Here is a 72,089-nt window from a genome sequence, read left to right on the forward strand (position 1 = left end):
CGGAAGCGAAAAACTCGCCCGCTATTAATACAATATTAATTTTTCTCCACAGCCGCACGAAGTTGCAGAAATACAGGGTTATTACAAATGATTGAAGCGATTTCACAGCTCTACAATAACTTTATTATTTGAGATATTTTCACAATGCTTTGCACACACATACAAAAACTCAAAAAGTTTTTTTAGGCATTCACAAATGTTCGATATGTGCCCCTTTAGTGATTCGGCAGACATCAAGCCGATAATCAAGTTCCTCCCACACTCGGCGCAGCATGTCCCTGTCAATGAGTTCGAAAGCAATGTTGATGCGAGCTCGCAGTTCTGGCACGTTTCTTGATAGAGGAGGTTTAAACACTGAATCTTTCACATCACTATGCGTGAAACTTGCCAGCACGCGTTCAACCGTTTCTTCGCTCACTGCAGGCCGACCCGTTGATTTCCCCTTACAGAGGCATCCAGAAGCTTTAAACTGCGCATACCATCGCCGAATGGAGTTAGCAGTTGGTGGATCTTTGTTGAACTTCGTTCTGAAGTGTCGTTGCACTGTTATGAGTGACTGATGTGAGTGCACTTCAAGCACGACATACGCTTTCTCGGCTCCTGTCACCATTTTGCCGCACTGCGCTCTCGAGCGCTCTGGTGGCAGAAACCTGAAGTGCGGCTTCAGCCGAACAAAACTTTTGAGTTTTTCTACGTATCTATAGTGTGTCGTGACCATATGTCAATGAATGGAGCTACAGTGAATTTATGAAATCGCTTCAATCATTTGTAATAGCCCTGTACATAGCTTTAAGATTCTGATTTTCAGTACCATAGCCGACAGCCAGAGCCAGGACTCCGACTACGAGGCAATGGTTAACGATGGTAAGAAAATATACTCTCGCGCGTGTGTGGGGCGCAATTGTAATTAATAACTAAAGATCTTTTGCTTTGAAGTGAGCTGACTAGCTGAGGAAATTAATATGAAAAGTTTATTACATTTTTCAGCTTATATGCTCATGTTTTAATATTCAGATTCATTCATTAACATAACAAATAATTTAAGATTAATATTATAAAAAAGGAGAACTTCACAAAAGTATCTAATCGTAAATCAAAATTGAATGGCATATCATTTTTATCAAGGCCCACCACGTAAGTCGGCAACAATCAAAAAATAATGCGAACAATAATAATATATTAAATTACGACGGCCGACGGGCGCGAGATTGGCGCCGCAACTTTGGGGCCCGATTAAAGAAAATACGAAATTTACTAAATCTGACTCTATTGTAATGAATGCAATTCTGTATGTGTCTAATTGTTGTACAATATTAATGCCTATATGAATTCTTTTACATGTACAACAACAAAACCACACCCTGAGGAGATCTGGAGAAGAAAAAGTGTAGAAAAGAAAAAGGAATGCGAGAAAGAAAAATAAGTAAGGTAAGGCCTATTGTGCAAGCATCCTGTGTAGCTCTGTACGGAATATCGAACCCATGTGCACATGAGATACCTTCGGAGTTTTGTGTATTTATGTGTTTATTTTTGGAGGGGATAGTTATTCGTGTGTGTATCAGTGGCTTAAAGTGAATTAACTATGGGTAAGATAGGACAAGCTAAAGCATCCGTACCAGACGAACAAAATTTTGTTAATATGGAAAGTGAGGGTTATTTGCAATACGCAAACGAAACCCAAGCCACTGCCTCGGATAACAATTTCCGGATCGGGGGGTGAGGATCTGTGGACGGTAAATGACGCTCCACAGCAGAATGGGAATAGAGTAGCAAGAACTGCACTGCTTGGGCAGGGGGGCCAATCGAGTGCTAGATTAAGCGGGGCACCAGTATGCTCACCGATAGCAGACCCATTTGCAGAATTTCTGCGCGGGTTAGAACAAAGAGATAGGGAGAGAGATCAGAAACTGGCTCAGATGCTCTATGAGCAAGAGCAACAAAGAGAACAGAAAGAAAGGGAAAAAGAAAGAATGTCAGAACAGAGGGAAAAACAAAGAGACGAAAAACTGGCTCAGATGCTACATGAGCAGGAGAAAAAATTAACGCAAAAGCTCATTGAGCAAGAGCAGCGCAGTGAAGCGAAGCTAGACAGTATCCAACGCGAACTCGCCGAGATGCGGGACGCTTGCAAAGAAATACCCGATCTTGTGCAAAGCTTAGCCGGCGAGATGCAAAAATTACAGATATCGCAGGCTAGGCTTGAAGACAATGTCCAGACTTTAACCAACCGCGTGGATAATGTGGAGATTGATGCACGGAAAAGTATTGACGCATATTTGGAAGTGCAAGCTCAAAAAGTCGACAAAGAATTTAATGAATGGCTAGAAGTAAAGGATCGCGAGATATCTGCAAATATTGAAAGCGACGTAAGAACAGCTGTAGAACAAGCGACTGCGACCGCGAGTGTAAATATTGACGCTAGCGCTGCCGCACTACATGCCGAATTAACACAGATCAAATCCTGTGTGACAGTGGAGTTGCCAAATTGGCAACAGGAGGTCGCGCGGAGACTGTCTGTGTTGGAAAGCAATGTAAACAGTGGCGGACAGATAATGAATCCGACTCCGCGTACTGATTACTATAATAACGCAGACTGTATGCAGGGTGCGAGTGCGCAACCGCAACCTAATGTGAATTATGAGTACGAACAACATGCGATACCGTGCAGCGCACATCACTAAGTAATGAATGTCACAGAATGTAGCTATCAGATGTGCAAAAAAGAGGACAATGTAATAAAACACAGGACATTCCAAGCCTACAATAGCGAAAAACGAAATGTCCACCCTGTGGTATTTATTAAGAGCTTCAGGAATGTGTTTCCCAGGGCATGGACCGAAAGACAAAGAATACAGTTCGTGGTCTCCTTTATTCTAGGTGAACGCGGCACCGTGGGCTACCGACGTGTCCGAAAAATGTCTAACGATGCAACAGTTTGAAGGTGCTTTCTTGCAAAAATTCTGGTCCGATAGCATCCAAGAAAGACTACGAAAGGAGTTGTACAGTCCAGACATGTACAATCCTAAGGTAGGAACGTTACACAAATATTTTGAAAAGTATATAAACAAAACCAGGTACTGGGACGAGCCAATGTCCGATCGTGACATAATCAGATTAATGAAAATGAAATTGCCCAGTGAAATTAAAAGATATTTCATCAACGTGCCGGAATACGATATAGAACAATTCATGGAAATAGTGGATTCTGTTGACTTATTGATCGAAGATATGAAAACCGAAAACAAGTGGTACCATGCAGGCTGTAATCAACAAAAAGACGATTACAATGGCAGCAACAGTAACGGTAGTAACTTAGTACCAAATGGTAATGGGAATAGGCAAGAGCACCGGCAACAGAATCGAAGCACAAACAATGGCAATGGTTATAACGGCAACGGCTATAATCGCCATAATCGGAAGAGACATCATGGTGGACGTATGACTAATGGATATAATGGTAACGGCAATCCGCAATGGCGGAACAACCGAAACCAGTGGCGTGGTAGTAATGAACCGACACCACAGTGGCAACGAAACACATCACCATAATGGAACGCCAACTCAGATCCATCACAGAACATGCCAGGAAGCTACAACCGACCACCGCAAAACCAGGGCCATACACAGTATCAAAATACGCCATCGGGGAGGCAGGGCGGCCAACCCAACAGTATCAACAACAACAACCAGAACCACAATGTGAGGTTAGTGGAAGCGACAGACAACTGTCAACCCACTAATGCTCATCCGTTAAACTAAAGACAGCCACAATACGCTCTCCGTTGTTGGCTGCAGGATGGTGTAGTGAGGGCACATTCACGGATGACAGCCATAAACTTTGTATGCTGTGATACAATGAGGGAGTAAAAATAGAAAAGGAACTTGCAGACATACCTCAGAAATGTAGCCGAACTGACAAAAGTGTTGTGCAGGCTATATTGCAAGCAGATGTGTACGGAGCATCAATACAGATAATAGTCGATACCGGTGCGTCAACCAATGTCATGAGTGCAAATTTTTACAAGTACTTGAGTCAAAATAATAGAATACCAGTATTGCCAGTGAAGAATTGTCGTGTAACAGGTGCAATAGGTGCACAATCTCATATCATAAAGCACCAGGTGCAAGTCGAGTTTACGGTAGGAAATGAAGCAATGAAAAGCTGTTCCTAGTAGTTAAGGGATAAGGTGTTGCTTGCATCCTGGGGATGGAATTTTTACGCCAGAGGGACGCAAAAATCGACCTCTTGTGCGGGGAAGTAAGCCTTGTAAAATCAGGGTAGACGTGTAATTTTGCCATTGTTGAGGTCACGGGAAGTGCACGGTAAATATTGCTGGAGCTTTCAGTCTAGATTCGAAGGAATACAGGTAATGAATTTATATTCTGAGCTAAGTACAAGACAAGCACGTTATAAAGAGTTTATTACTGATGACAGAGAGGGAAAAAGGAAACTGATAGCCATGAAAGTCAGGGAGTCGGAACATTTGACTGAAGCACAACAAAACGAATTGACTCAGCTACTTACAGATTATGAAAATGTGTTTTCGGAAAAACCCGGTGTTATCGAGGGCTATACCTATAACATCGAAGTGGTACCTCACGATACCTTCTGTCACGCAAACTACACCATCCCGTGGTCAAAGAAGGAGGCAGTTACGAAGTAAATAAGAAAAATGCTTGATTGGGGGATAATTGAACCACCTCTATCTCCGTACAGCAGTCCCCTCGTGGCAGTAGCGAAAGCGGACGGCAGTATACGTCTCGTGCTTGATGCGCGCAACATTAACAAAATAATTGTACCTGTCAGAACGCTACCAGAAAACCTGAATGAACTGATACAGAAGTTTTATGGAGTTAAATATCTGACCTCTGTCGATATGCGTTCGTTGTATTGGCAAATCCCACTAACTGAATCATCAAGAAAGTAAACTGCCTTTGTGTTTGCCGGCAGAAGTTACCAATTTAAAGTTTTACCATTTGGATTAAATGTTAGTGCAGGTGTCTTCATTGCAGCGCTCGATAAAGTATTAGGACCGGATTTGTTGGACCGAGTAACGTCGTATGTCGATGACTTATTAATAGCTACTCCCGATTGGGAAAGCCACATGGACACGCTGAGATGCGTACTAAAAAGATTTTCTGAGGTAGGCGTAACAGCAAACCTCGCAAAATCCAAATTTGGCAGGGAGAGAATAAAATTTCTTGGTCATGTAATATCACCTACAGGTATTGTGCCCGATCCGAAGAAAGTGGCACCAATTGAGAACTTCCCTCCTCCTAGAACCAAGAAACAGTTAAAAGCATTTCTGGGCCTAGTGTCTTTTTCAGACGATTCATACCTGACCAGCTTTTAAATGATAATACCCTGTTAAACTTGTTGAGAAGGAATACACCCTGGATATGGAATGAACTGTGCCAGCAGTCATTTGAGCAAATACGACAAGCCCTTCTAAATGCTAATCTACTGTCGCATCCTGACATGTCAAAGGAATTTTGCCTTGCTACAGACGCTTCCACTGTCGGACTAGGCGCTTGTTTATTCCAAATCGGTGAGGAAGGTGGAGACAAGAACGTAAGAATAATCGATTTCGCAAGCCGAGTCTTATCAAGTTGTGAACGATCATATACGGTCACCGAACTCGAAACACTAGCAGTAGTATGGGCCATGAAAAAGTTCACATACTATGTGTACGGAAAAAATGTAAAAATTTTCTGTGATCATCAGGCCTTAAGTTTTTTGCTGACATGCAAGTTAATGCACGACAGGTTGCCTAGGTGGGTGCTTGCTCTGCAGGAATATAAAAGGTTGTGACAACATAGTACCTAATGTTTTGTCACGGTTGCCGCAAGGTCTGCCTGAGCTAACAACAGTACTAGAACAGGCAACAGAGTACAAAATTTTAGTTATGAAAGACCCTACTTGTCGAAAAACGTTCCTGCAGGCGTGCAAGCAACTGCCTAGTTTACAGGACGAAGATCCCGCCTTGGGAAAACTCAAACAAGAACTCCTAGCTTCGGGTTGAAATCAGATAGGTAGCCATTATTCTGTGCAAAATAGGGTATTATATTACCGGAAGGATGTTAACAAGGACTTGTGGTGTATCTGTGTACCGGAAGTATGTATCAGTGATTTAATCTGGCACGTGAACCTTTCGTGGGGTCACGTGGGCATTGAAAATGTAGAGCACTTCTCGCAAGACAATGTCATTTTAAGAATATGAAAAGAATAATTCAGAATGTTGTACGGACATGTGTAGTTTGTCAAAGGACGAAACCTACAAATCTGCCCACTGTAAGTGAATTGCACCCTGTTGTTCCTAACAAACCATTACGACTGGCTTCTGTTGACGTTCTAGGGCCAATACCCACTGGCAGAGGTGGTGTGAAATATATATTTGCTGTATATGATGCCTTTTCCAAATTTATAAAATTGTATCCTGTAAAAGCTTCAACGGCTACACCCCTCATTCAGAAATTACGAACAGATTATTTTGTTAATGTTGGCAAACCACAGATCATATTATCTGATAATGCCACCTATTTTACTGGTCTCAAATCGAAAATGTTTCTACAAGAGCAAGGTATTAAACACATTTTTGTAGCTCGATTTCACCCGGACAGCAGTCTTGTAGAGCGTACCGTTAAAGAGTTGAACAGGTTCATGAGAACTTACATTCCGAATCGCCACACCAAGTGAGCAGAATACGTTTCGACTTTTGAGGCTCACCACAATAGATTGCCACATTCAGCCATCGGTTGTACTCCACTAGAAGTCATGTTTGGAAAGAATGAAACCGACAGCTGGCTGTCACTATTACCGACTGCACCGCGACAAGTTGTACCTCACGGCCGGCCGGTGTGGCCGTGCGGTTCTAGGCGCTACAGTCTGGAACCGCGTGACCGCTACGGTCGCAGGTTCGAATCCTGCCTGGCGCATGGATGTGTGTGTTGTCCTTAGGTTAGTTAGGTTTAAGTAGTTCAAAGTTCTAGGGGACTGATGACCACAGATGTTAAGTCCCATAGTGCTCAGAGCTATTTGAACCATTTTTTTGTACCTCACGAACAAATTATAACTGAGACTTTAAATAATTTAACGAGGTGCGCGAAGCGCCGAAAGGAGAAGCATGACAAGAAGATAAAGAGGATAACAGTGTATCAACCAGGTGACTTGGTGCTAATAAGGACTCATCCCAAGTCATCTCCCTTAGCGAAAAAGAATAAGAAGTGGCAACCGGTGTATGCCGGGCCCTAAAAAGTCATAGACATACCACAGGGATGTAGCTATTTGTTGGGTGACGTAGAATCGGAAGAGATTAAAGGACTCTATCCATACAAAGACTTAAAGAAGTTCGCTCAGTAGAGCAACATTTACATATGTGAATAATAGGTTAAGTTCGTATTTTTTTCTGTTTGTAAATGTTCAGATTTTAGTGTAACAGGTAAAGACAATGAGGCACACAAGATTAGTGGGATTCAATTTTGTAGATGTTAAGGAATAACAGTATTTTTAAGCAATCGCATTTTAAAAGAAAGAAAATTAACGTAGGTTTAAGAATATTTTACAAATTTCATTTTTTTTAAATGCTTTAAAAATATTTTATAACAAAAATTCAACAGCATGTAATGATGAAAGAATTTTTCATTAGTGTGTCATGAATATTTTTGAACTGTAGTAGTAATGAAACTAATGAAAATTCAATATTATAGTGTATATGTTGTTCCATGTATCTATGTCCATACCGATCCTGAAATATTCTGAATCATAATTTACTAGACAACATGAGTGCAGGGTGTACATCACCCAAGGTACCTCATGTGTTGTGTACAAGGTACAAAGGAAATCAGTAAACGCGACTACCGCTAAGCACTGTTAAAATATATTGCCATCTGCTACGGCAGAGATTTCCACGAATTTATTGTGTAAACAAAAGTGACAAATCTAACACTAATCTAGGAGCTTACACGCTAGGCCTAGATTATAAAATGTGTGCAATAATGCGAGAGGCAAGGTTTTGTAAAGTCGAGTCTGGCTCTGGAGGGCAAGTACGCAATGAGTGGGCAGACATGACATGGCGACTTACCTCAGATGAGACGGGAATACAATTGTATAGTCAAAAAATCTGAAGGCAAGTACGACTCTAAATGGAAAATGAAAAGAGATAATTAGTGCGAGAGACTGGTAAAATCCAGCACGAGCCACAATCCAGTTCAGACTGAATGAAATACATTAGTGTTTGTGAAGTAATCGAAACAGTTACTTTAAGCAGCGTGAAAAACTGTGAAGGAGAAACTGTGATACGGACAGTGAAGTGCTAGTATTGAACGTTCAACAGCGGTAAGGACGCCAAACGCCAATATTAAGCACGAAAAACTGTGAATTTACTTATAAATGTGAATTGTTAACGTGAAGTGAACCCACAGTCAATATTTTTGGGACAGACTGTAATTTCAGTGAGTACAACAATGCGAGACTGGAATGCGATGCGTGGACTGTTGCAAAACAGCGACCGCAGAAACGGCGAATGTTTGTGCTAAGCTCGTATTGGGACACTCACCAGTGCCTGCGAGTATGGCGAAAACATAAATAATTTTGTCAAGACAAAAACTGACGTATAATGGAAACAGTATCGCATCAAAACTGCATTCACGGGAGAAGATCCATGTCATATATTCTGCAAGACAGTGCTGGCTTGACACTCGGAAACTGGCGAAAACTTAACAACAACTGCCGCACTAATAAATGCTTCTTTCCCACTAGCGTAACCATCTGCAGCGAGAAACAAATATTACGCTGATCGTGTGTATGTTTCATGTACTACGTCGGAGATGCGTAGCAGAGCTGACTCCTGCCAACAAGCGCGGGGGGCGGATATCATCCCACTCCGCCACGCCCGGCCGAGACAGAAGCGCATCGCCAACCGTGCAGCCGATCAGCTGATTCTGACGTTCCACGACGGCGAGACACACGCTGGCGTCGAGCGGGCGTTGACCTCTCCGCAGCCGCCGCATACGCCGAGCACCGAACACACCACCCGGCGCCGTCGCGAGCTAAACGTGGCGGCGTAGACAATCAACGACACCGTATTCAATAACGGCGATATATTGTTATAATTACCTCATTTTTTGCATAGTGCAACAAAAAATTATTTGTAATGTATGCACATCCTGTTCTCCAATGACATCCCAGAAACGATTAAGTGAAAGTAGCCAAAGCAGTTAGTCTGTCGCTCCGCCGACGTTTTCCACAGGGTTTCCCTCCGGCCGCGCCAAATGGGGAGCGAACACTTGACACCCCTGGGACTTCAAGTATTACAGACTAGTGATTGTATAACGTTGAACACTGCAAAAGTTGCAACCCTAAAAAGAAGCAGCCAAAATGAAACTAATTGTACTCTATGTCCTTTTGTGCATGACTGTATAGGTAACCAATTGTATATTATATTGTTATGTAATTAATTTCATCTGTATTACACTTTGTGTGCAACAAACCTCAGTAATTACAACGGTTTAAACATACGATGTGACATATGTAGACTGTGAAAGAAAAATCTGCGTGTGTACACTGTGGACATGAAATAGGAAATATTTATGTCAAAGAACACGAACATTTTTTATGACATAAACATTTCGGAGAGCAATATAGCGTCCCTAGTGAGGTAATAATAAAACACTTAAAAAAGAGTATTTATAAAGAAGAGACATTTAAAACTTGAATGATACAGATTTTTTTTTATAATGTACCCGCAAAATACTAATTTCTCTGTGTAAGCTTCGAGTGCAAAGATCTATAACAAAATGATCTAAAGAGACGACAAGATACGCTCTTTTGTTAATTTTTTAGTCGTCTTCACTTCTTCTCTTGTCTTGGTTGTGTGTAGACGGACGTCTTGCGAGTACTGGCAAATGTAAGCATGAAACTTCCTGGCAGATTAAAACTGTGTGCACGACCGAGACTCGAACTTGGGACCTTTGCCTCTCGCAGGCTAGTGCTCTACCATCTGAGCTACTGAAGCACGACTCACAGCCGCTACTCACAGCTTTACTTCTGCCAGTATCTCGTCTCCTACCTTCCAAACTTTACAGAAGCTCTCCTGCGAACCTTGCAGAACTAGCACTCCTGAAAGAAATGATATTGTGGAGACATGCTTAGCCACAGCCTGTAAAATGAAACATCATTTTGTAATTTATAATGTTGCCTTACCTTACGTGTGATATTTTCTGAATGTAGCATCTCAGCCTTACGCTAATGCTGGCCAACTTTCTGTAAATCAGCTATGCTTCTATACGTATCTGAGTAATATTGGCAGTAATTGTTATCCTTCATTAGTTAAGTCTGAGAGCCAGTGGATTGCTCTATGAGCGACTCGTTTGAAGAAAGCTCTGGACAACTCGAGCAAATGATTTGCCCACCCAGATCGCACCACATGAATCCCATTGGTAATCCAATAGAACATTTATGGAATACAATAGAGGTCAGTTCGTGCACAAAATCCTGCACCGGCAAAACTTTCGCTCTGTTTCTTCATAAGGCGCAGTATACATTGGCGCCCTGGTTGATACTGTGATCCTTGGTTTCAGGAAAGCACTTGTTACAGTCCCGCTCTGTTATTTAGTAAACAAAAATAAGGGAACACCACGAGAAATGCAAGCTTGAACGTAAATGCAGATGTTACCGTACCCCGCAGGTTGTGTTATTGCATTTGACCATGGACGGCACCTGTACATTTAGTTCGTGTTGAGAACAGGGATCTGTCTAGTTCTGACTCAATTATCGGAGCCAAGTGAATTCTAAAGTGTGCAAATTGTTAGTGCTCGTATGGTGGGTGATTCCGTAAGCAAGGGAGCAAAGTGTTTGGTGTGTCAAGATGCACTGTATCGAAGATTTATGCCACATTCAGGGGAAGCAGATAAACGTCATCCGCTAAGTCACAAGGCGGACGGACGTGTGCGGTGAGTGATCGGGACAGACGACCGTAGAAAAGGATTGCTAAGAAAAAGCGGACGACTGCTGCAAAAGTCACTGAAGAGCTCAGTGTCGCACCCGGTAACCCTGCCACCACTAACACGACACCAATGGAGCTGCATAAGCAGGGAATTTCGTGGTGAGCTGAAATTCCAAGACCACTCGTTAATGATGCAAATGCCCGTAGCAAGAAAATGTAACGCTGAAACGGAAAAATTTGAGCTATGGAGCAATGGCAGAAAGTCATTTGCTCGGCTGAGTATTGTTTCTCACAGTTTTCAACTTCTGGCTGAGTTTACGACCAAAAGTGAAATATGGTGAGGGGTTCGGTGATGATCTGAGCAAACGTATCGTGGTATTCCTTGGATCCCATAGTTACTCTGCAAGGTCGCACTAATATCAATCATTAAGGGACCATTTTGGCTCTCAGGTCCATCTGAGGCTACAATGTTTGTTGACTGTTCCTCTATGGCAATGCTGTGTCCCAAGGCTCCTCTTCAGTAACTCATACTGTCCAGGACCAGTTTCTGAGCACGATGATGAAACGCCGCATCTCCGCTGGCCATAACTGTCACAAAATATAATTGTTATTGAGTCTTGGTAGTATACTTCCAAGAGAACGGTGCGTGATCGGTATCCACCTCCAAAATCGTTATCTGAACTTGCCATTATTTTGCGAAAAGGATGGTATAAGATTCTCTTTAAAACCATACAGGACCTGTATTTATCCATTCCTCGACGATTAGAAGCAGTTTTGAATGCCAGTGGGTTTGCTACACCGAATTCGGCATGGTAATGTTTTCTGTTTTTAGGTGTTTCCGTATTTTGGTCCAACCCCTGTGCGAGCTTACCAAGTATGAGACCAAAGTTGTGAATGCATTCAGGAGCCGGCCACGGTGGCCGAGCGGTTCTAGGCGCTTCAGTCCCCAACCGCGTGACTGCTACGGTCGCAGGTTCGAATCCTGCCCTGAGCATGGATGTGTGTGCTGTCCTTAGGTTAGTTAGGTTTAAGTAGTTATAAGTTCTAGGGGACTAATGACCTCAAATGTTAGGTCTCATAGTGCTCAGAGCCATTTGAACCATTTGCATTCAGGAATTTCTTCCAGACGGAACTCAACACATCGGTGTTAACATAATAAAATCGACCGATGTCAAAATAATTTCCAGAGCACCTGGTGGAGTGGGCTAGCACCATTGATGCTGTCAGCACATAAGAGGGTTGGAACTTAAATAGTGGCAACTACTTGTTCACAATCGATGCAAAAGATTTACATTTTTGCACCTCTTATTGTCCTTCAAAGTAGTCGCCAGCGTTGTGTAGAACCCGTTGCCAGCAATTTGGAAGGCGTAGTATACCGTTAGCAGAGCCTATTCTGTTGATGGTGCGAATGCAGCCGTCTACTGCCTGTCGAAGCTCTGGAACAGTTCTGAAGCGAATGCCACGAAGTGGCTCCTTCATCTTCGGAATCAAATAAAAGTCGCAAGGACTAAAGTCTTGGGAGTATGGTGGATGGTACAGTACTTAGCAGTCCGATCGACTGCACAGAGCAGCCACAGCTTGCGCTGTATGCACCCGCATATTGTCGTGCAAAATGATGGGTGGGTTGAGCAGAAACTTTCGCCGTTTCTTTCTAAAAGCTGGTTGCAGGTGATGCTCCTAAAACGAACAGTAAGACTGTGCACTGACGGTCTGCCGTGGAGGAACGCAATGCGTTAGGATAACACCATCACAGTCGTACACAAGAATCATAATAAATTTCACCATACTGGGGCTCTGACGCACATTCAACTTTCGCGTCGGACCCACAATGACGCCATTCGTAGGAATGGCCTCTCAGGTTTGGCTAGTACGATGTGGCCCATGCCTCATGCAGTGTTATGATATGGCGTATGAAAGCCTCACCTTTGCATTCATAGCGCTCCAAGTGCGTCTGAGCAGCGTCGTAACGCATCCATTTCTGCTTCTCCGTCAAGTCATGCGGAACCCATGGTGATGCAGTTTTTCGTGTACCCAGGCGTTCCTGCAGGACGCGAAGCACAGTCGTATGCGTTAATCCGGTTTCGTGGGCGGGCTCACGAATCGTATGGCGTCGATCACTGTCCACTAACCCGGCAGCAACATGCACTTCTTCTTCAGAGACACTATGACGACCAACCCGATGCATGTTTGCCACAGTTTGCCGACCTTCCTTGAAGGCTTTTACCCAATGTGCCACTGTTCAGTACTGCAACGCCGACTCCCCGCACGCCTCTTGAAGACCTTGATGACACTGTCGTGCTGTACGACCTCTGGCACATTCAGTCTTGATCCAAATCCGTTGTTCCTGTTTCGAAAACATAGTGACACCATTACGTTAGACCGCTCGCTCACAAGTGACTGTCTCCCTCGATTGTGCCCACGCCAGTGACGTGGGACGGGCAAGTCCATTTGCTTGGAGGTAAATTAGTTATGTCAATAACGTGTGCTGTCAGCGACAATAGCAGATTCCATTTCATAGTGTCTCCACAGCAGTGTTGCCAATATTTAAGTTCCAACATATATATATGATTTGGTGGATAATATTGGAGGCTCCGTGGGGCTGTTGATAGGCGATGCCGTTGTTTTTAAGCAGGTAGTATAGCAGTAGTGCCTGCAGAGGATTGATGATTCGTAAAGCTACTGGCAGTAGAACATGGACGGAAATAAATTCAACGTCTTGCCAGTAATTGAGGAAGTAAGCCAGTCCTCAACATTTACACTTTTAGTAACAAATCACTGAGCACTCACTTACCTGAAAATACCTAGAAGTAACCATCCAAAGCGATCTGAAGCGGATCGACCACATACAACAAATTGTAGAAAAATCAGATGCCAGGATGAGGCTCATCGGAAGAATCTTAAGGAGGTGTTATTCATATACGAAAGAAGTGGCTGATATGACACTTGTTCGACCGATTCTTGAGTATCGGCCATCAGTCTGGAACCGTTACAAGGCTGCATTAATAGAAGAGATAGATAAGATCAAAAAAACAGTGATGTGTTTCGTCACGGATTCGTTTAAAGGTAGTTCGTTATATTATCTGTAATAGGCTAAATTTATTATTCCCCAAGGCAAAGAAGCGATAACTATTGGTAAATGAAATAACTAACTTTAAAAGCAACCAATTTACGTATTGCCTTCCGTGTTGAACTGTCTCCAGGAAAGCTAATTGATCACAGAGAACCCATTTCATTGGTTTCGCTGAGGCATTTAATCTTTTTTTTCTTTTGTCTCTCCGAAATGAATCCCTAATGTTTCTCCATACATTCTTGAATATTTCACATAAAATGGCATGAAATATCCGTATATTAAAAATAAAAGTAGTGTAGTTTCACTAATTTTTTTCAGATTCTTGGGAACAGGAGAATCTTATCCATCTCTACTATTTTCCATTGCGAATCTCTACGGAATATGTCACTGGAATTGTGGAAGAACTACTATCCGCATTTGTCCCCAAACTTTCTTCCATCTACTTGTCAGTTTCTTGTAGACAAAATTTTTTGGAAGAAAAACAAAGGAATTCACTACCAAATTGCAGTTTTCCAACTCCGATAATTCTGTGAAACATGTCCAAGAGGCATTGCCTCTCTAATGATTGACCGAGCGATATTTGGGGTGGCAAATATGAATACTGTTTATTGTGACTAGAGCGACGACAAAAGACTAACGTGTACTAAATTGACGTTAATTGTACAGGAAACGAGTAATTTCACTTACTTTATTCGTCACCTACGTTTTCTTCACGTACTACTCTCCGAGTTGTTCACGCTGCCGGAATCAATCCTTGTTTCCCACAACCCGGGTATAGCCTATATATGTCACCTGACGACCAGTAAGCTAGTCTCATGCAGTTGAATTTTCCCACGCAACTGTAAATTGTGAATGTACAGGTACTGGAAGAGGTACAGTTCGTCCCTGTCTCCCGGTCGGCCCCGCTTTTAATCGACGATTTGACAGATTTTCGCATACGCTCTGTATTCTGAGTGTGGTCTGAGGCATCACCCGAAGAGACAAATTCCAGGCAATGATTTTAAAATTCAGGCTGGAGTCCTTCTTTCTTCGAGGTGTTGTAGGACTTAAGGCCGTCTATTACAACTTTGGTGCCTGACAAGATAAAGTACTTTTGTTGCCCCTCGAATATACTCGAAGTATAAAGCGCTACCGGGATTCCCTATCTGAACATATGTGATTTGTTTATTTCTAATACCTTGTTCTGTCCACCGATAGGAACACTACGTTTCGTGACTACTACATAGCAGACTTCTGTACAGGGCCCATAGAAGTCGCAAACAATGTTAGTCAGTAACTAAGTTTCGGAAGCGGTCGCTTGTGGGATACAGTCTCTCCCCTAACATGCTCTTTTCGACGGTCTTCAAACCATGTGTTTTTCCTTTTCGGTGTCCTCTCCTAAAATCGCGCACACGACAACTGAATTGGGGTATCAGTATTGGCGCCTTTCTTACGACGTTTGACGCAGCTGTCTCCAGGATGATATCATCATTCGGCAGGAATCCTTATAACCCAGCAGAAATGCAAGCATGAAAGCACACTACACAGTCCAGGAATTACGTTTCGCCAGCGAACAGAATCGGGACTCGAGAAGACAACGGCTTCACTCTTTCGTATTCACAGCGCTAAACGTTACCCGATGTTCCGCTGGCAACGCACTAAATATTTTCCGTATCTCCCATCACGACAGCCTTGCGATCGATATAGTTCATCGTTCGAAATATATCGTTCGGAGCCTGCGCGCTCGATAGGCAACGCTTCTTTGAAACAGCAGCCGCACTGACCGCGTGTCGCACCCCAAACTCAAACTGGGCATGCACGGCCAGGCGGTCCGTCTCACATCGAGGTGGCGTGTCGCATACGCAGGCAGCTGTCGCACGTTGGAAAATGCACGAGAGCGTGATACAGAGGATCAAAAATACTTGTTGCTGGCTCTACAACAGAAGTTTTGTGCATCACGGAGAGGTTTACTGTTGATATTCCGGGAGAGTACTTCCCGAAAGAGTCGGAAAACGTATTATTAAATGGTTCAAATGGCTCTGAGCACTATGGGACTTAACTTCTGAGGTCATCAGTCCCCTAGAACTTAGAAATACTTAAACCTAACTAACCTAAGGACATCACACACATCCATGCCCGAAACATATTATTAATTCATGCAATTTTGTCGTATGATGACATGGCTCGAGACCGTGGCTGTTATTTGAAGACAAATGTTGCTGGTGTTGGGACAGCAACCAGCCACAAATTTGCTTTCAGTTCCTTTATTCAAAGGGTACCGTTACTGGCTTCGAATCGTTATGATTGATCTTCAGATGGTTTACATACTTTCCTTACAATATGTGGTGATTTTTTTACAGATTAATTGTCCTAAATTATAAATAATACATAATTATAAGCACGCCACACATATTGTTGTGTTACAGATTTTCATTGGATGTGACTTACGTGAAATGTCGGTTTGGAGCGTTCGTTTTCATAACATTCGTCCAACAGATGTGAATACATTCCCACTCCATTCTTATCGTTGCACGCGTAAATTTTTCTCACTGAACACTTTACATTTGTCACGGAAAAGATTTATACTACCCACCACATGTTCTAATACATACAAACATGTGGGTGTCAAAGATGCTATGATATATCGTAACATTTTAAAGATGTCTCAAGTTTGGAAAAAGATCATATATTCACTTATGCAACTGAAACGTCTTTTACACTAATACAGAGAGACGTTGACTTTGTGAGTTTTTGAGCGGATACTGTTACATTAATTACAAAGTTGTTCCATTTTTTTGGACTCTATAGGTGAAACAGTACATTATTTATTTACGTTTAACATCATGAGGAAAAAAAGGAATAAAGGAACTGAAAGTAAATTTGTGGCTGGCTGCTGTCCCAACACTATCAATATTATTACTTCCTCTTACATACTTCTCGTGAATAAACACAACGATAAAATTACAGAAATTACAGCTAGTACGAAGGTTTACCGGTAATCATTATTCCAAAGCGCCTTTCTGAAATCGAATATGGAAGGTGGGTAGAGGGGGGGGGAGGGGGGAGGGGGGGAGGGGGAACAAGTAGTGGTACCAGAAGTACGCTCCGCAGCACACCGTCAGACCCCTTGCGGAATACAGATATAGATGTAAATATACATGCTGCCTTTCCCTTAGTCACTCAAACCGAGACAAAAGTGTATCTCAAATTGACCAACCTACACTACTTCGCACATTTTCTGGAACCCTCATAGGGCTGTAAACGTTCCTTTTGTCTGGATCAATCCCTGAGTTTACTAGAAAAACCATGCAAAGCTAGAACATCGTAACATCACACTGTTCGTCTTGTTCAAATTCCAAATAGGACTTGCAGCATGCTTAGTAAAAAACATACATTGTTTTACAGTCAACACTAACATGACTAATAGTGAAACTGAACATACAAAATGTAACAGATTCCGAAACGAGCTTAGGAAACAACTTTTCCGATACGTGATGATTTTGTGTGCCTTCCACAGCCGACTTTTCAGTGCAACCACGTAAGTATTTACAATTTATATTCAGATTTATATGGACGATTCAACGCTAATTCAGCGTAGATCGTGTCGATAAAATGAATAAATGAATAAATGCAGCTAAGATGAAAAACGTATGTTTTTGGCGGCGCCTGGATGCTTTTGATGACATAGTGTACAAGGGCAATACAGAAGTCGAAGTCCGTTCGGATAAACAGTGTCCACTTAGTCTGGCAAAGTGCAGACCGTATATACCAAAATGCTTGCCCAGAATTAAGAGCGAGGTCGTAATCTCGATCGTTGATGCAGCTGACACAGTAACTGAGGGAAACGAGATGAGCTAGCTGCAGCGATTTTTTCCCATCATCGTTATTTCATCCCTCTCGTCCCATATGGGCGGGGGGAGGGTTGTCAGTGACACAATATTCCACTTTTCAGCCAAGCGAATTAAAAAATTTGTAATGGTAATTCGAAACAAAATATAGGGCTGTTTTTCTGTTTTCAATTAAAAATCGAAGATGGATGGTTTTAAAAAACTATACATTTTAAAAATAGGGGTCTGTTAGGTAGGAAAACTATGGAGATGGTAGGAGTTGACTTCGATAAGGGGAAATACAGTTGGTAGTGTGTTGTGTCAGTAGCATAGTGATTGCAAGAGGAAAGGGAGAGGGATGGAGAGGGAAAAACAGATCAAAGCCTTCATAATGGAGTGGGATGGGTGGAAAAGAGAAAGTTGGTTTAAGTGATAAATATTAGGATAGATCACATTGTCTGGAAGATCGTGTTGGCTGAAGCTTTGTTAGGATTGGATACTGAGTGTGTGCAGGTGTAGGGACCGAGGGATGTGTTTTTGAAAGTGCTGCAGGATATTATGTTTGGTGAACACAGGAGAGACAATGAGGTTACTGGAATGCAGTTTTCTGATAGTATAGGAAATGCGGAGGTATTCAATGTGGGTAACGACTAGTAGCGGTGAAGGGCACCCTCCGACATAAACTGTACAGTGGCTTCAGGATGCCTATGTAGATGTAGATGTAAATGTAGGAGGAGAGTTGGGAAGTTGATGAGATGGTAGAGGATCTACATGGGGGACGATAAACTGATGCAGGAAGTGAGATGGAGCATGTGATGTTTGAGGACTTGGAGGGACTTACAGAACATTTGTGGGATTGCGGTCCACGTAACATTTACATGGCAAAGGAGGGTTTGTAGGTATGGAGAATAGTGAAGGCATGTAACTCCCAAGTTCGGCCTGTTAGTACTTTTAGTCTTTTGTGGGCTTTCTGTTGGATGGTTAGTAGGTGAGGTGTCCATATTAGTTGACAGACAAGGGCTAGTTTACTGGATAGGACGGTTGTAAATAGTAAGGTACAAGTCATGGGTGGTTTGTCCTACAGTTATTGCCTGGGCTCTGGATGGGCTTATCTTCAGGAGTCATTGGTTACACCAGGAGGTAAACTGATTGAGTTGCATTTGGAGGGATCGTTGGGATTTAGGGAGTGCGAGGTGTATGGGGAAGGGGGGAGGCGGGGAGTGGTGTTATCGGTATACTGAAGTAAGTGGACTGGTTTTGACACATCAGCAGTGTAGATGAGATAAAGGAGATAAGATTAAGCCTTGGGGCACTCATGCAGTGGGATGGAAGGTACGAGAAGTGGTATTGTTAATAGTGGCAAAAGATGAGTGATTAGATAGCTCACGAGAGCCGCTCCTTGCCCGGTAAAATTGCCGTTAGCAAAACACGAGCCCCCATGGCCCAACGGTCAATTGTTTCGACTCGCAGCGGCCGCCAGGATGTCGATTACTCGGACACACCCTCCAGCCCAATGTCTCACACCACTCCCTACCACGCAGTCCCACATAACTCCCTACCACGCAGTCCCACATAACCTAGCAAAGATCATATGATGGGGGCCAGAATCGATGGAACACGCGCAGAAGTGGCGCCAGTTGGACCGCGTGCGCGCCCTCACAGAACCCACCACGGCTCAGGGTTCCAACCCTCGAATGTCCTCTGGAGCGGCCTGCGTATTCGTTTAAATAAGCCCGCGCGTAGTGTTTGCGTTTGTGCGAGCGTGTGCGAGAAGGGTGGTGGCCGAAAGCGAGACTCGTTTCCAGGTCGCGATGGTTCGCCCTCTGTCGGACGTATCGAAATCTCCAGGCCTGTCTGGCTAGCTGGTGAGTCTTTACCGCCTGTTGCGCCTACAGTTGTTGTTGTTTATCTCTTTGGTGAGTCGGCCGAGGTAGCCATAGCAAGACACGGTGCTAACACTGCTAGGACTTTTTTGCTACTCATATCCGGCTATGACATGAAGTGGCAGTCACCTCACTAACGTTAGCTCTATTTAAACGTACACTTCCTCCCTTGTCGATATGCTAGTCATGTTGTTGTGACTGTGGTATACGTGAAAGAAACTTCGATATCCATGGACATGTTATTAGGCAAAAATGAAAGAACAACGTCCAGTCAATAATGAAATCGGCTTATAAAAGTTCCATTGCAAATAATGCGATACAAATTTCCAATTGTTCGACACTTAAAGTAAAAACTATTTCATGATTCTCTCCTTTTAGCAAAACCCTAAGGTAATTCTAACCTGATCACTGTTCTTATTCAGCATCAGAATCTTTACAATTGTCATATAAGAGTTGAAACAAGAAAGTGCCAAACGTCTTACCGTAAGTTGTGGAACTTCTCTTGTAGGTAAAGCCACTCGAACAAACTCGCTCCTCAGAGAGAGCGCACTTGTATTCACTTAATTTCGAGTATTATAGAATATGCTTCTACTAAACCTATTAGAAAATGCGAAAGTTATTATAAAAGTATTTGGACCCAGCGAGACGTGAACAAGGAAGTCAACAATGTTACTTTACAATTCTGCGTCTCATTACGCTACACCAACCACAAACGATATACGACCGTATTTTGCGTCTTACCAGCTCCTAAAAGCTTCACTCGTATGTATATTATTTACTGACACTTCATAATAATAATCTGTACCAAGATCAATGCGTTTTTGATGGATCCTCAATGTGCTGTTTCCTTGAAACGCCAAACTTTCTTCATGTACTAGTTACAATAATTACTTAACAGTTAATATGACCTATCCAGTTATTTTATTACAGCTAAGCGTAACAATTAGAGATGTGTTTGTGAGAGATCCTCTCTTTCCTGTTGCTTAGAAATGGTACAAATGATCAGCCAGAACATTCTGACCACCGACGCCCTATCGACATAAATCCGTTCCGACGATAGCAGCGTCACCTGGCAAGGAATGGTTGCAAGACACACGTAAGGCGCATGTAGTACCAGTGAGCGCGCTATCCGTGTGTAGAATCAGCAAGGTGCGCCATCCGTCTGGGTTTGCAGAATGAGATTTTCACTCTGCAGCGGAGTGTGCGCTGATATGAAACTTCCTGGCAGATTAAAACTGTGTGCCGGACCGAGACTCGAACTCGGGACCTTTGCCTTTGGCGGGCAAGTGCTCTACCAACTGAGCTACCCAAGCACAACTCACGCCCCATCTTCACATCTTTACTTCCGCCAGTATCTCGTCTCCTACCTTCCAAACTTTACAGAAGCTCTCCTGCGAACGCAGCAGAACTAGCCCTCCTGAAAGAAAGGATATTGCGGAGACATGGCTTAGCCATAGCCTGGGGGATGTTTCCAGAATAAAATTTTTACTGTGCAGCGGGGTGTGCGCTGCTATGAGGTTCGCATGAGAGCTTCTGTAAAGTTTGGAAGGTAGGAGACGAGATACTGGCAGAAGTAAAGCTGTGAGGCTCTGAGCACTATGGGACTTAACTTCTAAGGTCATCAGTCCCCTGGTACTTAGAACTACTTAAACCCACCTAACCAGAGGACATAACCGAGCGAGGTGGCGCAGTGGTTAGCACACTGGACTCGCATTCGGGAGGACGACGGTTCAATCCCGTCTCCGGCCATCCTGATTTAGGTTTTCCGTTATTTCCCTAAATCGCTTCAGGCAAATGCCGGGATGGTTCCTTTGAAAGGGCACGGCCGATTTCCTTCCCCATCCTTCCCTCACCCGAGGTTGCGCTCCGTCTCTAATGACCTCGTTGTCGACGGGACGTTAAACAATAATCTCCTCCTCCTCCTAAGGACATAACACACATCCATGCCCGAGGCAGGATTCGAACCTGCGACAGTAGCGGTACCGCGGTTCCAGACTGCAGCGCCTAGAACCCCTCGGCCACCCTGGCCGGCTAAAGCTGTGAGGACGGGGCGTGAGTCGCCCTTGGGTAGCTCAGTTGGTAGAGCACTGGCCCGCGAAAGGCGAAGGTCCCGAGTTCGAGTCTCGGTCCGGCACAAATTTTTATTCTGCCAGGAAGTTTCATATCTGGGTTCGACCGAGGGCAGATGGTGTGGGCCCAAAGGCTCGGGACGAGTGTTTCGGAAACTGCAAGACAGTCAGGTGTTCGATGAGTACAGTAGTGAGTGTTTTCAACACCTGGCGAAACCAAGGTTAAACCACATCCAGATGTCGTGGTTTTGGGCAGCCATCCTTCGTTGCAGATGTTGGACCTCGTAGGCGGGGCAGACTGGTAAAACAGGACAGGTGGCGAACTGTGGTGGAACTAACATCAGATGGTGGAACTAAAATCAGACTTTAATGAGGGACAGATTACAAGTGTGTCTGAACTCATAGTGCACCGAACACTTCTAACGTTAGCCCTCCACGACATCGGCAAGTACGACTGAAATGGGCACATGACCATCGGTGCTTCGGCACTGGACGTTGGCACAGTGGCAGAGTGGTGCATGATCTGATGAATCCCGATACCATCTTCATCATGCCAATGGGAGCGCCCAAAACCGTCGTCTTCCAAGGGAACAGCTCCTTGACATCTGTACTGCAGCACGGAGAAGCTCCGGGGAACATTCACTTGGGTACCCATGGGTCCAGTGGAGGTCGTGCAAGACATTGTGAGAGCCGAGTAGTATCACACACTGGTTGCAGACGACGTATACTCCTTCATAACGTTCACGTTTCCTGCTCGCAGTGGAATTTTTCAACACGACAATACGCCTTGACACAAGGAACGTAGCGTCGAGTTTAGGTTGATGACCCCCAACTCGTCAGATCTGAGCCCGATCGATCACATCTGGGCTGTGATTGAATGTGCCGTTAGAGCTCATCGCCCTCCTCCTCAGAATTAACGTCAATCAAGTGACTTGTGATTGCATATGCGGTGCCAACTCCCTCCAGCAACCTACAAAGGCCTCATTGCTTCCATTCCAAGACGTGTCGCCGTTGTTATCCTTGCCAAATGTCGAAATACCGGCCATTAGGTCATAATGTTCTGGCTGATCAATGTATATGCATATGCGCTTCAGCTGAAAGACAATATGGCGTCTCGCGACTCTGTACTGACGAGAGATGGCGGCATTTGACGTAGGTGGCGTTCTTCCAACTCACTTGGTGACGTTGAAACAGTAGCTCGGAATATCTGACACGCCAGATATTGCTCTGCACGTTCGGAAAGGCTCCTCAACGTGTTGTTTCTATGCTGTGACGACAGAAACTCTGCACGCTCGACGTTGCCGTTCGAATGCGCGGTCCATGTGCCGACAGCTTTATGCTGTTCGTGCCCAGTAATGTCATCAGTATCGTTGTAGAGAGGCGGACAGTGTCCAATAGTCGTTTCAGTGAAACTGTCTTCGTTCCTGACAGTTGGTATCCCAAAGAGGTTGACTATAGTAATAAAGTTTTTGTATCACGGTGAAAGTTCTCTTTAAAAAATATAAATATCACTGACGTACTCGGTCTTGAGTAATAAAGCTGTGCAAAAGTAATAACGAATCGTAATAGAAAACTGACCTGTCTTAATGAGAAGGCAGCCCTTTAATACTGCTAAAGTGAATAATCTGCAAGAATTTTGAACAGTATAAACTGCCTGAATAATGAACTACGATAATTAGATTTGCAAAACTGATCCCAGATCCCAGAACTAAATCTGATACACAACACACAAAAAATTTAACTGTCTCTGAATGAACATAAGTTGGCCCTGATTCAACAAAAAAACCTGTATAACGCGTTGCAGTACTGCTCTGTCTTACCCGTCGCTATACTACAGTTGCAAATTATTTTATCTTCACAGAGACTCTAGAGAGGTGCCATGATTTCTCTGTTAGTTGCAAATCGAAGTATTTTCGGAACACATGTGATTCCATTTCTACTTTTGAAAAAACCGTGATCAATTAAAAATTGTAAGAGGAAGGTAGATTAAAAATGGCGCTGCAATAATAAAAGAGTGACTTCAAAAAAATTGCCCTATAATTCCTCTTCACGTAAATAGAAGATTCCATTGCACTTCCTCCTTCTCAGATCATTTACCATTACATAATCGTCTTAATTAAACACATCGATAAATTGCGAATTTACATTTGAAACATAACATTACGATTGCTTCCTCACTTAAACACAGCTAACCACTGTCTGCTACAGCGCTTACTCGCACGCCAACGATGATAACCTAACCCTGGGACACACCTTACAACATCGCTGCTCGCCCACATGTCAGAGTTCGAGAGCAAAGATATGACATTATTGTACAATCGATTAACACTGAAATGACACCTATCAACGGAAATAACTTTTTCTGGCATAAAAAAATTTCGGCAAGCGTATAATCCTATGGGACTATAACTTTACTTTCAGTTAATGGCATCTCAAATTTTAAGAATTTCATATGTTAGTTGTGTGCCGCCTTTGTGATATACCGCATGACAAGTGGAATTTTAGCATAATCATCTACATTATTGTCAACATATTTGTACTAAAAGCACCTGCAGATAGTTTTCGAGTCACTGAGTGAAACTGAGGAACTTTCATAACCTTGCAATTCCAACAGTTGTGAGGTGTTTCTAGGAATAGAATTAAAATGCCATATCTGAACCTGAAAGATATGGAATCAATTGAAAAATTGTTATTACGACAAGGAACTATCTTGTTAAGTAAAATGAAGACTTTACTACTCAAACGCACATTTAAGTGTTTTTTAAGTTCATGAAAAAACAGTTAATAATCTTGCAGTCCTGGAACTGGAATATCAACAAGTCAGAAAATCACAGATAACCTATTTTGTCTATTTTCTAGTTACTAACAAAAGTGGTCAGGTGGCTCTTGCTGAATGGGCAGCAGAAAGAAGGGACAACCATCAAAAGCTAATGACGACCGCGCCTTTCTTTAGTTGCTCTTCAATAATGTACCTTGTACTGTCAACAAGGTTACGTAAGACGTTAATAATTACGTAGTAATAATAAGTCACTACAATTAAGATAATGCTGTTGCTTAGATTACTATTTTTGAGTCCTTTCTAAGTCATGGGAAGACCATGTGTGAGGCCTGTGTCACTTACGAGCTCTGATATTGCATACGGTATGAAAGTAACGCTGAAATAATCTCCCTACTAGATATATACACTGGTACGTAGATAGTTAAATCTATAGAGGGTAATGTCCCGAACGTACATGTTGTATTTTACCTCTAGCTTCATCTCTTATTTTTCATACAATTACATCTCAGCAGTTCCGCATTCGTGCAACATGTCCACCGTCGCTGCTGCTTTTGATCGTTACGATACACATCTAAAACTGATGGTGTAGTTCCACAAAGAGATACAGCAAAAGAGAAGCCAGAGAAATTTCGCTGGCGTAGATAACTAATTAGGCTTCCTCGAACCGCCTCATTAACAATTTAAAGCTACGCGCAGCCGACACAACGGCAGTTGAGGGTGTATCAAACGATCGTAATCGGGATTCGTAATTGGTGGGTGTCATGCAAAGTGGCTTGCGCATGTCTCTTATTGCTTGCGTATTTGGATCTTTAGAGCGATGTCACGGCATGCGAAAGCGTCGCTTGCCGGTGACACACATGGGAGCAGTTTTACAGTCCACTGAAGGATACTAGAAGTTACCCTGAGGCTGGTAATTCGACTACCGTGCGGAGCAACCGACTCAGGTTAGTGCGACTGAATATGGTAGATAGATTTTATTTCTGCGGTGAATGTGCACGTTTCATTTACGATTACTAGTGATCACTCATAGACGACAAAACTAGTGCGCCGCAAAGAAATTACAAGATTAGCCAAGTTCGTTGCGTATAGGTAGGCCTATTTAATTAGACACGCTTTGTAAGAATTTAGGAGGTTATGCACGGGACGGCCATTTTAAGTAAGAATGCAAGTCTCTGACGTACAGACGTTTGGGATCAGGTCGTGAAGTGTCGTTTGCCTCTTGTGTCTCATCTAGCTATGCTATTGCTAGATTATAGCTCTATGCCAAACAACTTCCCGAACGTACGTAGTACTAAAGCAGACAGCCATATTTCGTAGTAGTTGAAGTAGCTCCACAACGCCAATTATTTCGTTGCTTCTGCTTTTTTTTTATTTCCCAAGTCATAACTCCTTTACATGTACTGCTGCCTTACATATTACGCTCAACGCACCCGGGCATCTACTTCACATATTCCCATATTTTTGTCTAGTACTGCAATCTTTCACTGTTAATACCACATCCAGTGCCAAGTTCCCTGAGCCTAGATACCATAATGTCTATCTCAGGGAATGTCCTCTTTTTTCCATTAAGTACTCCCTCTAACTGTACACTGATGAGCCAAAACGTTATCATCACTGCCCACCGCAGCGTTAGATGCCGCGTTGTGGCGTTACGGCCAACTGACGCGGTAACAAAAGCATGTAACCGGAACAGACACGGACGGGGGTCACCCTAGCCAACATATAGGCTACAAGTAGGGAAATGCATTGAGAAAAGCGAATTTGACAAAAGGCAGATTACTATCACTCAGAACCTGTGAACGAGTATCTTGAAAACTGCGAAGCTGGTCGAATGTTCACGTGCTACTATCGTGAGCATCTACGGAAACAGGTAGGACAGTGGAACTATCACTAGGCGCTAAATGGTTCGACGTCCACAGCTCTTCACAGAACATGGAGTTCAAAGGCTTGTCTGTTCTGTAAAGTAGATGGTGATCTGTGGCAACTGTGCCGAAAGAGCACAATGCTAGTGTAAACACGTTTCGGAACACACCCTTCATAATACGCTGTTGAAAATGGAGTTCCACTGCAGACCACTCCGAGGTGTTTACATGTTGACCCAACGGCATCATCAGGCACGGCACCATCGGGATTTCCCGTTGATCAATGGAAACGTGTGGGCTCTTCGAGTGAAGCTCATTTTTGCTACGCTAAGACAACAGTCGTCTCCGCAAACGCCGTCATCATGGTGAACGGCGATTCGAAACGTGCCGTGCGCTACGGACGCAGGCTGCTGGGAGCAGTATTATGCTATGGCAGGCATTCTCCTGCTCTTGGTTCGGACTGTGGTAGCAACCGAAAACACGCTGATAGCTGCGGACCGCCTGCATGCCTTCATGCTTGATGCCTTCCCCGACGGCGGTGTCGTCTTTCAATAACTGTCCGTGTCTCGGAGCCACAACCGGGCTACAGTGGTTTGAAGAGCGTTATAGTGAACACACTTTGATGTCTCCGCCGGATGTAAATCCTATGGGACACATTTGGGTCACTATCGGGCCCCATCGCCAAGTGCGCGTATCAGCGGCCCGTTATTTACGCGAACTGCGTGATCTGTGCGTAAATATCTAATGCCACATACCCCCACAATCCTGTCAACAAACAGTCGGATCCCTGATACGGAGAATCAGTGATGTATTTCGTTCCAAAGACGGAAAAAGAAGCTATTAAGCAGGTGTCATTTTTTGGCTCATCAGCTTCATCAGTTTATTTCTCGTAGTGACATTGTAATTCTGACAAAGATGGCAAATGATTTGCAAGATCAGTTGAATAGAATGGATTCTGTCTTGAAAAGAGCTTATAAGATGAATGTGAACAAAATTAAAGTAAGTGTGATACAGTGTTAAAGAAATAAACCAGGTGATGCTGAGGGAATTACAAAATAAGACACTAATTTTAGTACCTGAGTTTTGCTTTTTGGGCAGCTTAATAAATTATGATAGCATATGTAAAGAGGATATAAATTGCGGACCAGCGATAGCAAGGAAGGCTTTTCTGAAAGGGAGACATATGTTAACATGAAACATAAATTTAAATGTCAGGAAGCCTCTTCTGAAAGTATTTGCCTGGATTATTACCTTACAGGGAGAGAAACATGGACTATAAGCAGTACAAGCAAGAGGATTACAAAAGCTTTTCAAATATGGTGTGGCAAAAAATGGTGAAGATAAGATAGTCAGATAGGATAACCAGTGATGAGATACTGAACCGAGTAGGCCCATATCAGTATTAAAAACAACCAAACTAAAACAATATGGTAAAATCATCATCCATGGGCCAACCACGCCGTGTCCTATAATCTTCCGAGGCGCGGATAATAAAAATGGAAGGAGGAAGTTTTACAAGTAAAACTGTATCACTCATCCACTATATGCATTTGTAAAATAGGTGATACAGTGTGAAAGCTTTATGCAATGGCTACAAGAATAAAAATTGTTCCCCAGACTGGTTGACAAGAGTGTTAGATTATATTAGATTCATTAGGATCAGTTTTCGTTTCGTAGACCCAAAACTGAGATGATTCTCCTAGATGTGGAACAAGTCAGAAAGTACAACATAAAAAATATTAGGCATTTGAATATCATATTCACTGCCCTTATCATTTGTCAGCAGATTATCAAAATCTGTGAATACATTACAATAAACTAAAAAAAAACTAAAATCCTCCCGAATAGGCCTTGGAAGGCTCAACGGCACCGACCGGCTGCCGTGTCATCCTCAGACCACAGACGTCATTGGATGCGGATATGGAGGGGCACGTGTTCGGCACACAGCTCTCCCGGCCGTATGTCAGTTTTCGAGACCGAGCCGCTCCTTCTCAATCAAGTAGCTCCTCAGTTTGCCTCACAAGGGCTGAGTGCACTCCACTTGCCAACAGAGCTCAGCAGACCGCATGGTCACCCATTCAAGTGCTAGCCCAGCACGACAGCGCTTAACTTCGGTGATATGATGAGAACTGGTGTTACCACTACGTCAAGGCCATTGGCACATTACAACAAATTGGAACTGCTAATATACATAAAATTAATACACAGTCAGAATGAAACATAATTACGCACTTTTAATAAATTTATCACACACAAAATATACAATCTTGTTTGCTGTGATCAAGTGCTGCCAAAATTGAAATCTAACAGACATTTTTAATTAAGCTGATCTAACAGTCCCTGTCAAGATATTCTTCTCAAGAGTAGAAGGAGTTGCCTGTAAAAATGTCTTTCAAACTCTGTTTAAACTGAGCTTTATCCGAAAGAAAGTTTTTAATATTTGCTGGCAATTATTGAAAATGTGTGTCCCTGAATACTGGACCCCTTTTTTGACCAAGGTAAGTGATTTTAGGTCTTTATGTAGATTGTTCTTATTCCTAGTATTGATACTATGTATTGATCTATTGGTTGGATGCAGAGACATATTAGTTGCAACAAATTTCATTAAGGAATAAATATACTAAGAAGCAGTGGTTAAAATAACCAGTTCCTTGACAGGTTTCTAAATGATGTTCTTGAATTTACACCACAAATGAGTCTTATTGCACTTTAAAAACTTTTGCTCGGTTTGACGAGCTACCCCAGAATATGATACCATATACATAAGTGAATGAAAGTAACAAAAGTATGCAAGTTTTTTATATTTACTCCTACATCTGACATCATTCGCACTGCAAATACAGACTTGTTTAGGCGCTTCAGCAATTCTGTGATATGCCCTACTCAACTGAATTTATTATCGAGTTGTAATCCCAGAAATTTAGCACTGTCAACTTTTTCGATCTGCAAGTCTTCATATGTTATACACATGCTGGAAGGAAATTTCTTACAGGTTCTGAACTGCATGTAGTGGGTCTTTTCAAAGTTTAATAACAGTAATTAGTTTTAAACCATTTATTAATGTCCATAAAATTTTGATTAGCAGCCATTACTAAATGTGTACTTGACTTGCTATTTATTGCAACGTTTCTATCATTTGCAAACAAAACATCTTAGCATCTGGTAATGTAAGAGACGAGAGGTCATTAATATGCACAGAAAGAAGCAATGGACCCAAGATGGAACTTTGAGGAACACCACGTGTAATTAATTCCCAGTCAGATGAAGACTGATCGCTTACTCCACTGATATTTCACAATAACACCCTTTGTTTCTGGTTAGTTATACAAGACTCGAAATGTTTCGGAGAGCTGCTGGTGAGATCATAATTTTCTAATTTAATTGCTATGATTCACACATTCAGACGCTTTTGACAGGTCACAGAAAATTCCAGAAGCCTCTAATCTGTTATATAATTAATGAAGGGCGTTCTCATTATATGTGTAAATACCCTTATCTGTATTGGAACCCTTAAGGGACCAAAACTGACACTTGAACAGTATATTATTTGCAGTCAGATACTTAAGCAGACACGAGGATGCCGCGTACTCGTGTGACACAGCGTTATCAGGACCTGGCAGAGTTTGAAAGGGGTCTTATAGTGGAAGTCCATTTGTGCAGCCGCTCGAAACCTGCTTTATGCCGATTTGTGGGTCATTCGGATATGACAGTGTCCGATGCTGGACTGCATTTGAACGTGAGGACAGGTGTACTTATAGCCAAGATTCTGCCACATGGGACAATCGCCGTATTCTGCACCTAACGCAGATCCTCAGCCCTTCCAATCGGCACCAGTCATCATCCAAGGACTTTCAGTAGATATTTTGTGCCATTCCACACCTTTGGTCCGAGGCCACTAGAATCCAGAATAGGAAACTGTCGTCCCATTCCGTTAACACAGCAATGCAACGAATGCGTTTAGTGTGGTGCCATCTGCAGGCAGCATCTACAGTCACTGAAATGCACCGCATTGTGTTCACCAATGAAGCGCGCTTCTGCACTAGGGCTGTGTATGAAATAATAAATATATCAGTATTTTTCCAAATGATATATGTGTTGGCAATTTGTTTCCCACCGATATATCGATATGGCAATATCGAGCAGCGATTGTTCCGGGCAGGTGGGGGGGGGAGGGGGGGGTGAATGGAATAAGATTTCCTAGGCGAAGAAATAGCACACCAGTTGCGTTAAAATCAATTTTTAACGCAACTATTGTGTTGTTTCCTCACATCGGCATTCTTAAAAAACAGTTGCTGAAAATAATGAACAAAAATCTAAATGATAATATTAGTCTTTGTGGCGGACGCAGGCGTTTGAGGGGAACAGCTGCCACAATTGGCGCTAACCGCATAAACTGCAACGTTTAACTTCACCACACAGTATTAAACATTTCAACTGTTAGTTTGTAGATGTCTGTAGGAATGAAAGAAAGAGGAAGTGTGAAACGTCCCCTTAGAACAATTATACATGACTGTGCTTATACTGACACACAATATTTTTAGCGCAAGGCAATCTGACTTTCAATAATCCCTACAAAAGAATGGCCCTGACTAACATTAAACTATACCTTTCACAAATCACTTACCTCACAAAAATCTTCGTTACTCAAGCTACTGCAATACAGCGAGTGGCACTACTGCCAGCTAAATAAAAGATTCAAACTACGGAAGGCACTAACTACTGATAGGCATAGTTAGCAAATGAAAGATTTTAATAGAGAACAAACACTGTATTTACCTTAACAGTGTTGAAAAATCATAATATACATAACAGTTCATGACATCCAGTCTTACAAATTTCAAAACTCCGCCATTTCTCTCCCCACATCCACCACTGCTGGCGGCTCACCTCCAACTGCGCAACGCTACGCACTGTTAACATCCAGCTGCCCAACACTACAATGGCAGGCAACAACGAAAACTAGCCACAGACTGCACACAGCACAGCCACTGATTTTCATACAGAGCGCTACGTGGCGTTATCAATAAGAAAACCTAAACAGCCTACTTACATAGCCCCCATGCTCCCCACAAAAAATTTTACAAATTGTTTTGGGCAGTGGCCAATACAGATTTGAAAAAAATTTTCATAATTACAATAACAAAGAAATCAAATGCACGCACTTATTGATACAATGTTGGTCAAAAGCTAAAATTTTCTCACAGTCCATAAAGACAGTCCTGATCATTCATCACAGTAAAATTGCAGTGGTTTTTTTGTTTTTCTTTTTGTTTTTGTTTTTTTTTTAAGTCTGAGCAGTAAAAGAAAATGCACACGGAAGTAGGGGATTTCCATGCAGTCTTGAAGAAGTAGTGTTGTCCTTCCAACAGAAAGACAGTGCTGACTCTTGACATGCAGACAGGTAATGGTCCACAACAAAGCAAACCCACCACAGAGTCAGTCGAAGTTTTGAAGAATATTGGTAGGTAGGTCGTCACAGAGCAGACCCACTGTAGTCTTGGTAGAGATTACAGTATTGGTGGGCCACCAGAGGTGCAGACCCAATGTAGTCCTTGTAGAAATAATGGTATTGGTGGGCCATCAAAGATGCAGACCCACTGTAGTCCTTGTAGAAATAATGGTATTGGTGGGCCATCAAAGATGCAGCCCCACTGTAGCCCTTGTACAGATGGCTAGCAGCCATCCATTGTGACTGTGCAGGTGCACAATCACCATCGAAGAGTCTTGCGGAGAATATAGCAAGTCCATAAACCACCACTTGTGCACTCACAAAGTTTTTATCTAATTGTCCTTAGAACCAGCAATGCTGTTATCCAGTCCTTTGCTGAATTATTAACACATGTGCAAACACTAACAGTCCCTACTTCTCACATATTGTCCATATACTATGACCAACAGAAACGTGTGCAGTGAAATGGAACTTACAAGTTAATAATATGATGAACTGGTGTAAATTACAATTTTATAACATAAGAATACAACTACAAAGGTACAAAATAATACAGATAACATTTATAGTACAGGCTTTACAAAAGAATCGAAATAACATATACATCAGTGTTACAGGAATTATGACATGAGTACATACATAAAAGATCAGAATAACTTTCGAAACATCAACGTCACACATGAGCATTAAAACAGAACAGAATAAATAATGTCTAAACATCTTTACAAAGAAAATAACATATTATCAGAAAAATTCTACAACATAACTCTTATTGGCTAGACACATAAAGACAGGAAAAAGACAGATTCACATAGTGTAATAACACAAAAATACAGGACAGGGTTTGTTTTCAGTGTGACATTTGGTACTGCAGTCCACCCCAAAACTTCAATCCATGTACTGTTCCTCTTATTTCAACATTTGTTTCCACCAAAAAAATTCTAACCAAGCATGCTTTCTGTATTTATATGTTCACATATTTCTTACCTCATTATTTATTTTCCATTATCTTGCCTCATCATTTATTTCCAAGAAAATTCTACCTAAACCTCTTGTCCCTAAACCCTACTTTTTTGGTTCATATCCTCTTTCAAAATACTTTTTTGGCCAAACTATTTTCTTATAGCTTCTCAATGCATTTCTTTCCATTCATCGCAACTTGTTCTCTTATATGGCCTACCCCATCTTCAGCTAACTTAAATCTACTGAGCTCAGATGCTAAACAAAGGGACGAGGCAATGCAGCAGCACAAAACAATTAACACAAACAGCAATGACAAAAAATTCAAATTGTCATAGCAAGCTGCAGTGTATATAAATTAGCAAAGCAATTGCAATATTATAACTAATATAAGGCAATGTGCAGCAAACAAGAAAAATAAATCCGTAGTAAAACTGGCTTAATAGAATAATACAATGTCAAATTCAGTAACATTATGCCTGGCAAACAGCAGCAGCAAATGAAATAACTTATACCTAAACATGACAAAGCTCAAACAGAAAAAATAGCACACTAAAGACAACAATGCAGATAAGGGAAATGTATAGTCACATGTTAATGTCTACGCAATCAAAATGGTGCACCACAAAAACTAATTCTACAAAAAATTACCAAGTACTTGAAAAGAAAATTATATATGCAGTTACTGTTATTAGACCCTTCTTATTGTTCTTTCCATTCCAAGAGCTCCTTTTTCGAAGAATGTGGATCATAAAATAATTATTTAATAGATCTGTTGACAGAAAGTATTCACATTAGCAAATGCATTTAAGTTTATTTTATAAAACCAATGCTGCAACACAGCTGGAAACTAGATATCAAATGAAATAAGCAACTATGAAAAGCAAAGCATAAAAATATAATTCAATAGTCATGTGACATTTCATAAGTTAGTAGAAATTCTCTCAACTCTCGTAGAAAAACGCTTGTCATAATCAGGTGTGCAGATGTAAGTATCTTTCCAAGTAATGAGCGTGTCGTATTTGCGATGCTTTCTACAAAGGAATGTCAATAGCGAGGATAATGGCCTCCTTTTTTTTCCACCTGTGCCTCTGAAAGGCACACACTAATGGCTTTTTATCCAGGCGACTGGCACACCTGGGCGCCACCTGGGTCACTTAGCTTCCTTACCGAAATATTTACGACAGCAGTTTGCGCTACAGTGACAGTCTCATATAAAAATATTTTCACAGGTTGAGAATTTGCGTTAAAAATGTGTAGAAAATAAAATCCTATAAATGTAACAGTGTCCAAAATATTTTCGACAGCAATGTAATACATTCATGCACGTACACACATTTCATAATTCTTAAAGTACGATTCTTGGTTTCCAACATCCTTTTCCACAAATCAGAGTCCCTAACCACTACTCATTATTCCTTACCTTGTTACACATATCAATATTCATCGACACTTCTTCAATATTTCATCATAATAAATACATAGCATAATCAAATTCCTCATATAGCATCAGCTTATTGACCATAAACATAGCGCAACAGCGTAATACACATCGTCACCATAACATCATAAACCCTCAGCCAAATCTCAAAATCGTCGTGGCTTCCTCCAATAATTTCAAAACCTAAAAAAAATTTCTCCGCTCATTTAAATAGTGTCATCTACCTCAAACTTACTTTAAAAATCATGATCCCATACCAAATTCATCATTAAAAGCTCTCATAGTATCACAATGGTTCCGAAAAAATATGAACAGTTCACAAAGTACAGACAAAATACATTTTCATAAGTGTGAAGTTATCCAACTGTGTAATTGCGTAAATATCTGTCACTGACGTAGTAGAAAAAATATTTGTTTCTCTGTTAAATAATCAGATAGCTATGTAATTCTGTGTTAGAGGAATATGGTACCGATGTGTAAAGTTGTATAAGCAGATACCATAGTTGCTAGGGCTCCTTGTGCTTGCGAAACACATGGTACACAAAGTACTCGTGTACCCCCCTGAGGATTAATGTAATTATACCCTCAGGTGTTACAGATTACAGCAATGGAATGAAATGTACCACGGAAAACCTTTGTATCATTGTTATTCAAATATCTTTAAAAATAAATGAGTTAAGTACAAAATTAATCACTCAAATACGTGTCCTGTAGCACTAAATGTGCGTCTTGTTGTAAGATAATCTCTGTGGAAGTGTCGTAGTTATCGTCCTCCGAAAGCTAAGTTCCGCAAAAGTCAATGTACTTACCGCTGATAAACAAAAGTGAAATGCTTTGCGTATAGGTATCGTAGTTATTACGCTTATTGCCGTGATGAAGAAAGTACTGTGGTGTAACGTATTGTTGTGCCACGGAAAAGGCTGTCTCATTGTAGCTATACCACAGAAGTTACTACTAAAACATGTTTTACTTTCCAGAATAATTCAGAAAACTGTGCAGATATAAAACAGGTACACCGCAAAAGCATCATTGTAAATTATCACTCATTAGTAGCGTCGTGATAAAACCGTGTAGCTGTCACATAAACTAACCACTGTGTCATCTAGTATCTCACAGAAAGTACTTTAAATCCAGAATGTATTTTCAAGTAAACCAAAATGTTGCATTAAAATCTCATTAGCAGTACTGGTAAATGTTCTAAGTATGTGAGCCTTGTAGTCGTTACGTAATCGTGCAACTAACAAGCAAGAATGTACACACACAATAATACTGTGTCGTCTGTTCACAATAACAATGCATTCGTAATTTTTGTTTAAATAAGTTTTCTTGGTAGTTGACTGGATATTTAACTTCAAACATTGTTGCATGGTAACAGTTTCTAAGTCTGACAATGCATACTAGAAATTTGAAGTGAAAAGTTTTATGGCAAAGACAAAGTTAAAAAGCAGATTATCTTTCAATAAAAGGTTTTACATGTGAAATGTGGTGTAAACTTTTACTCTTCCTGGTACGCAGAGTTTCAGCTTCAGTGGAATTATCATGTGGTATATGGTAGATCGGTAAAGATGCTAAAATTTTTCTCAAGGTTAGCGTCTATGTAATTTTTCCCTGAGCCAGCCGGCGCACGTAGCTGCCTGCGGTGCGAGTCATTGTCTGTCTCTTTGTTGGCGTGCGTCGTTATTGGGATTAGGAGACCTAACTTCTACAAATTCACCTTGTCGAGAGTGCCTTGCTCTGTTTGAATCCCGCCAGTTCTGATGGAATTCAGGTATGTCGTTTTGTTGGTAGTTTACATAGATTCTTGTTTGTCGGTCATGTGGTGGAGAATTTCTCCCGGAATCGTAACTGCACGTTGAACTGTCGCGTCTGACGTTATTCTGCCTCCCTTCATAATAATTGTTTTTGTTCCCATATTGTCTGTTTCCATGGTAATCTCTGTCATATTCATTACTAAGGAAATGCGATCTTTCTCTGTAACTATTATTACTCTGCCAACGGTTATCATACGGGTGGTGTCTGTTTTGGTCACGATTTGTGTTGTGAGAATGGCTTTGTCGTGTCCAGTTATTATTTCTTTCATCGCGGAATTGCGACGGATGTGACCTGTAATTGTTGTACTCCTGTTTTCGCGTTTCGCGATTGTCAGTGTCAATTTCCAGTTCTTGTAAGAGTCCCTGAAAAGCTTCAACGTCTTCTTTGCAACGTCCTGCCAAAATCATATGTCGCAAATGTTCAGGTAATTTGATTAAGCAAATGCGGATGAGTTCTGAGGGGCTGTATGGGTTTGACAGGTACTGATTCTTGTGCAACATGTCTTCAAAATATTTCACAAGACTGGAAAATTCAGATTGTTCGAAATGTTTCATCATTATGATGCTATGTTTTACTCGGTCTTGTGTAGCTTGAGACCAATATGCTGAGAAGAAGGCATGATAAAATTCTCCTTCACTGTGGCAATCGTGAATGACCGATCGCATTCTTACAGCTGGTTCATTCTCTAAGTAGCCACACATAAATTCTAATCTGTGCTCTAATGACCAGTTGGGAGGAAAACAATGAGAGAATTGATGAAGCCATGCTCGTGGATGAATGTCGTTGCCAGAATTCTTAAATATTTTGAATTTACGTGTAGTAATGAACAGCTTATAGTCAAAATCATCGTGTCGGCGAGTCGCACATCGCTCATGGTTACTTCGTTTCAGCGGTTCCATCTCAAAATTCAATGCGCCTTGCCAATTTCCTTCATAATTTCCGAAGTGTCCTGCGTTATGATTTTGTGGTTGCTCTGTATTTTTATGTTCCTCTTCCCGTACTGGAGCGCGAGTGTCCTCTGAAATACGTAATTCTTGTACTACTTGTGCAAACTGATCTTGTACTTCCCGGATTTCTCTTTTGTACTGTGTATTGATTTGATTTTGATTTTGTTTGAATTTTCTAATTTGTTCATACTCTTCAGTGTCCGTGAAGGCTACAGGTCTTGTGTCATTCAGATCATCATCTACCTTTGTAGATAAGTTAGTGAACTGATCTGAAAGTTCGGCTACTTTATCCGTTAGTGAAATTATTTCCTCTGTGTGTTTTTCTGAACCAAGCTTCAGAGTGTCCATTTGTGTTGAAATCGTATCTACTGTGTCCTTTAAGTTTTCCTGAGTTTTTGCAAGTTGTGTAACCGAATCGGTAGATGCAACTGAGTCAATTTTAGCATGCAAGGTGTCGTGATTGCAGTTCTTTTATGGCTGCATCGTGATTCTGTAATGCATTTTCATGACGCGAAAAAATAGGATGGAAATGCTCACAAATTTGTGTTTTTACGTCATTACAGACTTTTTGACATTTCGATTCAATGTTATGTTACTCAGTAGTTAAATCTTCACGTGTTTGTTCAAGTGTGGTGTCTAACTTCCGAAGATTTTGTTCCATTGTGTCTAACTGTTGCTGTGTTTGTCTCTGGTGTTGTTCCATTGTGTCCAACTTTTGAAGCTTTTGCTGTGTTTGTCTCTGATTTTGTTACATTTGTTGCATTAATTGCAATAATAATGTATTAGTGTCTGGAATGTGTTTCTCTATGCTTTTTGGCAGTGCATTTTCACCGGCAACATTCACTTTTTAACAAGCAGAAAATGTGTCTTGACTCATTTGAGAAAACGGTGAGGACCCAAAACCTGAGTCTACAGTATTTACAATATTGTGTTCTGTCATTTCGGATTCCTGACGCGAGCTATTGCCGACCGATCGATCGATAATGCTTCCCTGTTCACTAATTGTTTCACTGCCTACACCATCATTTGCAGCCCGCTCCAGTTTCCTATGCACAATTACCAAGTTACTACTTTGAACATTAGTTAATTCATTACTCTGCGGCGCTAACACACTGCTTTCGTCTTCACTGTCATTTCTCAGTTTACTTTGAAGCCTAGTATTACGTTTTTCACACCCCATTATTGTCACAATAGTTCACACGACAACACAGAAAAGCACAATTTGAAGAGCAAAATAACAAAACACATTAGCATAGCATTGAAAATAATATCTAGTTAATTGCAAGCGCAGCTGCGAAATACTTGGTGCAAATCTACATGCATGCCACAACTGTGTACAACAATGAAAAACTACAACTACAAAGGAAATTCTCTCTATAATTACGCACTAGCAATAAACAAAAGCTACACTAATTACACAAACTACAAGAAAAAATCAGAAGATTCCAGTGTGGTATCCTCGGCTAAGGGTCGACATATGAAACGTCCCCTTAGAACAACTATACATGACTGTGCTTATACTGACACACAATATTTTTAGCGCAATGCAGTCTGACTTTCAATAATCCCTACACAAGAATGGCCCTGACTAACATTAAACTATACCTTTCACAAATCACTTATCTCACAAAAATCTTCGTTACTCAAGCTACTGCAATACAGCGAGCGCCACTAGTGCCAGCTAAATAAAAGATTCAAACTACGGAAGGCACTAACTACTGATAGGCATAGTTAGCAAACGAAAGATTTTAATAGAGAACAAACAATGTATTTACCTTAACAGTGTTGAAAAATCATAATATACATAACAGTTCATGACATCCAGTCTTACATATTTCAAAAGTCCCCCATTTCTCTCCCCACATCCACCACTGCTGGCGGCTCACCTCCAACTGCGCAACGCTACGCGCTGTTAACATCCAGCTGCCCAACACTAGCAATGGCAGACTACAATGCAAACTAGCCACAGACTGCACACAGCACAGCCAGTGATTTTCATACAGAGCGCTACGTGGCGTTATCAATAAGAAAACCTAAACAGCCTACTTACAAGTGTTCCTCACAAGTCTGATATGTGACGAAACCGAAAGACGGACCCATCGGACAGCTTTTATTGTGAAATTTACATGCAGTTACCATTGTTGATGTCTTTTATCGCCAGGCAGAAACGTGCATCGATTTTCTTTGAATTCAAGCTCTAAGTGGAATATCTAACAATAAATCAGTACTTAAACATATAGCTCTAAAACGTGCAGTATATTTACAATGTGCAGTGCGTCGATATTATTTTCCTTAGATGCATCCATGTATCGAAACATTTTCGATATGTGGACGGCTGATATTATCTTTTAGATATCGATATATCGGATTCGCTATATTTTTATCAACAGTATTATTTTGCACTATTGCAGATGACCATGTTCGGGAAGTATGGCAGCGACCTAGGGATAGAAGCCATTCTTCCATTGTTTTTGAGATACACAGCCTTTCTTCCAGTGTTTCTGAGATACACAGCGGCGTTGCTCCTGGAGGTATGGTGTAGGGAGCCACCGGGTGTCACTTCAGGTCACTCTGACGGCACAACTCTACGCCACGGCAATTTTGCGTCCTCTTGTGTGACCTCTCTTGTGACAACAAAATGCCGCCATTTTTCATCGAGAAATCGCCCATCCACACGAAGCACATGTCTCTATGAACCATATGCATTGCTTTGGGGGATTCCTGTGGCCGAAAACAACCCCTGATCTGTCCTCGATAGCAAATGTGAGCGCTTAATAGACGTCGACTTCGTCTTATTTCCAGCATCCAGCCGCGCGGGATTAGCCGAGCGGTCTTAGGCACTGCAGTTATGGACTTCGCGGCTGGTCCCGGCGGAGGTTCGAGTCCTCCCTCGGGCATGTGTGTGTGTGTGTGTGTGTGTGTGTGTGTGTGTGTGAGTGTGGGTGTGTGTGTGTGTTTGTCCTTAGGATAATTTAGGTTAAGTAGTGTATAAGCTTAGGGACTGATGACCTTAGCAGTTAAGTCTCATGAGATTTCACACACATTTGAACGTTTATTTGCCAGTATCAGCAGAGGCTACAACAGCTTTATGACGCCCTTCCCAATATAATCAGTTCCTGCATCCAAACCGAAGATGGTGCATCCTCACACAGATAGAAAGTTACTTGTACTCGATTTTGTAATTACTAAAATAACGTTACATAGACCCTCAGTCTGGATCTTCAGTTTTTTCTTCTTCCCTTCTGTTTGCTTCATTCCTACTGTCAGGCAGCGACCTACAATATATGTCAACACGTTATCGGAAACAATGTACAGTGATCAACCAGAACATTATGACCTAGCTAATACCCTCTACCTCGATCTTTGTTATGGGTAACAGCGTCTTTATATGGAAGAAATGAGGCCTTAGCAGGTCCCTGGATGGGGTTGTCACCACATCTGCACACACTTGCCACCTAGTTCCCGTAATTTCCGGGAAGGGGCGCGACAAGCTCTAACGTCATGTCCAATCAAATGCCAGATGTGTTCGATCAGGTTCAGATCTGGCGCGTTGGGTGACCAGCAAATCAATTGGAATTTGCCACTGAGTTCCTCGAACCACTCCATCACACTCCTGGCTCTGCGACATGGAGCATTATCTTGCTGAAAAATGCCACTGTCATTTGGAAACCCGATCGTCACGAAAGCGTGTACGTGGTCTGCCACCAGAGTAAGGTACTCCTTGGCTGCCTATGAGAATGTCCCCCAGAGCCGGCCGAAGTGGCCTAGCGGTTCTAGGCGCTACAGTCTGGAACCGCGCTACCGCTACAGTCGCAGGTTCGAATCCTGCCTCGGGCATGGATGTGTGCAATGTCCTTAGGTTAGTTAGGTTTAAGTAGTTCTATGTTATAGGGGACTGATGACCTCAGAAGTTAAGCCCCATAGGGCTCAGAGCCATTTGAATCATTTGTTCCCCAGAGTATAATGGAGCCGCCGCCAGCTTGTCTCCGTCCTGTACGGCTGTCAAGGATCTCTATTCACGTAAGAAGACGGATTCGCGCCCACCCATCAGCACTAAGAAGAAGGTATCGGGATTCGCCAGACCATGAAACGCTCTGACACTGCGCCAACGTCCTGTGCCGATGGACACGTGCCAAATTCAGTGATAGTTGCCGATGTCGTGGAGTTAACATCGGTACATACATGGGTCGTCGTCTCTCGAGACCCATCGTTAGGAGTATTCTGTGCACTGAGTGTTCAGATACACTTGCGCTCTGCCCAGCATTAAAGTCTGATGTTAGTTCCGCCACAGTTCGCCGCTTGTCCTGTTTTACCAGTCTTCCCAGCCTGCGACGTCCGACATCTGTAATGAGGGATGATTTCACATTGGTTTCGCCAGGTGTTGAAGACACTCACCACAGATCTCCTCGAGTACGCGACAAGTTGTGCAGTTTCCGAAATGATCTGGCAGAGCCTCCGGGCCATCGCAATCTGTCCTCGGTCGAATAGATCGTGCGCCTTCTGCATGTGGCTGACTAGACAAACGTTTCTGCTTTCGAGGAGGCCAGTAACTAATATCTGAGAAATAAAAGACTTCAGAAGAACTTACTTCAAAACCTTACAAAAGCCGGCCGGGGAGGCCGAGCGGTTCTAGGCGCTACAGTCTGGAACCGCACGACCGCTACGGTCGCAGGTTCGAATCCTGCCTCGGGCATGGATGTGTGTGGTCTCAGAGTCATTTTTGAACCTTACGAAACGTTTGGGAAAAGACAGTGATCTGACACTAGATGAACAAAATGAGAATAGTTTCCTTCTACAACTATCAGACACAAACGGTAACATTTCCTTGTGCTCCTGCAAGGTTGTTCTCCAGTGGCGTGTGTTATCATTTTGCTAACTATACTCGTAAGATGAGACAAACCGGTAGGTAATAATTCTCATCCAACTGACCCATTTTATTGGTCATTCAGAGTACAATCTACAATACCACTAATTTCTGTTCGAACTGAAATGGATCTGTATCTGTCCTAATCATGGTCCAGGTATCAGCTTTCTCTCACACTTGCGTTGGCGGCATAGTGAATTATGAGCTCTCGCTTAATCACTGTGCTCATGATCAATGTACCAGTCGAAATTGATGCCGAGAGATGAAAACGCTACGTAAATTGAATCGCCATAACCTATAAGGGCCTCAGGCGTTCCAACATAATTTCTAGAAAACTGATAAAAACGTCAGTACACTTGAAACATTTGTTCTCTTCTCCTGAATATATTACTTTTATACGTTGAATGTGAATCAAATGCCGTTTGAATGGTACAGCGATAGAGCTATCTATCCGGATCGCCAATATCCGACGCGTCAGGAAATTGCACGAATTATGAAGACACCAGTGCGAACAAGCTGCTTAAGATGACAAGAAAGGAGACTGCAACTAACAGAGAATATTAACAAGCTGTTCTGGCTATGATGTTAACGAATCTGCACTGGGGTACAACACACATTTTTAAACATGTGGAATCAGCCAGACGAGTGTCATTCGCATCCTGTGAGAGGTGGCGACACTGAGTCACAGCGCCAGAGATTGCGTCAAAGATTATTATTCCGCCGCCTCCACTGGGCAGTAGTAGTCCAGAGGATGTCGAGGGTAGTTGTTGTTCTGTTGGCCGATAGAGTAGACGCTGTTCGGTTGGTGTAATGTATAGATGGAAGAAGTTGTAATTGCCAGAATATATTTGAGAAAGGAGATGGGCTTTTGATTTATGATGCTGGTGTAATGGAATATTTTCGTCAATATATAATGAGGTAAAAAGGCATTACAGTTTTCTTTAATGACAATCCCTCTTGCTCATAGGTACAGTCAACAAAACATCTGGCTCGTGTTCATTTATTAGATTTGTAATTCTGGTTTCTATGTACAATTATAGTATTTCTGGTTTTTCAATTAGTTCATTGTAAATGGTGTTTAAGATATTTTGTCGTATTGAGAAAGAACCGAGCTAGAGACATGTACGTAGAGTCACACTACCACACACAGAACAGTTACAATTGTGTTTTGTTGTTTCGTAGCTTTTATAGTTGCAGGGGATTGATTAATCAATTGTGTTAATGGAAATTCCTTGTCATTGTTTATTTTTATTTTATGCAGTCAGATTGCGTGCTAACACTAGTAAGGGCCAACCGGTTACGAGACTTCGTAACTGGTCACACAGCTACTAAATTTATTGCATGATTCATTAATATTAGTCCTTTCTTTTTAATTAAGCCCCCATGCTCGTGGCGACCGCTCCTTCGGATCATCCCTTGGAATTCTTTTGACAGTAAAAATAATAGACAGTAGTATTGTTGTAGTAATTTGTAGTTTAGTAACTGTAGTCTATATTGCACGTGTAGATTTTGTAATTGAACATTTGTAGTTGTCTTGTTCATTCTTATGATGGTATTTTTGTAGAATTTAATTTTTGATGTGTCGTATACCGGTTTGACAAGTTTGTGCAGTTGTGAAGGTTTTAATTGTTCGTTAATCGTGTTTGTCGGGAAGCATTTCGTGTGAATGGTATTGTTGATGATAAAGTGGTATATTGTGTGTAATTTTCGTATAGTAACGAGTTTTGTATGTTTTGTAAATGATCACGCGATCGATGTAAAAGGCAATAATGATGTCAGAATAACGAAATTGTCAACATGGCGAACTCGCCAACACAGGAGAACAGTATGGTGAAGAATGAATTAGAAAACCATTTAATAAGCCGGGAAAATAGTCCGGAACCAGTTCAAAATTATTAACAATCGAAAAATTTTCAGAATACGAGATGAACGATAGAAGATTCTGGAATAGTATAGAACACAGATAGCTTTAAGGCTATGACGAAGGAAGTTAGTCTTACGGGAAATGTTAGGGGCGAAAAGAATTTCGAACCAGTTAATATGGAGCAGTTGATGGGTACAATATTAAATTTGGGATCACAAACAGGAACAAATAAAACTGATATTGGAACAATGGAAACACAGTTAGACTCACGAATAGGAATATGTTTTAAAAACATGAAATATGAATTAAAGAAAGAAATTAGAGAAGAAGTACAACCGATTTTGAATGATCACAATAATAGATTAACTTCAATAGAAATTAGACCAAAGGAACAGGATAGGGAACAGGAAGAAAGAGATCGCGTGATAATACAAAAAATTTCAGAGTTAAATTTACAACGTGCACACGATAAGAAAGAAATTTTTGAAAGAATCGAGGAATCCTTTACAAATGACAGAATAAATAACCTAACACAACAATATGAACAGCTAACGACTAAATGTGTAAATACTGAAACTCGAGTCGTGACACTTACGGAAGACGTAAATAAACAGAAAGAACAAATATGTAACTTATCGGAAAAAGTTGAGGAGATTTCAAATAAATTGACAAGTCTTAGTTTAAAGGGGGACAGAGATTCAAACGATACAGCTCCATTGCCATTTGCAGAAACGGAAAAGTACCAGAATATAAATAAACATGTTGAAAATCAGGGAAAATTTAATGAACGCGTTAAAAGGGAATTTGAGGCATTATGAAAGCAAGAAAGCGAAATCGTATCGAAAGACAGTAGAAGAAATTTAGAATCACCGATAGCGGGGGTTTTGAAGAAAATAATTTATTTCATTTACGAGATGCAACAAGAGAGCGCCAGTCGACATTCGGACTGGGACAGACGCGATAGGTCTTTGTCGCCACGAGGCGAGAACTTTGACTATAAGCACTTTTTAACTGCTCGGAAATTTAAGACCTTTCGCAATTCTAATAATGACATACATCCATGTACGCACTTCCGCCAAATTGGCCACTAAGTCACAAACTGGAATTTATGTGTGGATATTTATAAAACGAACCGGCGACGCGCATGAGCGCACTTATTAGAGATTGTAATAATTTAAATGATTTTTATCATGCATTTCTATCGGCATACTGGTCCGAAAACAAGCAAGACGGAGTCAAACATAGTCTTATTATGCAGCGTAATTTTAAACAGTCTGAGTTCCGCACGCCGGCAGGATACTTTGAAGACATGATTCGAAAGAATCAATTCCTTTCCAACCGTTATAGCCCGACTGAATTAATTCGCATTTGTTTAACTAAGCTGCCACAATCGATAAGACACAATGCTTTAGCCGGAAGATGTAAAGACGACATTGAAACTTTTAAGACTTTGCTACAAGAACTTGAGTATGACAACGACGACGGCACTTCTTGTAATTTTTTCAGTAACAGTAATCACAACAGATTTTCAAAGAAAAGGGATAATGATCGGAACGGACGTTATAGCGGTAATTTTGAAAATGACAGACGTAACAGACAGGACAATAGATACCAGCCTTATGACAATAACAGACGTTCTAACAGAAATTACCCAGACAATTACAATAACAGAAATTCTTACCGGAATGATCAATCATACAGAAACAGTAATCGGTATCATCAAAACAGAAATTATTCATACAATAATATAAATTCTTACTACAGAAATAACCAGGGTAGTAGACCTAACAATAATTTCAGAAGTGACAGTCGAAATTACACAAGAAGTAGTCATGCAGATAGCCAGGAAAATAGAAATTTTAATAACAGACACAACGAAGAATTTACATCTGACAGACAGGAGGGACCTAATTGGCATCCTCCACGTGACAGAAATTCAGAGAGACAAGTGCAAATCGTAGAAATTGATCCACGAAGTGACGCGAATTATCAAAGACGTGACGCAAACAATCGACAATGACTAATAGCTTCGGCTTCTGGCAGCAATATAGACGGTTCAGAAAGTAATGACACTACGACGTTACACTACGTACGCTAGGAAGATATGAGAGATATTTTGCTAGACGAAAAGGAAAATAATGTAGACGCATTTTTACATCCTGTTATTGAAGTATGTGTGAGTAAGAATAAGTTCACTGCGGGTTTGGATTCTGGGAGTCCATTGAATGTTATTAGTGAATCAGTTTTTCGTATATGCGTAAGAACTATTGCTTGTCCTGTGTTACCTGTTTCTAAAACCACAATTCGAGGAGCTATTTCTGGAAAAAGTGTGGAAGTCAGACAACAGACCAACTTAAATATCATTTGTCAATTATATGAATTTTCTGCTAATATTATTATTGTTCCATTACTCAGTACACAAATTATATTAGGTATGGAGATTCTTAACCCATATAAAGCAATTTTAAAGTTTAAGGAAGGAAGTGTGAAGTTAACTGTTGCTGGAATGCGATATGTTTGAAATTTTTCGAGTGTGTAACGAAATCTGAATCAGAAACAAATTGTTTAAAGTTTCTTACTTCTGCTGTTTTCGCTGAGTATTATGACGACAATGTGTTCATTCATGACACCGACAATAGATACAGAGACGCGATGGATGATATGATTAATAGTGAAGAATTAATTAATGAAAAGGTTAACAAAGCTGAAGTGACAGATGACGTTGCAAGAGAAGAATTACACCAAATTGTGACTTCACATGCTACAGTATTTAGTCATCACACGGGAATTATACAAGGCTTACAATATTTATTTAAAGTAAAAGAACACACACCATTTCGGGGAAAAACGTACGTTATTCCTTTGGCTTATAGAGACAAGGTTAAGAAGAACTTCAGTACATGTTAGATCAAGGCGTTATTGAGCCAGCAGTCAGTCCTTATACCAGTCCATTACATGTCGTTCTTAAAAAGGATGGGTCAGTTCGTTTGGTTCTGGATTCCAGACAGATAAATAATATCATCGTTCCTGAAACTGACGGTCCACAAAATTTAGATGTACTTCTTCAACATTTCCATGGAATTAAAGTTTTATCCACAACTGATCTCCACGAAAGTTTTTGGCAAATGGAACTCCACCCTGATTGTAGAAAATATACTGCTTTTTTAGCCTTTGGTAACTTTTATCACTTTCGGAAACTACTTACTGTATCTTCAGCAGCATTCATTCGTGGTTTAAAGGAAATTTTACCTGTTTATCTTTGTAACAATATTACTTCATATGTTGACGATATTCTTATTGCTAAACGTTCTTGGAGTGAGCATAACAGAATTTCGGATTCATTATTACGTATTTTTGCAAGAGTTGGCATTACAGTGAACTTGGAAAAATCTGAATTTGGTCGTTCTCAGGTGAAAATTCTTGGTCATATCATTTCTACAGAAGGTATTCTTCCTGATCCAGAGAAACTAGACGCTATTCGTAATTATGCAGTTCCTACTACTAAACGTGATGTTCATAGTTTCCTCGGTGTCTGTAATTTTCTTAGACTCTTTGTTAAATTGGACAATTTGGCCACACCTCGTTTATGTGAAATTTCTGGAAAGCATTCTAATTGATGTTGGGATGAGGAAGCTCAATTAGAATTTGAACAACTTTATGATGCTTTAGTTGCTGCTCCACTTCTTTCACCCCGGATTTTTGGCGACGGACACATCATACAAAGGCCTAGGTGCACAATTGTTTCAAGAGATAGAAGAAAACGGCGTTGTAGTACAGGAACTATTGCATTTGGAAGTGTGTTCTCTCTAAATCAGAAAAGAATTATTCGATTACGGAACTTGTAGCTTTGGCTGTTGTTTGGGCTTTTACAAAATTTCGCAATATTTTGTATGGCAGACATACTAAGGTTTACATCGAACATCGAGCTCTGGAATTTCTTATGTCGACAAAATTAACACATGGAAGATTATCACGATGGGCACTGTATCTACAGGAATTTGATTTTAGTATTGTTTACATCCAGGGTTATTCTAATATTATTGCTGATGCCTTATCACGTGCGCTTATGGATTTGAAACAAAGTGCTGAGGAAGATTGCAAAGAAAACAATTATTGTTTGATGAATATTCAAGGTGTTGCGTTTGAAAATTTCATTTCGTCTTCGCTCCAAGACATCGCTTAGGAGCAAAACAAGGATCCAATCTGGAAGGACATTAAGGAGAAGTGGAGGAGAAAGGAAAGCGTAGCGATTAGACGGTATTATTTAGTTTGTAATGATATTCTTTTTAAACGAAAATCGGTTGACAACTCTGTTTGGTTAGTTTTCATTCCTGATGAGTGGGTTAATAAATTGATTTGGTATACACATTTCAGCTATGCACACTTTGGTCCCAGAAAATGCTTTCATAAATTACGAGAAAATTGCTACTTCAGTAATATGGAAAAACGTATTCGATTTGTTCTTGCTAAATGCAAATTGTGTCAAAAGGCTAAGCTGCCAACTATTTCTCACAGAGCACCGTTGTTTCCTATCATTCCAGCGAGATTAAAGGAGATGACTGTAGGCGATTTGTTCGGTCCAGTGGTTCGTTCTACTAATGGTTTTGCGTACATTATGGTAATAGTGGAATTGACATCAAAATATGTGTGTTTTACACATTTACGCAAAGCAACAACTCTTTCAGAATCTAATGCTTTCATCAAAGTGGGTCATGTTGATGTTGATAAAGTTATAAAGTTGATAAAGTTATATCAGGTAATGGAACACAGTTTCGCTCTAAAATTTGGCTTCGTACTCCACGTCGTCGTAAGATTAAAACAATGTTCATTTCACTTTTTCGCCCTCAATCTAACGCTTCAGAGAGATGGATGAAGGAAATCAATAAAATGTGTCGTCTTTATTGTCATCACAATCACAGAACGTGGGATCAGTATCTTCATATTTTTCAAAACATTCTGAATGAACTCCCTAATGATTCAACTTCTTTACCGCCTATATTGATATTAAAAAATAAAGCACCAACAAATCGTGTTTCTGAAATCGTTCCTTTTCCACCTACACGGAAACTGCAGCATTCTGAAGTTGTCAACCTGGCTCTATAAAATATTGCATCTGCGGCTGCTAGAAGAGAGAAATCAGCTAAACGTCCTGGCCATTTAAAAACTTTGTCAGTTTGTCAAAAATCATTTGTCTCACAAAGGAAAAAGCTTGTGTCGCAATTTTTTTCTGCTTTATAACGGACCATATAGAGTTCGCAAAATTATTCATGATAACACTGTTGAAGTAGAAACTCTTAAATGACGGCGCTCTAAGGGAATACATCATATATCGAACGTTAAAATTTTTGTGGAATGACATACTTTTGAGAAAATTAACAATACACGTAAAAATGCAGAGAACATAGGGATACCGCGCCGTGTTCTAGCGGCAGCACATACACAAAGCGACAGTCAGTCCGTGCGCCGCACACGGGAGCAGTTGACCGCAAACAATTATTTCCTACGTCACGCTTGCCTACAACTGATCGAGCGCACAGTGCAAATGCACTGACAGCCGTAGACAAATACACAGTCTAATTTCTCCGGTTAAATTCAGTATAAAGCTATAGTGACTTGTTAACTTACGTTATTAACGTTCAGTTTTTCCAGGATGCAGTTGTATAAAATCTTTAAGAACTACAGGTAAATTCTCTGCATGTCCGATATTAAGAAGACTTGCTATCGAGAAAATTTCAGAAAGAATGTAATTTCGAGGAAGAAAGTAATAAACTAAAAAGGTAACAATTAATAGAGGGTTTTTTTCAGGTAACATATTTCTGCTTAGTTATGTACTTTATATGTAATTTGCTGCTCGCGATTACGTGATTTATACCGTGTGTTAAATTTTATGCTCTGTGAATTTACTTGTGAAGCGACATGCTTGTGTACATTTGCTGATTTTGATAATGTTTTATTAAAGAGCAGGGTTGTTACTTGTGTATATTATGCATCGCTTGGCTGCTATGCTTTTTCACTGATGTCGTATTTTTCATTATGTGGCTGCTGTGCCTATTTATTTAAATTATATTTGTCACTTGATTAGTTGTGCTGATGTATGTAAGTCATACTTCGTGATTTATCTGAATGCACCATATTTACTTATTAAGATTATATATGAACATTTATCTGCTTACGCTGATATCATGCTAATGACTTATTTATTATGTAATATATATACTTACTGCTTTGCTTATGGCTTGCATATTGATGCATTTGTGTTTTGTTGTCATAACTATTCTTTAATTTAGTATATAGAAATGCTTATATAGTGTGTGTGAACATAGAGTTTAGGCTACATTATGGTATAAATTATAGATTGTTCGCTTGGCAGAGCCTAGTTGTAGGGATTTTGCTGCTTCCACTTGTTGACATTATGGTCTCTATTGGAATATTTACTCGCTATTGCATGTTTTGCTTACGCTCAGTGCTTTGCATTTTAAGTTAAGAAAATGAACTGCTATAATTCTACAAACTACATGGGTACAAGAAACTTCATTGAAGTCACATGAACTGGAGGTTTTATGGAAGCTGTATAAATCCATTATTATAGAAAGGAAGCTGACGACATGAAATACCAACACTAGCTTTAGACCACTGATGTTTATTACACTGCATTCTTCGTGAGCAATTGAAATAACAAGTGACACTTGACACAAAGAAATATTCCACATGTTTGCTTGTGTTTTGCCTTGATTCTTGAAGTGGTGTACACACTGTGAAGTATTACGATTTATTCATTCAAATTCTTATGTGATCGTTAACACTGTATACTCGCACCTACTTACTGAAAGTTATTCATACTGAAGGCTGTTAGAGATCATGTATGCATTTCTTTTATTTTATGATGGACAACGTAACCAAAATGTATTTTATAATTCATAATGAGTAGAAGATTTGGTTCAGGTCGATTACACAGAGGTTGTGTGTGGACGTTGTGTCTTCGGATTGTTTGGGATGATGAATTGAAGTTTGCACTAGGATTTTATCTGTACTTGTTCGAGGAGACTGACTAGAGGAAAGAGTTGTTGTGGAAGTGAAGTGATTTTGGTGATAAGGTTTATATGTATCGACCAACTGAAGAGGTATTGTTCAAGTATTGAGATTGTGTGATGCTGATGATCATTGGAGTTTTGGTGGATAAGAGGTAAGGTAAGTGAGGAGCATGTTTTGCTTTTTATTGGTTTATGTAGAACAAGAAGTATGAAGTGGGCAGACTAGAACACTCCAGTGGAAGAAAGAATCTCTACACACACACATTGTTAAATCAATAAGCAGTATATACTTCTTTTTTTGGAAAGAAGTATTTGCGTATGTTGGCAAACTGACAGCTGTTCAGCAGTTATATATTTTGATATGGCTTGGCAAACATTGGTCTTGACATGATGACTATGACGTTGACTAACTACTATTGACTATTATTCACTGCTGCCACTACTAATTGATACACATGTTAAACATCAAATTTTGACAGAATTGCATTTGCACAGTTAGCACTATTCAATTACACAATAGTACTTAGTATGTGGATGAAAAATGAGTGAGTGTGTTTTGTGTGTTTTCCTTTCCTAATCCCAAATAATTGGTACCGAACTACCTCCAAAATATTACTTTACTTATTTGTTCTGGTTTGCACTGACACCCATAAATATTATATTGTAATTTATATATTTGTATAATACTGATATTTGTATATTTGTAATAGTTGATATGATAATTATCTGATATCAATTGTGTGTTTATTATAATTTGTATGTTTAGTGTAAGAGCATAGATAATAATTTTGTAAAAGCAATTGTGTGTGCATTCAAACTGTTGTTTGTGCTTACACCTATTATCATTGGTGGGTGCCACTCGGAAATGTTAAATTTCTGCTGACGGAATGTGATGAACTGTTCAATTTCTGCTGATGAAATGTGATGGACTGTTTAATTTCTGCTGACGAAATGTGATGGACTGTTTAATTTCTGCTGACGAAATGTGATGGGCTGTTTAATTTCTGCTGTCGAAATGTGATGGACTGTTTAGTTGTTGCTAGTTAATATTTATGGACTGTTACCTGCACTTGTTCAACATTTCTGGGTGCCACTGTTGGAACTGCTGCTACTGAGATGATGTAACTTTTGCTGTCTGCACCTGTTCAACATTGCTGGGTGCCACTGTTGGAACTGCTCAACCACTGATGAGATGTCACTTGTTGCTGTCTGCACCTGCTCCCCATTGCTGGGTGCCACTGTTGGAGCTGTTCAAATACTGCTGATGAAATGTTATGGGACTGCTATTTGCACCTGTTGACCATTGCTGGGTGCTACTGTTGGAACTGTCAAGTACTCTGAAGAGTTCTACTTGTTTATTGAACTATTGATAAGATTTTATGTGAATATTTGTGTAAACTGATTTATTGTGTATTTACTGTTTATGAAATGTTATGAGACTCTTATCTGTACCTATTCGTCATTGCTGGTGCCAGAGATTGAACTGTTTAACTACTCTGAGAAGTGATACTTGCGTAAACTATTATGTAAAATCACATGTATGCAAGGATTTGTATTCCTTACTGTATTTTTATATATTAGGTTATTGAAGGGTCAGTGCAAAGCCAAAATTTATTTATTGATGTTATATTTATTTATTAATACCCTCTTTTATTTTTGTCTATGTTTTTGGACGAATTCGGTGGTATTTTCACCACCAATACCGGCAAAAATACCACAAAATTCCATCCCGTGGAGGACGGGCGTATGAAAGGTGGTTACACTGAGTCACAGCGCCAGGGATTGCGCCAAAGATTATTATTCCGCCGCCTCCACTGGGCAGTAGTCTCCAGAGGATGTCGAGGGTAGTTGTTCTGTTGGATGAGGGAGTAGACGCTGTTCGGTTGGTGTAATGTATAGATGGAAGAAGTTGTAATTGCCAGAATATATTTGAGAAAGGAGATGGGCTTTTGATTTATGATGCTGGTGTAATGGAATATTTTCGTCAATATATAATGAGGTAAAAAGGCATTACAGTTTTCTTTAATGACAATCCCTCTTGCTCATAGGTACAGTCAACAAAACATCTGGCTCGTGTTCATTTATTAGATTTGTAATTCTGGTTTCTATGTACAATTATAGTATTTCTGGTTTTTCAATTAGTCCATTGTAAATGGTGTTTAAGATATTTTGTCGTATTGAGAAAGAACCGAGCTAGATACATGTAAGTTGAGTCACACTACCACACACAGAACAGTTACAATTACAATTGTGTTATGTTGTTTCGTAGCTATTATAGTTGCAAGGGACTTGATTAATCAATTGTGTTAATGTAAATTCCTTGTCATTCTTTATTTTTTATGCATTCTGATTGCGTACTAGTATTAGTCAGGGCCAACCGGTTACGAGACTTTGTAAACCGGTCACACAGCTACTAAAATTATTGCATGATTCATTAATATTAGCCCTTTCTTTTTAATTAAGCCCCCATGCACCTGCATCGACAGAATTTTTATCCCATCTGTCACTATATCAGGCACTCGACGACTGTGATTTTGAACTTCGTACAGAATTTGGTTGTTTTGTTATTCAGCAGCTGAGAGACGACTCTATATTTGTACAGCGCGTACTCTTGATCTACGAAGCAACGTTTACCAATCACACTAATGTTCCCTAAAGGGAACCCAAAAATCTGCATTGGCCTCGTCAGGTGCAACATCAACGGCTGTGGCGCGTAAATGTATCATGCGGGATTATAGGAAATTACACTGTGGGACCGTATTTCATCTCGAATTCTAAATGAACATTCGTACGCACACTTTCTAACGAACATCCCGCTGGTTATTCTAAAAGAGTACCACCGGATATTCGACAGTATGTGTGGCTGCAACACGAGGGTTGTCCAGCTCACTCGTTCCATATTGCTAAAGAAATACTGAATGCCAACTTTCCTGGACGTTTTATAGGATGAAATTCTGTTGTCAAATGACCTGCGCGATCACGCAATTTGACTCCTCCCTTGACATCTTCCTTTGGGTGCACTAAAAGCCAGCCGATGTGTGTCGTCGAATCACCAGTGCATGTTGTACCATATATAAACTAAACAACGTCCGAAACAGGTCTTGGAAGGCCCAACGGTACCGACCGGCCGCCGTGTCATCCTCTCAGCGCAGGGGCGTCACTGGATGCGGATACGGAAGGGCATGTGGTCAGCACACCGCTCTCCCAACCTTTGCCAGTTTTCGTGTCCGGAGCCGCTACTTCTCAGTCAAGTAGCTCCTCAGTTTGCCTCTGAAGGGCTGAGTGCACCCCGCTTGTCAACAGTGCTTGACAGACCGGACGGTCACCCATCCAAGTGCTAGCCCAACCCAATAGCGATAACGTCGGTGAACTGATGGGAATCGGGGTTACCACTGTGGCAAAGCCATTGGCCTCTACCATATCATCCACTGCAATTACATCTTTTCATTCACATCGAAACGGCGATAAAAATGTGTCTTTCAGTCTATGGTCAACAGTTTGCACACTTGCACAAATAAAGGACCAAGTTATTTTTTTGGAAGTCAAAATTATGTTATGTGATTTGGGTAGTTAGCAAATCAATGTAACTAAATTGTTTACTTCATTTATGTATGTATGAAGTTGCATCTCAGGTAAGTCGAAAGCGTGTATTATACGTAACTGGTAACGCTGTCATTACGTGCTTGCACTCAGCAAGAAACGACATTTCGCTAAATAGAGTGTTTATGTCGCGATGTACAGGCGGTCACCAAAGTACCTTTAATAAAATGTTTAGTTAAACGAATGTATCCCATATGATATAATTTGGAACTGTGTAGGTATAGACAGTTGTCTGATAACATGTGTTTTACCTCTAAGAAGCACACAGCGACGTACAGGAAAAGACAAATGGTTCAAATGGCCCTGAGCACTATGGGACTTAACTTCTGAGGTCATCAGTCCCCTAGAACTTAGACTTACTTAAACCTAAATAACCTAAGAACATCACACACATCCATGCCCGAGGCAGGATTCGAACCTGCGACAGTAGCGGTCGTGCGGTTCCAGACTGTAGTGCCTAGAACCGCTCGGCCACTTCGGCCGGCACAGGAAAAGATAGGTCAACCTTCGTTCTAACAGTTATTTGATACAGAAATTGCTTTTTGCAGCGTATAAGACCTCTTTATTTTTGAAGAACGAACAGTTCATGTCTCTATTTCAGCTCACGTAATTCTGGGAGGATACACAAATGTCAAAAAGTTTTCCTAAGCCATTTGTCATACACTAGATTCCACGCTATGTCGTATTTCCATATACAACATTCGTAGGTGAACCTGCATCTAGGTCGTAAGTTGGTATAAGGGAAATAACGCTTATTCTCGTAGCACAGTTCTACTTTAAGATATACGACTATGCAGCCTGATGCGAACGCCTGCTTGGTAGTATTTACACCGCAAATGCCCTTTCCGGCCACTGTGCTCTCACATTCTAGAACACTTCCCGATTTTATGACGACAATCTTCAATATCAACATTAACAAACTCCGTATCACTGTAACTGTCTTCTCAAGAGCCGGCCGCAGTGGTCTCGCGGTTCTAGGCGCTTCAGTCCGGAACGACGCGACTGCTACGGTCGCCGGTTCGAATCCTGCCTGGGGCATGGATGTGTGTGATGTCCTTAGGTTAGCTAGGTTTAAGTAGTTCTAGGGGACTGATGACCACAGCTGTTAAGTCCCATAGTGCTCAGACCCATTTGAACCATTTGTCTTCTCAAGAGTTATCGAATGCATTTACAAAAGTGTGCGGTTCTATTTAAAAAAATGTACTTAATTTACTATCTCAGTTGATACCAGCACTAAAAGATTAACCAAACAAAACCATACGTGCTCGCGACGATCAGATATTTGCCAACAATCGCCTATCGACATGTGTAACCGTTCACGTAATAAAAGAGGTGTTACGTCGTACGAGACTGACGGTGGCTACATATATTTTAGCATGGAACCCTCAGCACGGGAGACCTACTCAGACTATGCCAATTTTTATTTTATGTGGAACAGTCTCCTTTACACTATATCAATGTATCAGGCTACTGACTGGTTCTCATGTCACGTAACTGAAATGCAATTTTTTGTCCAGTGCATCCTCCGTATTCTTTACTTTACTGCTACTGAAAAACTGCACGTTGCAGCAAAATAATACGTTCGTGATGTTTTAATGGCACTGTAAAAGTTGTTTATAGTACCACTGTCGGTATTATTTAGCGTGTTACATTTACGTAATTTTTTATCTGTTCACGACTCTTTTCTTTCTTCTCCCCATCTACGATCTGAAGACGATCTGCTCGTGACATTGAGTGTGTTTTTAATCTCTTAAGAGGAACATTTGTCTGAGCGCTTATGTGTTATTGGAAGATTGGAACGAGAACATATACTGTGTTAAGTCTGCAGGCTTTCGTGTCGTTTCCATTGAAGCTAGCCCTTTTGTATATCCTCACAATTTTCTAATGACGTGAGTAACGGTCTCATCCAGATTATATGTTCTACTGAATATATACAAAGAGGAGCACCCACTGAGTAGTGTATCGAATAGCATTACCTCCCCAACTTAATTTTTAGCAAGTCATTTCCCTGGAAAAATTAGGCATATAGCTGGAAAAACTATTTTTAAATATTCGAAATTATGCACAGTAAACGTATTCACGAGTGGCATTCTTGTAACCTTTTACGTGGACTGTCTATTCACCAATATCCCTGTCGCAGGTACCATGGTGATCATGGGAAGAAATGTGCCCCAGGTGTGTGTGACCTGATCCGATAATGTTCTAAACAATCTGACTGCTATGGGTTCTCCTGTGTCACCAGAAGCACCTGAAATTTTTATGGAACTTTTGAGTAACAGGCGTTAAGCAGTACACCATTAAAGCCTCCCTGTTGGCTCTGCTATGTGGATGATAGATTCGTTATTTGACTACACTGTAAAGAAGAGGTTCATAGATTTAATAGTCTCTTAAATGAGATTCAGTACAAAATGAACTCCATTTGGAGGTAGTATTAAAGGATGGTCGCCCGTTTCTAGATGTGCTCGTGTATAGAGGATCGACAACACTCAAGGACGTATCATGTATAGCAAAATTACCAAGACAAATCGGCATCCAGACCGAATCCAGAAGTGAATACTGCTCAGTTTTTGCGTGTCTTCTGCATCTGTGACAACAGCAACTTGGATGTCTTAAGGAAACAATGAAGCCCAATGGCCGTGATCTATATATAGAGGCTGTCGAAAGAAATGTAATTAAATATGCTTATAAGGTGACGAGGAACCGCCCTCTCACTTTGTTAGGTTTCCATTCGACTCCTGAGCCACTGACCCCAGGCCTGATTACCTCCGGAGCCCTTGAAGTTATTTGTGGCTGTAGCAGAGTGTAGAGGTACATAGGTGAAATTGGAAGTACTCTAGAAGAACGTATTAAAGAACGTGAACGCTAAACGTGGTAAACAAAGTTGTCAAATCTGCGGTGGCAGAACATCACAACTGTGACCAATCCATTGACAGTAACAGTGTACGTGTGTGCTAGCCAAGGTAGCCAATATCTGTAGAGGGAAAGTCAGAGAAGCAGTTGAGATTTCCAAGAAAGAATGTAACGTCAACAGAGAAGACAGTTATGGGCTTCTTGGTTCTCGGCTTCCCGTCATAAAAGGAGTAAGTACGGAGCTGCGGTGCGAGAGGAATCCGAGCCGTACCGTCTCTCATCGATCAATCTATCGCAAGACAGCCGTCGCGTCGCATCATCTTTGGTGGTTCTCCACGCGAGGATTTTGACCGGCACGAAGGTTGACAGCTGCAATTGGTTAGCAGAATTGGAAGGTGCACTTACAGAGCGTGAGGCGGGCTTACCACCGCTGTTTGGAGAAGATAGTAAACGGCTTTTGGAGAGTACAGACCTCATCCCCCGAAGACAGTGTTTTTGGTTGGCTGTGGTGGCAATGGAACTCTGGAAATTGGCCTATGTCGAGCGTGTGGAAATTGAGTGCCACTTCCCTACCGATTCTTTGCATATTTTGGTGAACTCCATCTGTGACTTCTGCGCCTTGTTTTGTTAAAGTCGTAGCGCTCCAGCTAGTTTCTCCTTCAGAGGAAGGTCTGACGTGTTTGCTGTTTGGACCCGCAGGACTGCTACGGTCGCAGGTTCGAATCCTGCCTCGGGCATGGGTGTGTGTGATGTCCTTAGGTTCGTTAGGTTTAAGTAGTTCTAAGTTCTAGGGGACTTATGACCTAAGATGTGGAGTCCCATAGTGCTCAGAGCCATTTGAACCATTTTTTGTTTGCTGTTTATGGGTGTTCGCCCCGAAAGAACTGAAGTTTAGCTTAACGGAAGAAACTCTGTTTCATTACAGACGTTAGTCACAGCTGTTTGTGAAACGTGTGGAAGTTGCTTGGTCTGTGTTACATTAATCAGAACTGCCTGCTTAAATTGGTCATATTTCTAGTGGCTTACTGTGAACAATGTTAGGGCAACTGTGTGTAGTTCTTCCTTTTAAATACAGTGAAGCCTAATTAAATCACAGTGCCTTTCACAGTAATCTTTTTCGTTAGGCGTTTGTAAAACATTTTAGTGCAGTGGGTCTAATTTAATCAGAGTGCCTATTCATTGTAATCGCTTTAATTAATTATTTTTAACATATTTTCAACTCAAATTGCTCTGAGCACTATGGGACTTAGCATCTCATGTCTTCAGTCCTCTAGAACTTAGAACTACTTAAACCTAACTAACCTAAGGACATCACACACATCCATGCCCGAGGCAGGATTCGAACCTGCGACCGCAGCGGTCGCGCGGTTCCAGACTGAAGCGCGTAGAACCGCTCGGCCACATCGGCCGGCCTAAAACATTTTGGTAGGGTTGTTAATTGACCTGCCCTGAAATTTTCTATGGTCAATTCTGCTAAAATAAGAAATGCACCGTTCCACTGTATTTGATACGGGCAGCCTAGTAAAAAAATTTGACATCTAAGATTCGATTGCTTAGCTGTTTGAAATACTGAATTTACTTTAGTAAGAGCTGCCCGAGTAGTACCTTGTGGCTAGTGTCTTTTGCAATACGCACTAGAAGTTAGTTATGCATCAACCCAATTCCCAGGACTCCTGAAGATAGACGTTGACTGTGGATATTGTACGAGGGTTATTCCAAAAGTGAGGTCCGATTCGCCGTAACTATTGAAATTTGGCGCCAATGACAAAACACGCATGCGCGCCGACTCCCGGCAAGCCTTGCGCGTCAAACGCCGCCATTCGCTTTGTTACTGTTGCTGAGTGTAGTTCACAGTGTCACTTTACAATGTTTAAGACAATTGATCAGCCCGCCGATTGTGAAGTAAGGGCAGTGATACGGTTTTTGTCTGCAAGAAACAATTCAGCGGCGGAAATCCATCGGCAGATTACTGAAGTGTACGGTCCTAACATAATGAGCGACAGTAAAGTGCGCAAGTGGGTGCGAGCTTTTAATGAAGGACGGGATAATGTGCACGATGAACCACGGTGTGGCCGACCATCAGTGATTTCAGACGATTTGGTCAATGCGGTTGACAAAAAAATTCGTGAAGATCGCCGATTCACTATTACAGACGTAGACATGCATTTTCCGAATGTGAGTAGAACAACTTTGTACAGAATTGTGTTTGAACATTTGAAGTTTCACAAATTGTGTGCCCGTTGGGTTCCCAGGCTGCTTACTGAGCCCCAACGAATGAAAAGAATGGCTTTTGCTCTTGATTTTTTGGAGCGATATCATAAGGAAGGTGACAGTCTTTTAGACAATGTTGTCACAGGGGATGAGACATGGGTTTCTCACATCACTCCAGAGTCTAAACGTCAGTCAATGCAATGGCGTCACACGTCATCGCCAGTCAAGGCAAAGCAGACAATCTCAACACGTAAGGTTATGGCGACTGTGTTTTGGGATAGACGTGGAGTATTGTTAGTCGACTTTATGGAGAGAGGAACAACGATTAATAAAGCCGCCTACTGCGCTACCCTGACTAAACTTCGACGTGCAATCCAGAATAAGCGACGTGGTCTTTTGTCGTCTGGAATCTTGTTGTTGCATGACAATGCCAGACCCCACACTGCAAATGAAACGCAAGCTCTGATCAAGAAATTTGGATGGGAACAGATGGACCATCCTCCTTACAGTCCGGACCTGGCGCCAAGTGATTTCCACCTGTTCCGTTACTTAAAGGAGTTTCTCGGCGGCAAGCGCTTCGACACAGATGATGAAGTGAAAGAAGCAGTTAAGGACTGGTTATCGTCACAGGCGGCCGATTTCTATAACATGGGCATTCAAAAGCTTGTTGAACGATGTGACAAATGTTTAAATAAGTATGGAAGTTATGTAGAAAAATAGATAAAGATGTAAGGAATGTAAATAAAACAATTGTTTTGAAAAAACATTTTAGTTTTGATTTTTTTTTTTTTATATAACCGGACCTTACTTTTGGAATAACCCTCGTATCACAGACACAGTAACTTTGACTGTTCAGAGATGTCACTAAACGCGCCCAAAGATGTAAACAACCATGCTTGAGCATTGCCTATTAGACGGAGGGGGTCCGACAGCCAATCAGTTTCAGTCATTCCACCAGGAAGGAGGTACACGGCTCCTGTTGTCAGTGGTTCAACCATGGCTAGGCGGTCAATACCGGATCTTGGATCGCGTCCGCATTGTTCCTTTGTGCCAGGAAGGGCACTCAACAAAGGAAGTGTCCGGGCGTCGCGTCTCGGAGTCAACCAAAGCGATGTTGTTCGGACATGGAGGAGATACAGAGAGACAGGAACTGTCGATGGCATGCCTCGCTGCCTCGCTCATTCCGTCCAAGGGCTACTACTGCAGTGGATGACCTCTAGCTACGGATTACGGCTCGGAAGAAACCTGACAGTAATGCCGCCATGTAGAATAATACTTTACGTGCAGCGACAGGACGTCGTGTTACGACTCGAACTCTGTGCAGTAGGCTGCATGACGCACAAATTCACTCCCAACGTCCATGGCGAGGTCCATCTTCGCCACCACGACACCATGCATCGCGGTACAGATGGACCCAACAACATGCCGAATGGACCACTCAGGATTGGTAATGCGTTCTCTTCACGGATGAGTGTCGCATATGCCTTCAACCAGACAATCGTCGGAGACGTGTTTGGAGGCATCCCGGTCAGGCTGAACGCCTTAGACACACTGTCCAGCGAATGCAGCAAGGTGGAGGTTCCCTGCTGTTTTGTCGTGGCATTATGTTGGGCCGACGTACGCCGCTGGTGGTCATGGAAGGGGCTGTAACGGCTCTACAATACGTGAATGCCATCCTCCGACCGACAGTGCAAACATATCGACAGCATATTGGCGAGGCATTCGTCTTCATTGACGACAATTCGCGCCTCCATCGTGCACATCTTGTGAATGACGTCCTTCAGGATAACGACATCGCTCGACTCGTGTCCAGCATGCTCTCCAGAGATGAACCCTATCGATCATGCCTGGGATGGATTGAAAAGGGCTGTTTATGGACGACGTGACCCACAAACCACTCTGAGGGATCTACGCCGAATCGCCGTTGAGGAGTGGGTGAATCTGGACAAATAGTGCCTTGATGAACTTGTGGATAGTATGCCACGACGAATACAGGCATGTATCAATGACAGAGGACGTGCTACTGGGTATAAGAGATACCGATGTGTACGGCAATCTTGACAACCTACTCTGAAGGTCTCGCTGTATGGTGGTACAACATGCAATGTGTGGTTCATGAGCTATGAAAAGGGCGGAAATGAAGTTTGTTGATCTCTATTCCAGTTTTGTGTACCGGTTCCGGAACTCTCGGAACTGAGGTGATGCAAAACTATTTTTGATGTGTGTAGTGTGGGATGACTGCTCTGCTGCATAATTAGTACAAGTAACTGTTTTCCAATAAATTTTGGGGGCACGTGTCCCTTATTGGTTTTCTCAGTCCTGTAATCATAGTGCTACCCATTTGTTAAGTGCTTTGACGCTTATCACCATATTCGCTGACCATATAGTTGTTTGTTTATTTATTTATGTTTGGCTCTTAAACGGTTATATAATGAAATTTGTTCCTCTCTTTGTAAAGCAGTGTACATTTACTAGTTTTCTAAGGTTAAATTTTAGTCTGTTTTAGTTCCAGCAACACACCCATGGGTGGCGAGTTAACACCGCCCACCCTGCCCGTCAGGTTATCCTGCCTGTAGAGGGGCCGAAATGTTTCTATGTAACTTTTCCTGGTTCTGAACTTGTGTCACCAACGGACGTGACACATTGCTTATGTTACTACTGCTGTTAACAAATCTGCTGTAATCATTTAAGATATTATATTTAAAAGTCAATTGCAATGTTAAGGTTTTGATTATTAATTGCAACTTGGCTGACTTCACATACCTGTTAATGTTTGACAAATTGGTCAGTTTCTTAACTGTTTAAAAGTTATTTTACTGATGTCAACGGCTCATCTAATTTCCACTCTAATATTCGACAAGTTGTTTAATTTTTTACATGTTTTAAAAGCTATTTTGCTGATGCCATAAGAGCTTGAGTTCAAAGATTATGCATGCTTCGAACTGTGGACGCTGCTTTCTTGCCTCCTGGCCCAGCCCTACCGCTCAACAGCGTATTAACTAGCTTTAGGGTACCTATACCCGTTTCTACGACCAGGAGGCCACCACTGCGCCATGACAATAATACTCTACGCCACAAAAGTAAAAGATCAGGTTTCCGAAAACCCGTAGTTGTCTCCCACTGCAACATGTAAGTTTGAAATTTAGCTCATAGATGCCTGCAGTCTTCCTCTCTATTGGCACAGAAGCATGACGTCCTGTGACGTCACCCACGAGCTCGGTGACGCTTCAAAAAAACAAATTGACGACATGTGCGTAAAAAACGCTACAGCTCAGAAGCTGATCTGAATTGTAAGGGAGCTACTGGTGCACATTGGCAACAGATTTCACAACAAGTCTGCCGAAAGCCATCGTGGACATGTCACACTATGAGAAGGTAGTCACATTCCCACCTATCCACATTCCGCCTCTTCTTTTAACGTCTCTACGAAGCAGATCTGAACTGCGACACCCAGCGTTTATATCATCCGGTTTTGTTGTGAGTGACCGACGAAAACATTTCACACACACCGTCGCTCAGAATCGACACGAAAGGCAGGGGGTGGCATAACCGGCGTGTTGCCGAAGGGCATATCGCCTTATTATTAACGTCCTTGTTAATGTTTGATAGGGACGGAGGTACTGGTATAGCCACGTTTGAGATGGAGGTTAACATTGAGGAAGGTGGCTTGATGGGTTGAGTAGGGCCAGGTGTGGTAAGTGGGGGAGGTGCCAAGGTTCTGGAGGAATGTGGACAGGGTGTCCTCACACTAAATCCAGATCCCAAAGATATCAAAAATAAATCTGAACCAGGTAAGGTGTTTGGGATGCTGGGTGTTTGGGAAGGATTCCTGAATGTAGCCCATGAAAAGGTTGGCATAGGATGGTGTCATGTGGGTGCCCATAGCCATACCCTTGTTTGTTTGTAGGTCATGTCTTCAAAGGAGAAATGGTCGCTAGGAAGGATGTAATTGGTTTGGAATTCGTTGGGTGTCAGAAATGGTAGTGTTCAATAGTGGTAAGGTGGACAGGAACTGTGGAGAGTCGTTGGAGAAAATGGTTGGTATATTTTATGAAGGAGGGCAGATTGCAGGAAATAGGATGAAGGTCAACTAGACCAGAAATTCCCTGTGTGGGCATAGCAATGGTCACAATGATGCATCCTACATGGTTGGATTTGTGGACTTCAGGAAGCATGTAGAATATAGGAGTGCAGGGAATGGTAGAGATGAGGAGAGAGATGGACTCCAGGGTGAGGTTCTGGGATGGGCCTAAGTATTTGAGGAGGGTCTGGAGATACTGCTGGATTTCTGGAATGGGATCACTGTGGCAACGTTTGCAGGTGCATGATTCTGACAGCTGGTGGAGTCTTTCTGTCAGGTAATCCTTCAGGTTCAGAACAACGGTGATGGAAGGTTTGTCAGCAGGTAGGATTACAAGGTCAGGATCAGTTTTTAGTTGGTGGATTGGGGATCTTTCTGCAGAGGGATTTGCGGAATGATGGGTGAGGCAAGGTTTGAGATTAAGAAATTCTGGAAATTTACCAGAGGGATGATTTGGGAGCAGTGGGTGTGGATCATGGTTGGATACAGGAGTCAGGCAGGGTTCACCATTGGTCTTTGGTTGAGTCTGACTGGTAGGGTTGGTGGTGAAAACGTGTTTTCACTGTAGGGAGTAGGAGAAGGAAAGAAGGTCTTTAACAAGAGGAGGGAGGAATGCAGAGGGATTGAAAGAGCGTTAAAAAAATATTTTTTTTAAAAAAAATCTTTATTTACAATTCATTATGATTATACAAATATAACCCACCACCTTAATGATTAGTGGATCCTAAGTGATACAGTGTTGTTATTTGCAGTTAATTACATTTAGCTTGTAAACTACAGACAGTATAGACAATAGAGGTTAATGGGCAAACTTAAGATTTATGTTGAGCTATACACACTGCTACCTGCTTGTAAGTAATCTTAACTGCCTGCAGCGTTACAGGTGTGTCAGTGTGGATATAAACCTACTGCAATGCCTTACTCATCGAGCCAATCCCGATGAGCGTGACCCAGACACTAGGCAGGCCAAAATTACTAATTGCTGCAGGTTCCTATTTCGGTATCTACTTCTAAATTCTACTAACTACTAACTAACCTACTACCCCTTACTACTTCGATTTACTTTCACATTCCTTCGAATGGTTTTGAATGGTCTCTAGTGGTTCAGGTTGGCACTTTAGAGCTAAAATTGCACTAGCGCTGGATTTCAAAGTGGTGCGAACATGTTCAGTGAGGATGCAGCCCCAGTGTCCTTAGAGAAGGGCCAAAACGTCAGACTGTACGCAGAGTCGAAGAATGTCGAGAGCATCTTCCTGTTGCTCGTCGCTCTGGGAACTATCTTTTTCGACAACAAAATGTGTGAGAATCAACGGCCCAGGGAAATGAGTGAGATTATTGACGCTCTTTATGTCTTCCCCTGAGATCTTTTTCGTGTCCGTTCTGAGCGTCGGTATGTCTGAAATGTTTTCCTCGGCCATCCATAACAAATCCACGTGATTTCAACGCTGGTTGTTGCTGTTCTGATCTCCATCGCAGAGACGTCAAAAGAAGGGGTGATATGTGGGTAAGGGGGGCTTTGATGACTTTTCTATTGTAACGGTGGCTTTAGCAGAATTGTGGTGATATTTGGTGACAAAGTGACCCCATTAACCGACCTCACACATCACATGAGCTTCTAAGCTTAAGCGATTTTTTAGTATTTGGTGACGCCTTCCTATATGAAGTGTTCCCCAGCCCGAAGATTACGTCGCAGGGCACCGCGCTTTTGCACCATTACGAAGGAATTCTGTCGGTACCTGAAACTAATGCGTCGCAATGGAAGGCAGTTATGGATGAACCGTAGATTTAGACTTTCAAAATCTTTTCTTAAACAATTTACTTTATTTACTAGCGATTCATCAAGAACACTAACACATTTAATCACATTAGGTGAGCGTCGAAGAAGTTGCCAGGAAGTAACTGATGGAAAATAAAATTTCCTTTAACAAATGTGAATTTTATTCCTAAAAGCCTTTTCAAAAACAAATTTCAATTACAATGAGAAAGCACCCTCTAAATATCAAGTTAGAATTTTTTCTATTTTTTCTTTTTTTTTTCTTTTTTACACTAGGAGCCTTCGGGCTGAGAAGCTTTCGCTCGCTTTCAACATGGCCGTAGTCACGACCGCTCTCAACGACCTCTGAAAAACCACGCTGGTGCAAATCTGCAACACACCAGATTACTTTAAACGAAAAATTTCAACAACTCTCACAAACACATTAACTATGCACCCTGTAAGAGGGATGGAAATGGTACAAACACTCACACTAAGAAATTATTTGCCACGAAAAGTGCAATTTGTTTTTAAAAGGGCTCTTACGGTGAAAAGGTGGTAACTTTATCAAAATTATTTAAATAAAACCCATGAAATTCAGACTTACATAACGTGTACAACATGCTCGACATTACACATAAACCGCCACGCAAGATGATAGGCAAGAAAAAAACATACTTCAGGAATTCTGCCTTTACCTTAGTTTCATAAATTCGTTAACACCGAATCCGACAAACATGACAGAGGCAGCTATTAAGGTACGGCAGAACGACAGACAGACAGACAGACAGACGCTAACTGCCTAACAAATGCGGACAATAGACAGACGAGCAAGCTGGGGACGAGAGACTCACCAAGAACACAAGCAGAATTTAACAAGTAACTGAAACAACATATCACTAATCACTTAACTTCTAATAACTGCGATCTCTGGCAAAGATCCGGCGCAGCACCCTCAAAACGCTCTCCCGAACCGTCCGCCGCCAGCCACTTCAACGGATGCAGGAAGGCGCGCCGATCTCCCGTCTCACGGCGTCGCAGCTCGCCCCGGCCAGCCCGATGTCGTGGGTTGGCTCCTGTTGCTCTCGTGTCGGCCGTGAAGTCACTACGCCTCGCTATACGGCGCGGCCACTGGACTCACGTGGCGACCTCACATGCGCCGACGCTCCAGACGGACAAGTCATCTTGTGTCCCAATGCGCGACCGACCAACCGATCGATCCAACCGCCAGTGACCATTGCCTGAGCCAAGTAGAGCAGACTGGCGGCCCAACACATACTAGCACTCCGGACGGCAGACAGACACTAACCGCCTCACCAATGCAGACGAGAGACAGACCCAGACTAACTTCGCTGACCAACTGACCAGACTCGCCCAGAATAACAGACTGCCCAGGCTGACCAACTGCCTCCGACTGACTGACTGACTACCTCAACGTACGGCAGACCGACAGACAGACAGACAGACACTGACTGCCCGACACTGAGCCGGCTGACCATACTGACCGACTGCGGAGCTCATAGCGCCCTTTAAATGCACGTGAACAGGCAACTTTTCCCCTTTCCCATCAGAGGGAGACACCAAAGCTGCAATTACCTCAGCGGCGCCACCGCCAGAAACGGAAAGCGACTGCTTTACACTACGCCCTGCGGCGCGCTCTTCAAAACAGCAATTTTTACTACGGCTCAATGGAGTTTCAAAAAAGTGATCCTTTAATTCTGTTGCGCAGTGTATTTTGATAAATGTCCCCCCGTTTTTGCCCTGCCTCTTTCGCTTTCTATCCAATGAATGGTCCAGTAATAGTAGCCGGAAGAATTTTATCCATTTCCCCACTTCTTCAGCAAAGCATGTATCTTCTCTTATCTAGTGACCATGGCGCACAAATAATAACCGTAATAATTTTATCTGATAACCCCATTTCTTAAGCTTAATCACGATAAAACTACTTCTTATAAGTGATCGTGGCACTGGCGCTTGGCAGTGTTCAGCTATGCGTCAGTCACCAGAAGAACCTGAAGAAGATCCCAGCAGAATAGTCAAAAAGTCGATTGTGTAGAAGAAATTGAATATGAATTGACCTAACATCCTAGAAGATGTGACATCAAGGACAAAGACTGGGCCCACTAGAGTTGCATTGATCTTCAGGTTGTTGAAGTTTAAATCGACACGAAGTTCCATTAGAAGATTACAGAGTGGCGTGCACATAATGCGCCTGCCGTTAATTCATTTTGGACCGAACGAGGTGGCTTATTCATCGCAGAGAAATCGCATTCGGAAGGCGTCTCAAGTCACGGTCCCGAGATATAGATTTATATTTTCCGTAGTCTTCGTAAATCAGCTAAAGCAAATATCGGGATGGTTCCTTTGGAACAGACACGGGCCACTTCGTTTGCCGTCCTTTACCCAAGACGAGCTAGTGGTCTGACTCCCACGATGTCGTTCAACCATAATCTTACATCTTCCTTTGTTATTGATTGGTTTAGTTCCATGAGTTCATCACGGAGTGAGCGCTGCGGCAGTGGAGTGAGCACAATTTATTGATTGCCATTTCAGAGAAATTTCCTTGGGGGCACACTGCACGTAAACTAGGCATTAGCGTAGACGCGTTAGACAATGTCTACAAAAAACTGATAGTCTTTTACTCCATTAGCGTTCATGATTATCATCAAGAGATGTTCCCATCTCCAGGCAAAAAATATATTCGTCGTTGGTTTCTAGATGCGCATGGAGTCGTCGGATCGTGATTACTATTTAAAAAAGCACTATGTACACTACGTAAAATGCAGTATTCCATTTGAGTCCGTAGATGTGTCACGGCACTGTGCTGAACAGGTATTTGAATGCTGTGCAGGGGCAGTTCAATGTGGTGAAACTACACTTCTAACTGTTGTTCTTTATAAGTCCTCTAACTCTGATATCAGAGCATTTCTGCTCAAACTAGAAAGGGTTCTTGACTAACTTTATAGGAAATACCAAAAATCAGTTGTATGTGGTGACTTCAATAATATTTTTCGATGTGCAAGAAAAAGTATGTTGGAAGATCTCCCAAACCCATATGATCTAATGCAGACTGTATGCGTGGGAACAGTAGCACACTCATAGACAGTCTTTTTATTCAGTCTTCATTACTAGATGGACATTCTGTACGCAAAGGAGTGAATGGTCTTTCAGACCATGATGTGCAAATTTGAACATTAAATGGCTTTTTACTCAAACGAATACTATATATAATAACAAACTATGTAGAAAAGCTAATCCAATGGCAATAGAGAGTTTTTTAAACCTCAATAAGGAACAAGAGCGGCAGGATGTTTATAGTGCCGATAACATAGATGACAAATATAATCTAGAATTTTGACAAATATAATGTTTCATTAACACATTTCTCGTGCTCTTTGCGAGCAGCTTTCCATTATAACAATCTAAGCAGGATACTAGCAGTAAAAGGCAGCCTGGGTGGCTTACCAGTGGGATAAGGACATCATGAAGAACAAATTGGGAATTATATCAAAATGTTATAAGTAGTCACAATTAAGCTACAGTGGCCCATTACAAACAGTATTTTAAGGTGTTTAAAATTGTTTCTAGGAAGGCAAAGAGTATGTGGTATGCAAATAGACTACCTAAGTCACAGCATAAAATTAAAACGATATGGTCAGTTGTGAAGGGAGTGTCTGGTCAGCAGCACAAGGTAGTAAAAATATTTCTCTTACTGTTAAGTCAGATATACGTATAGTATTTAACAATCATTATCTGAGCACTGCTGATGACTTAAACAAAAACATAGTTTCTATCATATAACTCTCTTGGAAAATGCCTTTCCGAGATTGATGTCTGGAATACTCCTCTGTGATACTGACAAGTGGAAGACTGAGTCGGTAATAAAATCACTGAAGACTAAGGACTCTCATGTATATGATGGAGTACCTAGCAGAATATTAAAGTACTATGCTGCACATTTTAGCTCTGTACTTAGGCATATTTGTAACTTTTCCTTTAAGAAGGCTCAGTTTCCTGATCAATTAAAATACTCAGTAGTAAAGCTGCGTTATAAAAAGAGAGAAAAGGATAACGTTGGCTCTCTTTCAAATAGTGCAGTTCATGATTTGTACAAAATAAATTAACACTAAATCACAGTAAGACTCAGTTTTTACAGTTCCTAACACACGATTCATCTAAACCCGATGTTTCAATTTCACCGAACGGGCATATTAGTAGTGAAACTGAAAAGTTCAAATTTCTAGGTGTTCAGACAGATAGCAAACTGTCGTGGAAAGCCCACATCCAGGATCTTGTCCAACGACTTGATGTTATCATTTTCACTATTCGAACAGTATCTGAAGTGAGTAATCGTTCGACACGAGCATTAGTCTACTTGACTTATTTTCATTCGCTTATGTCTAATGGTATTGTATTTTGGAGTAAGTCTTCCCATTCTGAAAGGATATTTTTGGATCAGAAACAGGCAGTTCGGGTAATAAGTGGGGTAAGTTCACGAACCTCTTGTCGAACCCCGTTCACTAGTCTGGGTACTCCGATGTTGGACTCCCAATATACGTATTCTTTACTGTCGTTTCTTGTTAAGAGTATCAGCTTATTCCCAAGAATTAGAAGCTTTCAGTCAGTTAACACTAGGCAGACATCCAATCTGCATTTAGATCACACTTCCTTCACTATTGTGTAGAAAGTTGTACATTATACTGCTGGGTCCATTTTCAGTAAGCTACACAATAATTCGAAAATGTTACCAGTGATCGACGCGTTTTCAAATCGAAACTGAAGAGTTTCCTCATGGGTCACTTCTTCTATTCTGTCGAGGAGTTCCTTGAAAAATTAAGCTGATTCCTATGTTATATTGCTGATTGCATTTACTTAAACTTATGGCTTGACTTTTTGGGTTCATAAACATTTTGTTTTATCTGTGATTACTTTTATGTTGTAATTTCATGTACTGACGTGTTCCATTACCTTGGTGATTTGCTCCTCAGTTTGGTACTAAGGACGTGTAAAATAAAAAATAAAAAAGAAACAGTTTGAGATCAGCAACAACTACATTGAACAGTAAGTAAAAAGAAAGGGAAGAACAGTTTTGATACGAGCAATAGTTGTAAAACGAAACAGGGCATTTTATCCAATTATAACTCTTTGTAGCCAAGTCCATAAAAGTGGAAAAGTCTAATCTCAGATTACGACTAAATGTTATAATTTAATCCACAGACACTACATGTTTTAACAAAGGGCACAGCTTAGGAGAACAGCAACGGGTGCAATACGTCAAATACAATTTTCCATAATTTTTGACAAGAATGTTACAAACTTGCCCTACAGGGCTGATTAAACATTTAAACAACCATGAAACTAAGGCGCAAAGGCCTGAATTTTAGAATTGTACAAAAAGTAACAAACATTAAATGTGAGGACCAGGCGCTGATTCTATATGTCTCCAGTGAAAAAACAGATTCCGGATCCGTAGTTAACCTTAGAATTAATGAGTGGAGAAGCAAATTTAATATTTTGGGCTGCAGTCTTTTTCTTATCACCATTAAATAAATAAAAAAATCAGGTTCAAGGAACTCTAACCAGCGCGTGTTCGGTCACAGTTAACAACTCGCGGCCAGATCGTCCGCCACTGATAAACCCTTAAGCACAAAGTCTTAGCCACCTCGTGAGAGAGTGAGAAAACAATAACCACGGAATGCCCCCAGGGTTCTGTTCTCGGGCCCATGTTCCAGAACATCCACATGGAACCACTGTTGGACAACCTACAAAAAGGTGAAGAAGTGCTAGAGGTGATAGCCTACGCGGATGACCTCCTCCTGCTGGTTGGCGGCTGAAGCCGAGAAGATATAGAGCCAAAAATAGAAAGGGCCTTAGGGGAATTACATTTATGGTCCTGAAATATGAAAATGACAATTTCCCCAAGCAAGTAGGCATATCTTTTACTGAAAGGACAGTTGTTAAGAAATCCCACCGTGAGAACTGAGGGCTCACCAGTTCCCCGGCGACGCGAGACGCGTTACCTACGTATCATCGTTGACAAAAGGTGGAACTTCAGAAAGCACATTGAAACCGTAACCCAGAGAGCCCTGCAAGTACTTAACAATCTCATGTCCATATGTCACAAAATATTTTACCTTCGCTCTCATGTCATAAAAGTATACCAAAACCGCATCTTAACGTCAATAGTGGGTTACGGCTCGGGAGTCTGGAAGCGCAGGCTCACGAGGGTAATGCCCGCAATGGCAGTGAATAGAGTGCAGAGGAACATGATTTTAAGGTCTGTGGGAGCCTACGGTACATCTACAGGGGGGTCCTTGTTAGTCATAATGGGGCTCTGTCCTCTGGACATCAAAGTCAGGGAACAGGCAGCGTGGTACTGGGCCAGAAAAGGGGACTTCGTGAAAATAGGGGATATACTGGGCGTAAGGGGTGAGAACAAGGGAGCGATAAGGAGAAGAGGTATATAGTTGTGGCAGGAAACATGGGAAGCAGAAGAAAAAGGCCGAAGAACAATCGAATCTTTGCCGGACGTGAAGGAACGACTAGGGATGAAATACTTCGAGCCAACATGGGGACTGTTTCATTTTCTCACTGGTCATGGGCCCTACCCGACATACATATATAGGTTTGGGAAAAGGGCTGCTCCCGAGTGTGACTGTGGCGCATCAGAGGGTGCTCCTGACCACGTGGTTTACGAGTGTCCCCTTTTCAGTGATGTAGCAACTACATTGTGAGACCAACTACCTAACAATGTCACCTACCACTTACTGAGACGTGAAGACACATTTCGAACTCTGAACAGTTTGACAAATGT

General features: G+C 41.6%; 1 non-coding gene across 1 annotated transcript; it reads right to left on the minus strand.

Annotated features, from left to right (window-relative positions):
* Window positions 1–20,941: 20,941 nt before the first annotated feature.
* Window positions 20,942–21,016, minus strand: Trnaw-cca. Its single transcript has one exon. It is a non-coding gene; the product is annotated as a tRNA-Trp (tRNA).
* Window positions 21,017–72,089: the final 51,073 nt, after the last annotated feature.

The sequence above is a fragment of the Schistocerca piceifrons genome, chromosome 2 (assembly GCF_021461385.2).
Source record: "Schistocerca piceifrons isolate TAMUIC-IGC-003096 chromosome 2, iqSchPice1.1, whole genome shotgun sequence".
In the NCBI taxonomy this organism is placed as follows: domain Eukaryota; kingdom Metazoa; phylum Arthropoda; class Insecta; order Orthoptera; family Acrididae; genus Schistocerca; species Schistocerca piceifrons.